This window comes from Benincasa hispida, chromosome 7, assembly GCF_027475165.1.
Source record: "Benincasa hispida cultivar pf3 chromosome 7, pf3_genome.v1.1, whole genome shotgun sequence".
Taxonomy (NCBI): domain Eukaryota; kingdom Viridiplantae; phylum Streptophyta; class Magnoliopsida; order Cucurbitales; family Cucurbitaceae; genus Benincasa; species Benincasa hispida.
Window position 1 is genome coordinate 40,400,633 of NC_143484.1, and position 72,089 is coordinate 40,472,721.

General features: G+C 36.4%; 1 protein-coding gene, 2 long non-coding RNA genes and 2 other non-coding genes across 5 annotated transcripts; 1 reads left to right on the forward strand and 4 right to left on the reverse strand.

Annotated features, from left to right (window-relative positions):
• Window positions 1-1,681: 1,681 nt before the first annotated feature.
• On the reverse strand, window positions 1,682-13,910 carry LOC150035159 (uncharacterized). Its single transcript, XR_016530589.1, has 3 exons — window positions 13,474-13,910; window positions 5,371-5,618; window positions 1,682-1,944 (listed from the first exon to the last, which is right to left on the reverse strand). It is a non-coding gene; the product is annotated as an uncharacterized LOC150035159 (long non-coding RNA).
• Window positions 13,911-15,278: 1,368 nt separating this feature from the next.
• On the reverse strand, window positions 15,279-37,064 carry LOC120079604 (uncharacterized). The gene is made up of 2 exons (XR_005482284.2): window positions 34,017-37,064; window positions 15,279-15,557 (listed from the first exon to the last, which is right to left on the reverse strand). It is a non-coding gene; the product is annotated as an uncharacterized LOC120079604 (long non-coding RNA).
• LOC120080647 (small nucleolar RNA snoR143) lies at window positions 36,307-36,446 on the reverse strand. Its single transcript, XR_005482599.1, has one exon. It is a non-coding gene; the product is annotated as a small nucleolar RNA snoR143 (small nucleolar RNA).
• Window positions 37,065-38,873: 1,809 nt separating the features above from the next.
• PAT2 (protein affected trafficking 2) lies at window positions 38,874-46,018 on the reverse strand. The gene is made up of 11 exons (XM_039034314.2): window positions 45,543-46,018; window positions 45,305-45,381; window positions 44,827-45,076; window positions 44,013-44,639; window positions 43,062-43,235; window positions 42,325-42,451; window positions 42,146-42,255; window positions 41,542-41,742; window positions 40,328-41,298; window positions 39,759-40,028; window positions 38,874-39,396 (listed from the first exon to the last, which is right to left on the reverse strand). Exons 1-11 carry the CDS (start codon window positions 45,756-45,758, stop codon window positions 39,027-39,029), a joined length of 3,393 nt encoding a protein of 1,130 aa, XP_038890242.1. The 5' UTR covers window positions 45,759-46,018; the 3' UTR covers window positions 38,874-39,026.
• Window positions 46,019-52,947: 6,929 nt separating this feature from the next.
• LOC120080648 (U2 spliceosomal RNA) lies at window positions 52,948-53,140 on the forward strand. The gene has a single exon (XR_005482600.1). It is a non-coding gene; the product is annotated as a U2 spliceosomal RNA (small nuclear RNA).
• The last annotated feature ends 18,949 nt before the right edge of the window (window positions 53,141-72,089 follow it).

Here is a 72,089-nt window from a genome sequence, read left to right on the forward strand (position 1 = left end):
TTTTGACAAAAACTTCGACGAAGACCACCAGAGTTGATCAATTCTGGTGACAACCATCTCTGACAACCAACTACATTCACCTCAAACGACTACCTCTAATGAGATCCTTAATGACAACACTAGTTTTCATGAACATGTAAATAGACCCTTAATACAACTCTATTTTTTGTGCACGTTCAACTCATACATTCTACAATTGTTGAAGAATATTGTAAGGTTGTTGGTTGTATAAATAATAGTATTTTGTGTACTTTAAATGCAATATTTATATGTAAAAGGTTGTGTTATCCTTTTGTAACTTTCTTGTTTTCCACTCTTGACTTTCATCTTTTACCTCCATATACAAGTACTTACTAAAAGAAAGACTATACTGCAAAATGTATTTTTTCTTTCCTTTCTTTTATAACAAATTAGTTTTTCCATTGATGTGGTACATTTCTGATCTTCTTCTATTTAGTCTTAGTGTTTCGATCTAATTCATTTTGTACCTTTGAAGGTATGTTGCACTATATGTTTGATTTTAATTTTATTTGCATTTAGCTTCATCCTAATCCAACTACAGTTTGTTCTCTTACTTAGGGTCCAAATTATTTGCATAATTCCTCCAACAATTAGTTTGGGATTCATTAATTTTAAATTCGAAGTCTATTTTTTATAGTTCAATTTTTTTTTCTTATTTTGGGATAATAATTTGTGATGTATTGAGTGTTTTTCATTGCTGTGCATGCATTTTTTTACATGTACATAGAATTTTTGTGGATGTTATTATTTTATTTGTAAGTGAAAATTTAGATTTAACCATAAAAAATGTTTGAACAAAAAAGATGTTTACAAAAAACAAGTTTGCATAAAAAAAACATTTTTTTGGTTATGTCAATATATAATGCAAAGAATCAACATTTGCACACAAAAGGAAAAAAACCATTAACCATAAAATTGAAATTCTTATCTCATAAATGGGCAAAAAAACAAGGTAAGAATTGGTTTCTTTTTTTAATTAACATTTATGATTGAGTTAAAATTAATTGGGGTCAGAAATTAGAGAAAAAGCTCATTTTATTGGAATATGACATGACTTTGGGGATGTAGATAAAATTGTTATGCAATTGAGTATTCAAATTATGTGGTGAAAATATGTTACATTTGTCAAGAAGGAAAAAACGGTTCAATTTTTTAAGTTTCTTCGGTTTTCATGATTGAGAGCTAAGTAAGAAAAGTTTTCATTCACTTGGAATATGTTTGGTGTTTAAGAATGGAAAAAAAATACATGTTATGAAATTGAGTGTTAAAAATTTGGATTCAAAATTTGTGTTTAGTATATGTTTATTTCGAAGGAATTTGTTATGTTGTGTAAGAATGGTAAAAGATTAAGCATTTTGTAGTGTTAAACTTAGACAAAATCAATTTCATTTAGAAAAACTACACCAAATATGACAACTTAACTCAATTCTATACCCCAAATACAATTTGATCGAGGCTTGTCGAGACGCTAAACAAATAAATTTATAAACTGTTCTCAAGAGCTTGCAGGCTAGTAGGAACATGTCGTCTCCACAGAGAATCTTGAGATATTAAAGCTAATCCAACCCAATCTATACACAGATAATCTAACTCTACCAATAACATAATTTTATAAATAATAGTTACCAATTTAACTTTGTGCATCAAACTTTCCCCGTGTGTTTACTTAGATATGCAATATGATATCAAAACACTAACTTTAAATCGATATTAAGTCCATAATTGGATGCTTTTTCAAGTGATAGACCATGTCATATTTTCTCATTTCTGCAAATCCAAGGGCTGTTTCATGTTAATATCTTCTTCCAAAGGTTACAGTATATCAAAGTTGCTTTCATCCATTTATACAAGGTTTACAAATTGCCTCGCCTAATTCTTTTAGGTGGATTGATCTCTCTCCTTTCTTGACAACTTTCAAGTTGTCTGCAGAAATTAAAAAAAAAGTGATCACTTATGAGACAAATAACTGGTGTAAAATTGAGGAACAAAACGAGGTACAACAAATATAATAATTAAATAACAAAATAGGAAAATAGGAAAATATGGAAAATTTTATGGAAATTTTCTCTTCAATTTTTCACCGACATGTGCAACACCAACATCCACAAAATACCACTACTTATAGACAATTTGGCAAGTAAGAGGTAGAAATACATGGCCACTAAGGATGTGTAATTATGAAACACATGGGCAACACATGGGGTTATAATTTAATATAAAAAAAAAACCTAGTAAAGGAAAAAGAGTACATTTTTCATATAATTTAATAATCCTTAAAAAATTTAATATATTTTTTCCCCTCATGAAAACATCATTTGAGATCTTTGAGTCTCCACATTCCAATGTTATGCACCAATTTTGTAGGGATGAAAGCCCTAACATAACGAAAATAAAAAAAAACTAAAATCGTTATTAATTTCGGATTTCTGAAATACCCATACACTGGGAAATTAAAAAAATACAGAGACTAACAAAATTACAGCCTACCGTAAAAAAAGATTCTAGGTTAAGCATGCATTGAAATTCCAGAGAAGAGATAGAAATTTTTACATTTGCAAAGCCAAATGAAAAACCAATTCTCCAATTGATTTCATTAAAACACCACAAACGTTGTCTCCCTATTCTCTGAGATTTTTTGAGGTAAAAATTGGTTTGTGGAAACCAAAATTGATTGGAAAGAGAAGAGGAATATTTTTGTTTCTTGAGAGAAAATGGCTTCACAAAACCTTTTCGCGTTTTCTAAAAAAAATGAATCGTAATTCACCTACAAAATTTACGTTTTACAGGTCTCTTAATCAACAGGAGAAAGAGAATGAACGTGGAAGAACCCACGATTTAGATAACTCTGAAGTTATCTTTTTAATTAATTTAATTAGTTAATAATCAATTAAATCTTATTTAATTAATGATTTCATTTAAATCATATTTCAATGAAACATCTCTTACATAAACTATAGTTTTAATTCAATTAATCTAACTAAATCAAATCAAATCAAATTAAATTAAATAATTATTTAACTCTCTAATTAAATAATTACCAAATTAAATATCAATATTTAATTTAGCCTACATTTAAATCATATTCAATTGTATCTCTCTCATAACCTATAGTTTTAATGTGCATCAAATACACATTAATTTTAACCTATAATTTTAATAAAAATGTAATTCATATTAAAAATTTTATTTGAACTCCTTCAAATATTTGATTATCCCATAAATTAATTTTGAATCATATCCAAAATTAAATTTATACTATAAAGTTTATTTAAAATATAAACTTTATATTATAATGTATCATTATACATTATATTATTTCTGTAAGTGAATTTGAACATTTCAAATTCAAGATAGTTTCTTTAATTCCCTTTTCGAGGTAGTAAGGGCCTCATTGATCTATAGATTAGAGGCTCCAACGATATGTGATTAATTGGCTAAACTATTAACCAAATTAATCAACATTCGTTAACTGTGGTTCACTCCACTAAAGACCAACAAGTACTCCATCTTCTCACTGCAGATATATTTTTGTGTTCATGGATATAGACCAATGACAACAAGTTAGTTCTTCATGAGTGTTTGTAACACCAGCTGAGTCAAATTACTATTATACCCCTGGGTTACCTCTGTATCCTAAGTACCAGTACTCCTCTAATGAACAACCTGTTTATTATTCAACCATTAAATAGAAACTCCTTTCGAACCAATGGGAGGGTAGGGTCCTTTGTTCAAGTCCAGGAGATAACACTTAAGGGAACACTCATCTACTTAACCTAAAGTCGGAAAGAAGTGAAATTCATCTTGTATTATCATGTTTCCAGCTCCCCACTCGGTCTTGTCCCCAAAATGATAGGCTTATTGAGTCAGCGAACCGGCCACTCTCACCCATACAAATCAAAGGACGATCCCTCTTGAATAAGAATTTATAATATATTCAGAATTAAGACTAAGTTGCCTAGGTCATCAAATTAAAATAGAAACCTAACTAATCAACAGTGTTACATCTAGTGGTTACTATTTCACAATTCGATCTTATGCAAACTCATTGCATAGGATACCCCTACTCGCATGTCACCTATATAAACGCGTTGGATCATTGCGTTTGTATCAAACACATAGTGGGTCATATCCATAGTGTCATCAAGATAAGGTACCCAGCCTTATTTCTATACTATAGACTCTTTAGGTTATATCTTGAACATTGATCCCTGTATGTCCCCACATACAATTCAAGACTCATAAGCCAATCTAGGATATTAGTTTATTAGATTTAGGGTTATTAAGACAAAATAGAATACAACACAATCAATAACACTTATTGAAATAACATCGATAATTCTTTATTGATGACGGTCAATTATCTACATTTACATTTCTTTTTCTCACAAACACCCATTTGTATTTTATAGGTTTGACACCTTTTGGTGTTTGGTCTACTGGTCCAAAAACTTGATGTTTTGAAAGTGAGTTTAATTCTGTCTTGATTGTCTCTTTTGCCTAATACCAATCTTTTCTATGTCGACATTCTTCAATAGACTTTGGTTCAGGATCTTCATTTTCAAATATAATATCAAGAGCAACATTATACGCAGAAATGTTGTCAATAACTACATTAGTTCGGTTCCATCTTTTTCCTGTCCTGACATAGTTTTTTGAAATCTCATTATTATCTTTAGGTATTCCACCTTCTTCACTAGATATGTCAAAGATTTCTTCGTGAATATTTATATCATCAACCAAGTCTTTTTTTACTATTGTTTATTATTATTATTTTTTTTGAGGATTTTTATATTTGGAACCCATTAGCATCTATAAAAGCATCTGGTAATTGATTTGCTATAATTAGCAAATGAATTATTTTTTGAACTTTAAGTTTACATTGATCTGTCTAGGGATCTAAATGTGACAATAACGATGCATTCTATGTAATTTATTTTTCCAACTTCTTAATTCCTCCTTTATTTTTGAAAATTTTGTCTCATTGAAATGACAATCAGTAAATCGTATAGTAAATACATCACCCGTGAAGAGTTTAAGATATTGGATAATTAATGGAGAATCATATCCAACATATCATCCTAACCTCCTTTGAGGACTCATCTTAGTACGTTGTGGTGGAGCAATTGGAACATATTCTGTACATCCAAAAATTCTCAGATGGAAAATATTTTGCTCATGACCATAAGTTAATTGTAATGGCGAATAGTTATGATAAGTTATTTGTAACGACCCAACTGTGAGACTGTATTAACAGCAACGGAAGCACAAGAATCATCTAAGCACTCAACTTCACTAATTTTGGTATAATATAAAGCATGCTTCTACAGAAAAATGGGTTTCAAGACATACCTCTTGTAGAACTTCTTCAAAGCCCCTTCTCCAGCTACAATCTTCTCTATATCTTGTTGTAGACCACCTCAAGATCTTCCTCACTATTCTCTTGATGCTCTAGATTGAGTTGTGAGACTCAAAACAAGTTTGAATCAAGGGATGAAGGAGAAAAGCTCATTGCAGCAACCTTTGTTGAAGAACCTTTCTTCAAACCGAATTTTCTCTCAAAATTCTATAGATTGCGTGCCCGATTTTCACTCCAATCTCTTCATTATATTGCAGATCAACATGCAAAAAGAAGAGTTGAGTTGTAACTCATGCAAGGAGAAGACAAGGCCAAGATGTTGCTTCATGTGTTAGCTACTTCAAAGATGAATAATGGAAAAACTCATTTTTCCGTTTTGTGTTTTGATTTTCCAATTTTCCAATTTTATCTAAAAATCAAAATTTGATTTTATAAAATCTATTTTGATTTTAAAAAATGAAAATTTTAATTAATTTCATAAATTAATTAATAAATAAAATTTAATTAATTTAATATCAAATATTAAATTAATTTTAATACATATCCATCTTTGTATATTTAAATTATATTTAAATATATAAATTCTTCTATTCCGTTTAATTCTGGAATTAAACATAACTATATCTCATATAATCACTAATTCCCTTAATTCTAATTTGAACGTTTCAAATGAATTTATCACGCCATTCTAGAGCTAGTCCGTTACGAGCTAGTAGGAGGACCTCGCGGACCTACAAATCATGGGCTCCAACGATCCGAGATTAATTGGCTAAACTCATTAGACCAAATTAATCTCCAATAATGGGTCATTCCACTAAAGCCCATAGTTGCACTCCCTTCACTCTAGATATATTATGTCCACATGATTTAATCATAATCAGCAAGTCGACCCTTCACGGGTTGTTCGTAATAATGGCTGGATCAAATATCCGTTTTACCCCCGAGATTACGTCTTATTCCTCAAGTCCCTACCGATCCTCTAATGAACAACTGGTTTGTGATCCAATCACCAAACCAAACTCTTTCAACCCAGCGAGAGGGTGGGGTCCCTTGTTCAAGACCTAAATTCAGTACTTGAGAGAACAACCTTTCTCCTATCACTAAATCGGGTAGGCGTGAACTCCGTATTGCACTCTATGTCCCCAGCTATCTATCCGGTCTTACCCCTGAAATAGAAATCTTATTGAGCCGGCACTGTTGAGCCAACCCTCAACTATGAAAATCTAAAGGCAATCTCGAATAAACAGAAGTTCATAGTTAGCTCAGGATTAAGATCGAGTTACCTAGGTCATCTAGGTGAAATAGTCAGTCTTAAACAGTAAACAACATTATAAAGTAAGAGTGACTTATTTCTTGGTCCTGATCTTATGCAAACTCATTGCATAAGACACCCCCATTCCTCATGTCATAACATGTATGAATTAGGATCACATCGTATGTAGCACTTTACAACTCTTTGTAATAACTACAGAGTAGGCCGCATCCAATGGTGTTACCAGAATAAGGTACCCAATCTCATTCATGTACCATAGATCATTTGGACTATTTACTTGAACCCGATCTACTCTTATATCTCCATATAAAGTTCAAGTACTCATACAATAGTCATGGATCTTAGTTTATTGGATTTAGACTTTCGTACAATTTATGAAATCAATAACAAGTTTATTGATTATAGAAAATGTTTATCATTTTACAAACTGCGAGTTTTTAGGACATAAAACCCAACAATATTCCCACTTGGACTAAAACTCCAGTGGATCAATATATACAATTATATACAATGTTGAGTTTACATGGAGAGAATAAAATGTAAAAATACCATAACCTAGGGCATCACAATACCCATCAATTCTCTCACTTGCCCTAGTGATACAAAACTCGTAGACCTAGTCCTACTAGGTGACCCTCGAACACTTTAGCCGAGAGGACCTTCGTAAATGGATCAACTATGTTTCTTTTGCTGATTCGCTTACAGCAACATACTCAGCTTCCATTTTGGAGTCCGCAATACAACTCTGTTTGATGCTCCTCCACACAACTGCTCCTCCGTTCAGAGTGAATACTGACCCCAAAGTTGATTTCCTCGAATCAATATCGGTCTGAAAGTCAAAATCAGTGTATCCACTAAGGATCAGATCCTTAGGACTATACATAAGCATATAATCTCTCGTTCTCCGAAGACACTTGAAAATGTTTTTAACAGCAGTCCAATGGTCATGACCAGGATTGGACTGAAATCTGCTGACAATTCTTACGACATAACATATGTCGGGACGAGTACATAACATTGCATACATCAAACTCCCAACTTCAGATACATAAGGAATTCGATTCATCTCCTCAACCTCTTAAGGTGTCTTAGGACTCTGCTTCTTAGACAAGTGAATTCCATGCCTGAAAGGTAAAGATCCTTTCTTGGAATTTTGCATTTTATACCTAGACAACATCTTGTCTATATAAGATGCTTGAAATAATGCCAATGTTTTGTTCTTGTGATTTCGAATTATTTGGATTCCAAGAACATATTGTACTTCTCCCAAATCTTTCATTTGGAATTGTGAAGCCAACCATCTCTTAACGTCGGCTAGATATTCTACCTCATTTCCAATGAGTACAATATCATCAACATACAACACCAGAAAAATGACAGTTTTGTTGACGAGTTTCTTGTAGACACAGGGTTCGACAACATTTTGTTCAAAGCCATAAGATTTGATCGCAGCGTAAAATCTCATATTCCAGGATCTAGAAGCTTGTTTTAATCCATAAATGGATCGATTAAGCTTGCAAACTTTTTGCTCTTGACCCTGCTGTATAAACCCTTCTTGTTGAGACATATAGATACTCTCTTCAAGATAGCCATTCAGAAAAGCTGTCTTGACATCCATTTACCATATTTCATAATCATAAAATGTAGTTATGGACAAGAGTATTCTAATAGACTTTATCATGCAACTGGAGAGAAGGTTTCTTCAAAATCTAATCCCTCTATTTGGGTAAACTCTTTTGCCACTAATTTAGCTTTGTAGGTCTGTACCTTACAAGCCTGATCTCGTTTTCTCTTGTAAATCCACTTGCAACTGATGAGTTTTACCCCTTTCGATTGATCTATAAGATCCCAGACAGAAATGAAATATATAGATTCCATTTCAAGGTCCATGGCTTTAATCCATTGATCTTTGTCCACATCATTCATTGCTTGATTAAAACACAACGGATCCTCTAAACCATCATCTAGTATGATGACTTGAGTTTCAGTTAAACCCATGTACCGGCCATGTATTGCATAACCCTCCCACTACGATGAGGCATTCTCAACTCTTGAGAAGGATGTGATGTATCAGTTTCATCAACAACTCTTGTTGACGGACCTCTCTATCAACAACTCTTGTTGAAGGACCTGCTCGATCAACAACTCTTGTTGATACATTTGTTGTTTCTCTGGACATTTCTTCTATTACTAGCTTACTATAAGGTTGATGGTTCTTTATATAATCTTCCTCCAGGAAGGTTGCATTTGTCGATACAAATACTTTATCTTCCTGAGGATCATAAAAGAGACCACCTTTAGTTTCTTTTGGGTAGCCTACAAATAGGCATACTTTTGAACGGTGTTCCAACTTTTTAGAATTTTGTACCAACGTAAGTGCTGGACAAACCTAAATTCTGAAGTGATATAAATTTCTTTTAAGTCTTCTCCAGAGCTCGTAAGGTATTTCAGAAGCATTTTTCGAGGGAACCATGTTGAAAATATACACTGCAGTCCCAATTGTGAGTCCCCAAAAAGAATTTGGTAACTGAACGTAACTCATCATGGAACGAACCATGTCCAACAAGGTTTTGTTTCTCCTCTCTGCCACACCGTTCCGCTAAGGTGTGCCAGGGGCTGTGAGTTGAGACTGAATTCCATGTTCTATCAAATAGTTTTGGAATTCTATGTCCATATACTCACTACCTCGATCCGATCGAAGTGTTTTAATCTTTTTACCTAATTGGTTCTCAACCTCAGCCTTACACTCTTTGAACTTTTCAAAAGTTTCAGACTTTTGGTGCATTAAGTAAACATGCCCATACCTGGAATAATCATCTATAAAACTGATGAAATATTCATACCCACCTCTTGCTTTAACATTTAGAGGCCTACAAAGGTCTGAATGAATTAGCTCTAGGGGTTCTTTGGCTCTAATACCTTTTCCAGAAAAAGATCTTTTTGTCAATTTACCCTCAAGACAAGACTCACATGGTGGTAATGAACTATCTTCCAACTTATTTAGATGACCGTTCTTAACCAATCTCTCAATCCTGTTGAGATTTATGTGACCCAGTCTCAAGTGCCAAAGATAGGCATTTAGAGAAATCTTCCTCTTCTTATGAGTCCCAGCAGTTTTAAACATCTATATGTTCAAAACAGCTTTGACCTCAGTTGGTCTTAACATGTATAAGTTATTTTCTAATTTTGCAGATCAAATTTGTTTATTACCCATTTTGATGAACACTTCACCATTTTCGAAATAAACTTTATAATTTTGTTCTAGTAAACAGGAGACAGATATTAGATTCCTTTTCATAGAAGGCATATAATATACATTTTTCAAATAAATGTACTTATCTCCTATAAATAACTTCATATCTCCCACTGCTATGGCTGAAACAATCTCCCTAGTCTCTATCTTAATGATTGTTTCACCTTCTGTCAACTATCTCCAGGAACTTGTTTCCTGTGAGATAGTACATACATGATTAGCGGCACCTGAATCAATTATCCAGATTTTATCATTTTCCACTAAACATGCTTCGATAACAAGTAAATCATATTTATCTTGTTGTTCGAATTCAACATTCTCATCTATATAATTCATAATTTCAGATGAGTTGGGAGATAGAGAACAATCCTTCGTTAAAACTCTTTTTGTATAATCAATCGCTAGTAATTTGTTTGTTGATTTGATTTTGCTGTTGTGTACATTGAAAGTGAGTATTATAGAATTCGACATGCTGATAAAACTCAAACAAATTATAATTAACAAAATGTAACTAAATCCAAAATCAAATTTTAGCAAAAGTAATAATGTACCCATAACCATTAATTATTTGCAACGATATTTTAGTGAGTCATAATATGTGCTACCGAGGGGCAGTCAGATACTCCTTCACTAAAACACACAATTTTGACCAAACACTATCCCCAGAATAACTCTTATTCTTGTATTCTTCAGAATAACTCTTATTCCTATAGTCATTTAGTTATCGTTTTCGGTCAAGATCTTTACTAACAACTTAGTAATACTTGTAAGTGTGACCCGCCATTTTCAGATCCTATAGAACGGTATGAATTTGCCTCCAAAATAGAAGACAACATCCAAGACGGAGCTATAAGACCCTATTCATTTTATTGAAGTCTGTGTTGTTTCGAATCCTATGTTACAACCCTCATGGGGGATAGCCGTCGCTAAACGACTAGCAAAGGGCCGCCTAAAGCAAACCAATAAGCGCAACATAAGAATCTCACAGTTCAGACTAATGAAGGAGACCGTAGGATGTATTGACACATATCCTTCACCCAATTACTATGAACTACTTCCTCCGTTTACCTTGATATTGACTCATACAAAACACTTTCTGAATTGAGGCCACTTCCAGGGTGACACGAAGCGTCATATGAATCTCACAGTGTAAAATATGTGGAGACGTGGCAGTTGAAATCTACATATTGTATAATAGACTTATATTTGAACAACTTCCTCTTATTCACCAAAATATAGATTTAAGCTAAAAAATACGTTCCGAATGGAAGTCACTTCCAAAGTGACACGAAGTACCACTTAAATCTGGATTGTGAACTCTCAGAGACGTGAGAGCTAAAAATAACGTATTGTATATGTTATTAATCTCCCACTAAAGTTTTTTAATAACTCTATCATATAGAAGTTATTAAACTGCCACTGAAATGTTCTATTTTGGGTAGATTTATACTTAGATTCTTTTTGGCTAATAAAGCAACCTTAAGTCTATGTGGTTTATCCAAGTATAACTCTTATAATTGGATTTTAACCTACGATGTCTAGGTGATAAACCATTTTATTACCTCACATCACTCACGTATGCTCATAAAACCGGTTACCAACGCTCAATTATTCGGCCATAATCCCCAGGTAGGAGGTGTTTCATAACCCGTTAACATAAGTACCCCCAGCCTTAGACAGGATTATATATCGGTTGAGTTTGTAACTTAGGTTTTATAAGTTTGTAAAACAGGTGGTCAACCTATGTGAGCATGCAACTGTTGTTTATGGATTTTAAATGTCTAACCCAATTTTATAACAACTTATAAAACTTTAGACATGCTATTCATCTATAACATACATGAGGCATTCAAATTTAATATAACATTTATATTAAATACAAGAAACCTTAACATGCATACTACATATTATAACAATTATAACATACTTTCAATGAATGTAACATGCTTCCTATGGTGGGATTTTAAATCTAAATGGCATACTATATGCACATACAAGATTTATTTAATTATAACATACATCAAATGCATAAATAATTAAACACAGACTGATATGGTTTTAGTTTTGGCAAAAAAAAAATGCAAACAGAAGCTTAACTATTACAAAACAGCTTCCAAACCGCTCCCGGACCGCTCGAATCGCTCCAAAACGAACTCAAGTAGCTTGAACCGGACCCGAACCGTCTGAACCGAACCAGCCAAGTCTGAACCGGACCAGCCAAGAACCATTCGAAGCTGAACCGGACCAGACCACTAGAGAACTGGTCGAACCGGCAACCCTTACACATGTTCAACATCTCACTAAGTCTCATCGTTTAGCAATGACGACCATCATCTAGCATTTTGCCAGATCGTTTAGTAAATGCTTGATCGTTTAGCATGCACAAAAAGGTAAACGGTCGTTTAATACCATCGTATAGCATTCAACGCATCGCCTAGCTGCCGTACAAAGATATGCGATCGCGTAGTGCTATCGCATAGCAACTCGTTGCATCGCCTAGCTGCTGCATAGAGGTAGACGATCGCGTAGTGCTATCGCATAGCAACTCAACGCATCGTTTAGCTCCCGATCAAATATAAATGATCGTAGTAAGCGATCGCTCAGGGCTATCGTATAGCTCTTCATAACTATCGCTTAGTTCTATCGTATAGAACCAAACGATCACTTAACACCATCGTCTAGCGCTGCATATCATCGTTCAATATCCGCTGTGTAGCTAAACGATCGCATAACTCCATCGTATAGAACATCATCGCGTCGTTCAGCATCGTAGGTAAGCAATTTGCTTAGTTCCATCGCATAGAAACTTCAACGCATTGCTTAGCACTTCGTCTACACGATCGCCTAGCTCCGCATCTAAATGATTGCTCAGCGCTATCGCTTAGTACTTCATCACATCGCTTAGAGCTCATCGTTGCTAAACGATCACATAGTACTATCGTATAGTAAATTCAACGTATCATTTAGTTCCCTCGCTAAAGCTAAACGATCACTTAATGCTATCGTATAGCAAATTGAATGCATCGTTTAGCTCCCGTAGGTACACGATCGTTTAGCGTTCAACATCACAATGACCAACACCCATTGCTATACGATCGTCTAGTTTTTCTTCACATCGTGTAGCGTCTGGAGCTAGACAATCGTTTAGCAACTGGAACCACAACGACAATAAGAACAGAGGCTGTTTTTCTGAAACTGCAACTCGGCCTCTTCGTTTGTTTCTTCGATTTACAGCTTAATTTCAACTCTAATGACTTCAAATAAATTACAAACTCTTGGGAACACATTAAAGCTCATCAAGCAAGAGCCAATTACAAATTTAAATGAGAAATTAAAAAGAATTAAACAGCCAAAACTCAGAAAACCATATCAGTGCACCAGTTTCATATTTCTTATATAAAACACCCACCAAACTAAAATTAAATCGAATTGAATGCTTATTTGATGCTCTGATACCGTAAGATTGTATAAACAACAGTGGAAGCACAAGGATCATCTAAGTACTCAAATTCACTAATTTTAGCATAATATAAAGCATGCTTCTACAAAAAATTGGGTTTCAAGACATACCTCTTGTAAAACTTCTTCAAAACCCCTTCTCCAGCTGCAATCTTCTCCATATCTTGTTGTAGACCACCTCAAGATCTTCCCAACTATTCTCTTGGTGCTTTAGATTGAGTTGTGGGACTCAAAACAAGCTTGAATCAAGGGATGAAGGAGAAAAGATCACTGCAACAACCTTTGTTGAAGAACCTTTCTTCAAGCCGAATTTTCTCTCAAAATTCTATAGATTGCATGCCCGATTTTCACTCCAATCTCTACATTATATTCAGATCAACATGCAAAGAGAAGAGTTGCATGAGTTGCAGCTCATGCTAGAAGAAGACAAGGCTAAGATGTTGCTTCATGAGTGAGCTACTTCAAAGATGGATAATGGAAAAACTCATTTTTCCATTTTGTGTTTTGATTTTCCAATTTTTCAATTTTATCTAAAAATCAAAATTTGATTTTATAAAATCTATTTTGATTTTAAAAAATGAAAATTTTAATTAATTTCATAAATTAATTATTAAATAAAATTTAATTAATTTAATATCAAATATTAAATTAATTTTAATGTATATCCATCTTTATATATTTAAATCATATTTAAATATATAAATTCTCCTATTCCGTTTAATTCTAAAATTAATCATAATTATATCTCATATAATTACTAATTCCCTTAATTCTAATTTGAACGTTTCAAATTAACTTATCACACTATTCTAGAGCAAGTCCGTTACGAGCTAGTAGGGGGACCTCGCGGATCTACAGATCATGGGCTCCAACGATCCGAGATTAATTGGCTAAACTCATTAGACCAGATTAATCTCCAATCATTAACTAATGAGTTATTCCACTAAAACCCATAGTTGCACTCCCCTCACTGTAGATATATTATATCCACATGATTTAACCATAATCAGCAAGTCGATCCTTCACAGGTTGTTCGTAATAACGGTTGGATCAAATATTCGTTTTACCCCCGAAATTACGTCTTATTCCTCAAGTCCCTACTGATCTTCTAATGAAAAACTAGTTTGTGATCCAATCACCAAACCAAACTCTCTCAGCCCAGTGAGAGAGTGGGATCCCTTATTCAAGACTTGGATTCAGTACTTGAGAGAACAACCTTTCTCCTATCCCTAAATCGGATAGGCGTGAACTCTGTCTTGCACCCTATCTCTCCAGCTATCTATCCGATCTTACCCCTGAAATGGGAGTCATATTAAGTCGTCGTTGTTGAGTCAACCCTCAACTATGCAAATCTAAGGGCAATCCCGAATAAACAGGAGTTCATAGTTAGCTCAGAATTAAGATCGAGTTACCTAGGTCATCTAGGTGAAATAGTCAATCTTAAACAGTAAACAACGTTATAAAGTAAGAGTGACTTATTTCTTGGTCCTGATCTTATGCAAACTCATTGCATAGGACGCCCCCACTCCTCATGTCATAACATGTACAAATTAAGATCACATCGTATGTAGCACTTTACATCTCTTTTGTAACAACTACAGAGTAGGCCGCATCCAATGGTGTTACCACAATAAGGTACCCAACCTTATTCATGTACCATAGATCATTTGTACTATTTACTCGAACCCGATCCACTCGTATGTCTCCACATAAAGTTCAAGTACTCATACAATAGTCATGGGTCTTAGTTTGTACAATTTATGAAATCAATAATAAGTATATTAATTATAAAAAATGTTTATCATTTTACAAACTGCGAGTTTTTAGGACATAAAACCCAACACCATCTTTCCATTATACTTCCAGAACGCCACTATATGCATGCATAGACTTGATAATAAATCTCTCGCAACAAATTTAGTAAAGGAATTAAAACTTCATTTCATTAAATAAAATTCAAACAATTAAAATTCTGAAAACACCGTTCGAGATTACTTTATTTTAGAATAAATTAAGCCAATAAATGAATTAGCCAATGAATAAACTAAATAACCAAGAGTTTTCTTTTTTTTAAAAAAAAAAAAAAAAAAAATCATGTCAAATTAATAAAATGAACAAATGTGGAAGCGACATCATGTCCCAACAGTCGAGTCATGGATTCTTCCTGTCATTCACCGTCTAATCCTTTCCCTTACCTGAAAAAATGGAAAGAAAAGAATGAGTATAAAATATACCCAGTAAACGACCCACTATTGAGCCCACTAGGTGAATTGTTAGTCTTTCTATCGGGGCTCAAGTGCACAAAACGCATTGTAGGTATAAGCATAGGCATAAGCATAAGGGGCGAACCCGGAGGCACATTTTCGTAGGTAGTAACCTTGGAAGAACACAATTATAAACATAAGTGGTGGTCCCAAGGGAGCACCGTACATAGACATAAGGTGTGAACCCGAAGGCTCATCACATGCGATTAGCCTGATAAAAATGCTAATAGTCACTATCAGTCTCACATAGGCATAAGCATACAATCAAAGTCTTAAGTCATGCTTAGATTTCAGAATAGTCTCACAATTCATGCATCAATCACACTGCAACAATACATAATATCGAAATTCCATGGCATAAACATAAGCTTTCATAATTCCAATTGACCAACAAACATGTCATAATATTCCAAGCCAACATAGAAGCCAACATAGGAACAAATACCTAACAATACTTGGGTTCGAGGGCGAACTGGCAGTAGGTAACTTAACTCAATAAAATCTAATATAATTAATATAATATCCCCTCTTTGCTTTGAGAAACCTCGGGACAACCACCACTAACTTAACCAACATTCAATTTAAATTTTCAGGTTGTCACTCATACAAAAGAAATATCCAAGAATACTCAAATCAACTACCCAACATGAAGTGGCCCCTAAACACTTCCAATTTTCAAATAATAAGCCCAACCTTATGTGTGACACTAAATTGCAAGGGTTAAAACCCAATTTCCAGCAACCCCAAAACACAAGCATCGAAAACACCCCACTTTTACTGTTGAAGCTGCTCGTTGGTGCCAAAACACGCCTCAAAACTCCAATCCGAACATCAACATATCATGGCCAACTTAATTTAGTCCAGAATTTTAATGGCCAATGAAGAATCACCAAGGATAGGCCAAAAAGTGGCTGCAATCTTACCCCAAACGAGAAACACTGGCAGAAACTGACAAGAATCCGATGACAGAATGGATGTGGTTGACACGCGCGTGGACCGACGATGGATGGCGACCGAAGGAAGGTGCACGACTGGGGTCAAGCGGCACAAACGGTGGAGGGAAGCAGCATGGACGATTGGAAGACTAGAGGAAGCGGTTGTATCAGGCGTGAGCGGCTGACATGGCTCGACAACACATTGTTGGAGACAAAACCAACGGTTGGACCTCACCGGCGGCGTGGGCAACATGCGAACGAAAAAAGAAAAACCAGAGGGAGGGTAGGTAGCAGTCACGAAGAGGAAGAGAAAGAAATTTCTCTTTTTTTTTCTCTCTCTCTCTCTTTAGCCTTGCATGCTGAACGTGGCAACTCTAATAAATAAATACAATTGCTTTTCAAACCCTAAACCTTAAAAAAAATAATCAAATAAATCTTCTCCTATTTTTAAGACCCCATAACTTCCTCATGAAATAGATATATATTTTATTTCCTTTTCCCTTCCAAAAAGGAAATTTCTTAAATCTCTCAACCAAACCAACTCATAAACTTAAATTTAAATCTCCAACATCCTTTATAAAAAATAATAATAAAAAAAAAATAAAAACATAAAACATAAATCTATATTCCCCCCTCCCCAACTCAAAAAAAAAAAAAAAAAAAAAAAAATCAAAATACAAAAATCCCAAATAACTCGAGATACTCAAATTGTAAAAAAAATTACCCTTTTGTTTCCCCATGGGGATTTTTTGAAATTCTATTTAGTTTGGGCTTGGACACTATAGTTGGGCTTAGATTGTGCTAAATTAAAAACTAAGTTAAATGTAAAAAGTTAAATGCCTAATATATATATGTATATATTTAAAAACCTAATCGAGGCGGGGCGAGGACGAGGACGAGGTGGGAATACACTCTCCATCCCTGTCGCGTCCTCGGTTCGGGGACCCTTGACCCCATCTCCGGTCAAATCGAGGATTCCCTGTAAGGAATTTTGCCAACCCTAATACAAACATCATAAATGCATGCTTACAAAGGCTTTAATATATAATTAAGATAATTTAAACATAATTAACTAGTAAAACAAGATTAGTGGTTTACAATTTATCTTTTCTTTAGGAAAATTTCATCCTCGAAATTTGTTCTAAACTCTATTACTTGAGTAAATGCGGATCATTGTTCTTCATCTGCTTTTTAGCTTCCCATGTAGCTTCTTCTATTCCGTGATTTTTCCATAGCATCTTAACCAATGGAATAGTCTTGTTCCTTAATACATGTTCTTTTCTGTCTAGAATTTTTATTGGTTCCTCTTCATATGACAAGTTCTTCTTCAGCTGCATTAGCTGATCTTGAAGAATGTGAGCAGGATCTAAAACATACTTCCTCAACATAGATACATTGAAAACATCATGTATCTTGGATAACTCATAAGGTATGGTCAATCTATAAGCTGTTGGCTCGACCCATTCAACTATCTCGTAGGGTCTTATATATCTTGGGCTTAACTTACTTTTCCTGTGAAACCTGAGTATTCATTTCCAGGGTGATAACTTAAGAAATACTCAATCTCCAACTTCAAACTCTAGCTCTCTTCTTCGTTTATCTGCATAAATTTTATGTTTGTCTCGAGTTATTTTCAAATTCTCTCGATCAGCTTAACATTATCTAAGGTTACTTGCACTAACTTTGACCCCATTAACTTCTTTTTCCCTACTTCATTCCAACGGATTTGAGTTCTGCATGGTATATAGTATAGAGCTTCATACAGAGCCATTCCAATACAGGAATGATAACTATTATTATAAACGAACTCTATTAATGGCAAGTGTATATCCCGACTACCTTTAAACTGCAACACAGAAACCCTTAACATGTCCTCTAATGTCAGAATCGTTCGCTTTGACTGTCTATCTGTTTATGGATGAAATGTTGTACTAAAATGTCATTTAGTACCAAGTGCCTTCTGTAAATTGAGCCAAAATTCTGAAGTGAACCTCGAGTCCCTGTCTAATATGATCGATACTGGAGCCCCATACTGGCTCATGACTCTATCAACATATAACTTAGCTAGTTGATCAAGTGTAGAAGTTATCTTGATTGGTAAAAACTTTGTCGTCTTATTCATCTCGTCAATAATCACCCATACACCATCATCGCCACTAGGAAAATAGAAAATTCATAGTAATATGTTCCCAAATAGAAAATTCATAGTAATATGTTCCTAATTCTACTCAGGTACTGATAGTGGGTTAAGCAAACCTATGGGTCTCTGACATTTTAGCTTAACCTGCTGAAGAATCAAGCATCTATCTACATATCCTACCATATCTTTCTTCATTCCAGACCGCCAATAGGACTTCTTTAAAGTTCTGTACATCTTGATACTACCGGGATGCATAGCATAGGCCGAACTATGAACCTCTCCTAAGATTGCATTCTTCAATGTCTCATTATTAGATATGCATAACCTATTCTTTTTCATTAGAGCTCCATCTCGTCTCAACATATAATCTGATCTATATTGCTTGCTTACTACTTCAACCAACTTCCTGAAACTAGGATCTCCTGTCTATGCTTTGACAGCATCATCGATCAATGTAGGCCATACCTGAAAATGAGCCAACAATTCTCCCAAATGGCCTAATGCTAAAACGACATTAGCAACTCTAAATTCCTCTAACAACCTTCCCCTTAGAGAACTACACATAACCTTGGAATGACTTGATTTCCTGCTCAAAGCATCAGCGACTACATTAACTTTACCTGAATGGTAGTTGATAGTACAATCATAATCTTTGATCAACTCTACCCATATTCTCTGTCTCAAATTTGATTCTTTTTGTTCAAGAATATACTTTAAACTCTTATGATCAGTAAGATATGACATTTCTCACCATATAGGTAATGTCTCCAAATCTTTAGAGATAACCGCAGCTGCCAACTCTAGATCATGAGTAGGGTAGTTACCCTCATGCTTCCTTCAATTGTCTGAATGCATAAGCTACTACTTTTCCTTTTTGCATCAACACACTGCTAAACCCTGTCTGGATGCATCACAATAAATCTTGAACTCTCTTCCTGGAACTAGAAGAGTTAGAATTGGTGCGGACACCAATCTTTGCTTTAACTCCTGAAAGCTCTGCTCACATTTCCTTGTCCATTCAAACTTAGCATCTTTTATGGTTAAAGTAGTTAATGGGAGAGCTATCTTTGGAAAGCCCTCAACAAATCTCCTGTAGTAATATGCCAAACCAAGGAAACTACGTACCTCTATCACTGAGGTAGGTTCTTCCAATTTGACTATGACTTTTGTCTCCTGGAGATCAACACCAACTTCTACAGCAAACATTGCATGCCCAAGAATACTACCTGGTCGAATCGAAACTCGCACTTACTGAACTTAGCATATAACTGCTTTTCACGTCGTGTCTGCAATACTATCCCCAGATGTTTTACATGTTTTTCCCTGCTATCTGAGTAAATCAGGATATCATCTATAAAAACCATTACAAACTGATCTAAATATGGATGAAATATCTTGTTCGTCAAATCCACAAATAATGTGGGTCATTAGTTAAGTCAAATGGCATAACTAGGAACTTATAATGCCCATATCTAATTCTGCTGGCTGTCTTAGGGACATCTAACTCCCTGACCTTTAGCTGATGATAATCTAACCTCAAATCAATCTTGAAGAACATTGATGATCCTTTTAATAACTGGTCAAATAGATCATCAATACGAGGTAACAAATACTTATTTCATATAGTTACCCTATTCAACTATTTGTAATCGATACATAAGCCTTATCTACTAGTTCTTGCAACTGGATCTTTAACTCTTTCAACTCAGTAGGTGCCATTTCATAAGGTGCCTGAGAAATAGGCATTGTTCCTGGAATCAAGTAAATAGTGAACTCCACTTCTCTATCAGGTGGTAACTCTGAGAATTCCTCAGGAAATACATTAGTAAATTTCTGTACTACTGAAAAATCCTCTGGTCCTGGCTTCTTCACTTGTGAGACTGATACATGAGCCAAGTACGCTATGCACCCTTTACTCAACAACTTCCTAGACTTTACTACTGATATTAAACATGTAGGGAAAATTTTCTTTTCCCATGTAAACACTATCTCTATTTTGCCTGCTATTCTAAATATCACTTTTTTTTTATGACAATCAATAGATGCATGATACTTAAACAAAAAATATATCTCCAGAAAAACATCAAATTCTAACAATTCTAAGGGAATTAAGTCAATCATCGTGTCCTATTTCTCAATCATAATTACACAGTTCTTATAACGTTTATTAATCATTAGCACCTCACCAACAGAAGTAAAAATAACTAATTCCTCAGGCATGTTTTTTAGCATCCTATCAATATACAATGCAAACATACTAGAAATAAATGAATGGGTCGCCCCTGGATCAAACAACACATGAGCATATCAATAATAAATAAATACCATACCATTACAACATCTGGTGCATCCTCGGCCTTTTACGGGGTCATAGTATAAACCTTACCCTACTGACGTGGCCGTCCTTTTACTCCTTTCTGTTTGACACTACTCGTACCTTCATCTTCTACTGCCCCTTGTCTTGGGCTGATTCATTGTCTGGGATGTTGTCCTTTACTCAACCTGTGCCCCTAGAACTAACTGGGGGCACCCTTTCTGATAATGTCGTGGTTGTCCACACTAATAGTAGACATTCTACCCCTCATAGCATCGTCCTAAATTATGCTTACCACAATTCACACATTGTGGTGTCCTAAATGAACTGGCGATAGACTCACCTGCATGCTTTGACCTGGATCCCTCAGCTAGCTGACTGGATCCTCACCTGCTTTGTCTATGCTGACTTCCTACTGTTTTGGCATGGGAAGTCGCTTGCCCACCAAAACTGCGCTTAAAATTTCTCTTTCCTGAAACTCCCGGAGTGGACCTTCGTTTGTCACTTCTAGAAATATCTCGGTCTAGCCTCTCCTCTACCAGGCTTTCTTCAACTCTCATTGCTAATTCGAATAGCTGAGAGAAATCCGTCCAGTTAGCTATAGTAATCACAGGAGTTCGAATCTCCTTTCTTAGTCCACTCTTAAGCCGTTTATACCTATCCTTCTCCTCAGCTATAATTGTAGAAGCATACCTGGATAACTCTATATACGTCTGTTCATATTCTACCACTGTCATGTTTCCCTGTACTAACTTTAGGAACTCTTCTTTTTGCTTCACGAAAGGAAGTAGGATACTAGTCTTCAAAGATTCTTTTAAACTTATCCCAAGTCATCACTTATGATCTGTTTCTCTTGTTGTCTATCACTCTCCACCAGTTTTCTGCTCTTTTCTAATGCAGAAATCAGCTAACTTGACCTTACGGCCCTCAGGGCATTCGGTCACTTGGAAACACTTTTCCATCTGATTCAACCATGCTTCAGCATCTACTAGGTCAGTGGTACCCTCGAATGTTGTGGCACCTAGTGCCTTCATCCTCTCAATGTCATTCTCTTCTCTAGATCTTTCTGTACAAACCCCACATTGGCTGCTAGTCTCTGAGCAATTTTGTCAAAAACCCTATTTTTTAGATGGGTCAACTTTATCCTAAGGGATGTTGGACTCTCCCTCAGATGCATCCCTTACTCCTCATTACATTGTTACGAAAGAAGAGATAAAACACTTAGTCAAAATTTTGAAAAGAAGGTTTGAGCAGAGTCTTGTATTAGAGAAGGTAAAGTTGAAACTACTGCAAATAATTGTTTGGGTGTTAAGTAGAACATGCGATATGTAAAGAAATTACGTTAAGGTTATGCATAATACTCATCATAGCATTGTAAATAAACAACGCAAAAGAAGAAAAAGGAAATACAACATTGAATTCACAAAGGATGAGATAAACAAAAAGGCCAAGTACAAGGGATAAGGAAAGATAATCATTCAATATTCATAAATTGACTAAGTACAAAAGATTGTAATTGCAACAAACACAAAAATTTCAAAAGATAATGAAGAAAATACAAAGGTAGGGAAAGTAATACACCCTCAAATTTAGATTTGAGGCGGGGGCTCATTGTTGGGTAGAGGTTGCGAAGCTCCAGGTGGCACCTCTTGAAAGTAAAGTGGCTGTCGCAGATGGGGAGGCACCATGGGGCCATGTAAATATGTGGTTAAGAAGTTGAAGTACTCATGGTTGCATTTTTCTAACTGCCTTTGATTCAGGCGAATGGTGAAGATGTTGCGTTGTATGTTAATCATCGCCTGGCACAGCTCTGTGTTGCTTTCACGTAGCTCCGTGAAGGTTTGGCAAAAGGAGAAGAGTTCATGGTTTAAGAAACCCCGAATGTCATCGACTGCAGCAACAACAGATGTGATGGGAGGAGGTGCCATCGATGTCTCGCCTGCATCGGTTTGGGGCTGAGTGGAAGGGCCAACACCCAAACCATGTGGGTCATCAACATGCGGTGAAGCTCTAAGAGATTGGTGGGCTGGTGAGGGATGGCTGTTGGATGTTGCTGGTGATGGAGGGTCAGAGTCAGGGATAAGAAGAAGGTTGGCAAGATGATCGAGAAGAGGGAAAAAGAGATCAATAGTGGGGCTTGGTGGTAGAATGACTAAAGGTGAAGGCTCTTCCAAGGGTTCATTGGGTGGTTGACGTGATGCACTGCCTTGGATAACTTCCTTGTCTTTGTCATGTTTCCGTCATCTGGGTCTGAGTGGTTGCGGCGCATTAAGCCAAATCCTTGAGAAGAACTCTCCAGATTTTAGTGCTGATGAGGCCATGGACTTCTGGCATAGGCTCGTCTTCGATGCCAGAGCCTACAAATAGGCAAAAGCTAGAGATAGTCCATGGAAAGAAGTATTGACCCCTGATGCGACCTACATAGCTTCTAAGTTGCCTCGCAATTAATCTGCCCACATCGATCGGGATGCCACGCGCAATGCAGTATGCGACCATAACTCGATCCCTTAAAATTTTTTTGTCGTGAGTGGTTAGGATGACCCTCTTTTTTACCAAGTAAACCTATAGACGCGCTTCTGGCAGCAGACAGTTAGATGCGAGGGTCTTAATGCCAGTTAAAGACACCGTCCAAGTGGTGTCAGGTTGCGCTAATATTCTTGATGCATCCTTCATATGCTCCTTAGCAGGATCGTCAATCAGCTTGTTGTTGGGTGTTTCCAGGAAATCCTTTAACTTATAAAGCTGATTGATGTCCTGGGCGCTAAATGGCACTACCCTCCCATCGACGATCACCACATCCTCGGTGTCGTGGGTCCTGCCTTGATAAAAGACCCACACTACCTTTGGGATGACTATGGATGGGCATTGACAGAAAGTATCCCATCCAAGCTCAACCATGATGCTGTTGATGAAATCTGGTAGTGGGGTCGGCGTAGGGAAGAAGTCCATCTCCATCAGTAATTCATCATTTTCTTTTCTGAATTTTGGGCGCCTCCTGGCCGGCGAAGACTCGCTGCCTTCCACCTTTTCCTTTCCTTTTTCCTGAGTGGCCGCAAGACGGGTCCTTTGTCGTTTGACGCGTTCCCTTTCCTTGTCCTGCTCTTCTTTTTCCCTTTCCCATTCTTATATTTCTTTTCTTTTCAACTCAATGTTGCGCTGCGCTTTGGCTCTTCTGCGCAACTCCTTCTCCTCCTTCTTCTTCCTCTCAATTTCTTCTTTTCTTGCAATTCTTTTTCAAGTTGCTCGGTGGCGAGCACAATGCGCTGCTCGTCTTCGAGCTTTTTCTTCGCTTCCTCATCTGCCATTGCATTGACACGGCCAAATCGGCTGAAGCGATGATTTTTGTTGCCAGGATCGACGCAACCAAAAAGAATAAAAGAAAAGAGATTAACTCCACTGTCCAGCTAAAGTAAAAACTTGGCCAAAGGATAAGAGTTGAAGTTGAGCTTGGTACACAACCAAAGTTGAATGTTCGCATGACACCCATAGGAGCAAGCCAAAATGAAGAGTAACCATGATCAACGATCTCTAAGATATGATGCAAACCAGGCTATGACATAAAAGGTGTATTCCGTTTTTACAAGAAAGAGAAATCTTTTCGAAACAAGAGGGAACTTTGAGCAAGAGGTTTGTCTAAAGTAAGACTAAAGTAGAATATTCTAAAGAAACATTCAAAGGATAGAAAGAACAAGTGATTTTAAGAAATTATGTAGAGGAATAACATTCTGAGTAGCTGATCGGCGCAAAACAATGACTTCGACTTAAGCTGAATTGCGTTAGTATAAGATATGCTTGAGGACAAGTATACTTCTAAATTTGGGGTGTGATAACTTGTAGAAATACAAGTTATTTATATCGTCTTACTTAGAATATGCGGCAATAGGGAGGAAAAGTTGCATCGAATGAAGTAAAGTTGGCTTAGAAACGTGAAGCTTGTAAAAGTATCGCAAACACACCCTCTGACCACATTACGAGGGCAAAAAGGATGTCCAAACCTTTGTTTTGCAGATAGCAGGTATCATTGCATGCGGTAATTACTCATGGACAATAAGATCAATGCATTCTCAAGGATTTCTGAAATCGTATAGCTTTCTCTGACATACGGCCTGACGAATGGAACGTGGAGTAGAACAGACATGCCCACCAGCTGCGACAAGAAAAACTAACTTCTCAAAGTAGGACCACTGAGGCAAGAGGCACTAAAATCTATAAATAGCAACACTCAGCACAAGCTGAAGGGGGACAACAAAAACTAACTTTTTAGAGTGGGGCCAATGAGGCAAGAGGTGCTAAAATCTATAAATAGCAACATTCAGCACAAACTGAAGGGGAGAAGAGTGTTCTTTTTGTTGCTCTGAAAAGTTAGTTTTTCTTGTCGTGGCTGGTGGGAATGCTCGCTCTGTGTCACAATCGCTCTTTCGGAAGCTTCTCTTGGCGATTGTGTGGCACTTGTTCCCGCTCACGAACAAGTCAACCAACTCGAATACGGACTGCCGGTAGCACACCGAGTGCCTCTCGCAACCTCCACCCCCGTTTTAGGGAAAACAGTTTTAGAAAACGGGTTTGGAGAAAATGTTTTCGTAAGAAGTTTTTGTGAGTGAATAAAGAAAGAAAGATTGTAGTAGACTAGAAAGCAATAAGCAACAACAACAGCTTTATAGAGTACTACTCCGGGTATGAGGAAGTAATGGTTAGTCTTATCCCCATATAGTGCATTCTGAACAAAAAGCCAACTGGCTCCCTTGCATATGCAAAAGGGCGAGTGGTCACTTACAATGAAAATGTAAAGAAAGCAAGCTAACTAAGCTAATACAATACAAGATATGAAAGTATGCTAGAAGGGGATTGGATCAGGCATGCGGCCATGGGCAACAGGCCCTGGACAGGCATGACCGTGACATTCTCCCCCACTTAATTGGTTGACGTCCCCGTCAACTGACCTTGTTCAAAATCTGCAAGGGCTGACAAGGGCTGGAGCTGCATTCTTCAAATCTTCGGCCCGCTCCCAACTTATCTCGTCATCGGGGAGATCCTTCCATTTCACTAAGAACTCTGTCAGTTCTCGTCTGGGTCTTCCAATACGGCGCGTATGTTTATTCAGGATTTGTGCAACTTCTTTCTCAGTGGAACTCTTCATCGTGACTGGTGGGCGCCTTAGCATGTTTCATTGTTCGTCCTCGGGATCGGGATGATAGGGCTTCAGGATACTCACATGAATGACAGGATGAATCTTCATCCATGAGGGTAACTGAACCTTATATGAGGTTCTCCCGATCTTCTCAATTACCTTCATTGGACCTTCATATTTTCTTACTAGCCGTTGGTATCTCTGGCCTCGGAAACGAAACTGTTCCGGTCGTAGCTTGATCAGGACCTTGTCCCCGGCCTGAAACTCGAGGGCCCTCCGCTTCTTATCAGCCCACTTCTTCATCCTTCTTGATGCTTTTTCTAGGTAGGCGCGAGATATCTCAGAGGTTCTGCTCCACTCTTTAGTGAAGTTATGTGCCTGAGGACTTTTGCCTGCATAAGGGTGGTCCACCAAGTGTGGCATGAGTGGCTGTCTACCGCACACCACTTCGAAGGGCGTTTTTCCGGTCGCGAAACTCTGCTGGCTATTGAAGCTAAACTGAGCCACATCTAACAACTGGACCCAGTTCTTCTGCCTAGCGTCGATAAAATGACGAAGATATTCCTCGAGCATACTATTGAAGCATTCCGTCTAGCCGTCAGTTTGGGGATGATAGCTAGAGAAGATATTTAGTGTTGACCCCAATATTTTGAACAATTCTGTCCAGAATGTCCCAGTGAATCTTCCGTCCCGATTGCTAACAATGCTCGCGAGGACACCCCATTATTTCACGATGTGTTTGAAGAACAGTTGGGCAGTCTCACGGCTGTGCACATTTTCGGCGTCGGGATGAAAGTGGCATATTTTGAGAACCGGTCGATGATAACAAGGATCGATTCGAACTCTCCCACCTTAGGCAAATGGGTGATGAAGTCAAGAGACACGCTCTCCCATGGTCTAGAGGGCACAAGTAGGGGTTCCAGCAGACCTGCTAATTTCGCCCTTTCGACCTTGTCTTGTTGGCAGACAAGGCAAGTCTTGGTAAATTGCATGACATCGTCTCGAAGGCTTGGCCAATAGTAGCCTTGTTTCAGAAGGGCATAAGTCCTCTGCCAACCATTATGTCCTGCCCACAGTGTGTCGTGACAGTCCTTCATCAACGACCTTCGTAACTCCCCGGATCTGGGGATGTAAAGGCGATTGCCCTTGGTGTATAGTAGATCGTCTTCCCCTCTTTGGCCAACTGTAAGATGGCCTGTGCCGCTGTGTCGTTTGTCAAGTGAGTTTTGATAGTTTCTCGTACTGTTGCACTCAACGTACTTGCTTGTAGGCGGGCGAACATGCATAGGGCCACATGTTCGCTCTTTTGGCTAAGAGCATCGGTCGCTTGGTTACTTTTCCCCGGTCTATGTTCGAATTAGAAGTCAAACTCCGCTAGACACTCCTGCCACCGTGCTTGTTTCGACGACAACTTCGATTGGTTGAAGAAGTGGCAAATGGAGTTGTTGTCGGTCTTGACCACGAACTTAGCCCCCAAGAGATACTGTCTCCAGGTCCTCAAGCACTGAACTACTGCTAACATCTCTTTCTCGGAGGCGGCATACCTCCGTTCGGCATCATTTAGTTTCTTACTCTCATACGCGATGGGGTGTCCGTCTTGGAGGAGGACACCGCCCAACGCGAAGTCAGAAGCATCAGTCTCTACTTCAAATGGCTTGGTCACGTCGGCAATTTCGAGGACCAGCCCCTCAATCATCACTTTCTTCAAGCCCTCAAAGGCGGCTTGACATTCAGGAGTCCAGCTCCATTGGCTATCTTTCTTCAACAGTTCGGTTAATGGCCCTGTTCTTCTCAAGAATCCTTCTACGAACCGCTTATAGTAGTTGGCTAGTCCGAGGAAGGATCGTAATTCGGTCACGGATGATGGTACCCTCCAGTCTCTGATCGCGGCCACCTTGCCCTCTTCCATACCAATCCGACCACACTCAATCACGTGGCCGAGGAAATTTATGCGCTCTTGGGCAAAGGAGCACTTCTCTCTCTTTACATACAACTGATTTTTCCTCAGCTTTTCGAAGACTAGTTGGAGGTGATGTTGATGGTCCTCCAGCGAGGCATTATAGGCCACAATGTCATCGAGATACATTACGACGAATTTGTCGAGGTATTTGTGAAACACTTGGTTCATTAAGGTACAGAAAGTTTCTGGAACATTGGTGAGGCCAAAGGGCATCACGAGGAATTCGAAGGCTCCATATCTCGTGACACAGGTCGTCTTAGGTTCGTCTCCTTCAGCAATTCGAACCTGATAATATCCCGACCGTAGGTCCAGCTTTGAGAAATACTTAGCGCCGTGAAGTCGATCAAATAAGTCAGTAATGATAGGAAGGGGATATTTGTTGCGGACTGTGAGCTTGTTCAAGGCTCGATAGTCGATGCACAACCGGAGGCTCCCATCCTTCTTCTTCTGGAACAGTACTGGGGCTCCGTAAGGGGCCTTCGCCGGTCTGATAAATCTTGCATCTAGCAATTCGTCTAACTGTTTTTGGAGTTCGGCATATTCTGGCGGGGCCATCCGATACGCATTCTTGGCAGGCGGCTTTGCCCCTGGTAACAACTCAATCTCATGGTCAATCCCCCTTCGTGGGGGTAAGGACTTGGGCAAGCTTTTAGGCATGACATCCCGATACTCTTCCAAGACAAATAGAACGTCTTGGGGGATCTCCTCTTCAGTGGATTCAATTAATTCTATCGGGATGACCATGAACGTGGGTTCACCGTGGGTCAGGCCTCTCTTCAATTGGAGGGCTGAGATCATTCTCACCCCATTTGACTGCTTGATACTGGCTTGAACTACAGTGGGTGTAGATCCGGTAATGACTAGACATTTGGCGAGGGGCATTGGTATGACTTTATGTTCAAGCAGGAACTCCATCCCCAATACCACGTCGAAATCATCCATCTTGACAATCACGAAGTCAACGAGGCCCTTCCAGTCTCCTAACTTCACCAAAGTTCTCTTCGCTATCCCCGTAATCGGTAGGGCTGCAGAATTCACAGCTTTCATCTTCCATGCATCTCTTTCCCATGTCAAGTTCAAGCGGCGGGCTTCTAATTCAGCCATGAAGTTATGGGTGGCCCCAGAGTCGACCATAGTGTTCTTGGCCGATCTTTGGTTGACCCAAGCGTCCACATACATGAGTCCTTTCTCTAGTGGCTCTGTCGCTTTTCCCATTTTCTTCTGGAGCGCAGATAAGAATTTCAATGCCCCCATCCTGGGATTCTCAATTTCTACAGCTGGCTCGATTACCGTCTCCTCCAGTTCAGTCTTGTCTTCAGAGGCAGAGGCTAATGTGGCTTGAAAAGCATTGAACGCGGTTCGATTTGGACATTCGCCCGCCCTGTGTGGCCCTCTACATATGAAACAAGATAGGGGGCGATTGTAATTGTTATGCTGTTGTGGCGGCCCCCGCCAGTTGTTTCCTGATCTCGGTTGGGATGATTTACGGTCCCCCCTGTGTTCTTGTCTCCTCCCTCAGGTCTGGGAGGACTGGAACGACTGTTTCTGTTTCCCCCATTTGAGGAAGTTGACTGTTTCCTCACATCTTGTGAGTCGGTGCTAAGGTCGTATAGCCGTTCAGCTGCCGCATAGTGCCGCATAGGCAGAGGGGAGATCCTGTACTCTCTGTTCATATAGTTTTGATTTCGCCCACGGTTTCAGCCCTTCAACAAAGCAAAAGACCTTGTCTTTTTCAGACATATCTCGTATGTCCAACATGAGTCCTGCAAACTGTTTTACGTAGTCCCTGATGTTACCCATTTGCTTCAGCTCTCGGAGTTTTCGTCGAGCCAAGATCTCGACATTTTCAAGGAAGAACTGCGAGCGAAGTTCTTGTTTCAATCTGTCCCAAGTATCAATAGTGCATCGTCCTTCCTGTATGTCTGTAAATCGTGATCTCCACCACAATTTTGCATCTTCAGCCAGATGCATCGTTGCTAGTGTGACTTTCGACTCTTCAGTCACTGTGTTCGTCGCCTTGAAGTATTGCTCAAAGTCGAAGATAAAATTTTCCAGAGCTTTTGCTTCTCGAACCCCACAGAAGGGTTTCGGTTCTGGGATTTTTATTCGACTTACTGTCATTGCTCCCCCAGATGGGGTTTGGTTCCCTACCACTCGGATGGTGAGATTCACCCTAGCACTCACATCTGCTATCTCGGCTCTGACGACGTCAAGGGCCGACCGAAAGTCTTCAGACAAATCGGTTACCATCTGAAGTATTGCTTTTTGGGAGCCGTCCAACTCTTCGACGCGCTCCTCTATGTAGGCAACAGAGCCCGATGAGTTATCGCCACGTTCAAAGCTGTCGGACCGTGCTGTTTTAGTCTCGAGGGTCTCTACCCTCATCATCAATTCTCTGACGGGTAATCCGTCTAGTCGGCCCACCGCATCAATTCCATCGGCTTTCTCAGCAACTTCTTGTAGCCGAGTCTCTAGGAAGCGGACACTATCCGGGACCTCTCTCAGGTAGTGCATTTGCTCTTCCATCTCTACCAACCTATCCACATAGGACTTGTTCAGGTTTTTCGTTGCCGACATGATCACTGATCTTCCCTCTGTGAGCCGACTTGGCTCTGATACCAACTGTCACAATCGCTCTTTCGAAAACTTCTCTTAACGATTGTGCGGCACTTATTCCCGCTCACGAACAAGTCAGCCAACTCGAATACGAACTGTCGGTGGCACACCGAGTGCCTCTCGCAACCTCCACCCCCGTTTTAGGGAAAACGGTTTTAGAAAACAGGTTTGGAGAAAAGGTTTTCGTAAGAAGTTTTTGTGAGTGTGAATAAAGAAAGAAAGATTGTAGTAGACTAGAAAGCAATAAGCAACAACAACAGCTTTATAGAGTACTACTCCGGGTATGAGAAAGTGATGGTTAGTCTTATCCCCATATAGTGCATTCTGAACAAAAAGCTAACTGGCTCCCTTGCATATGCAAAAGGGTGAGTGGTCACTTACAATGAAAATGTAAAGAAAGCAAGCTAACTAAGCTAATACAATACAAGATATGAAAGTACGCTAGAAGGGGATTGGATCGGGCATGCGGCCATGGGCAATAGGCCCTGGACAAGCATGACCGTGACACTCTGCTTCACGTTTCATTTTTCAGGCTGTACGTCAAAAAAAGCTGTACAATTTCAGAATGGGACCACTGAGGCAAGAGGTGCTAAAATCTATAACTAGCAACACTCAGCACAAGCTGAAGGGGGGACGAGGAGAATAACAAAAAGAAGTTCTGTATTAGTCACTACTAGTTCTCTAATAGGGTTTTGATCCCCGTCTACCATTTGTCAAGTCAGTCTGTCAATTTTTCGAGGCATGTTTCCTATAAAATTCACATTATTAGGTTTATAACATTTTATAACATCTTATAACATCATTTACATGCCCCAAGTCTCTAATGCATGACAATTATTCCCCAAAACATTATGCTCTAATACCAACTTGTCACCTTCCCAACTTATCCTCCTAACCCAAGAAGAGGTGTGAAGATAGCGATTGTTAACCCTCTTACGACGATTACTACCCAACACACACCTGTATCCTTAGCACTTGCTAACCTGATAAACAATTTATAACTCAACTTAGCAACAATTTAACTATATAGATACTACTGATCATAATATAACAGGTTCACTCCCAATTTACATAAGAGGATGTTTGGCTCACCAACATGAGTTGAGTTGAGTTGGTATAATATATCAACTCATTGTTTAGTCTACCAATTTTAGATGTTGGTAGTCGGTATATTTTACCAACTCACCTCAACTCTCCCTTTTCCCAATGTTTTTAATGGCTCCATCTATCGGCCACTATCACACTCCAAGAACTAACTTCATCAAGCTTCGACAACCATCTCCAATTCTAATTTCGGCAACAAAATCTAGGTTCCGACAACCACCTTCAATGACAGCTTCGGCGACCAACTCCAACCTCCAAAAATCTTCCCGCGACCAACTCTTACAACCAATTTTGGCCTCCGACAACTATCTCTGGTGACCCAACTCCAACGACCAATTGGCTCTTACAACAAACTCCAATGACTAACTCCGACAACCACCTCCAACTACAAACTTCGATGATCACCTTTGAGGGAGCAACTCTAACGACCAACTCGAGGATTCAACAACCACCTCCAACGTAAACTCTAACAACCAACTCATACCACCTCCTTGCGATTAACTTCGAGCTCCGACAACCACCTCTGACTACAATCTCCATCGAAAATCATCTTCGATGATTAACTTCGACAGTCACTTTTGCCCGATCAACTTCAAAATTTGAAAACCTCCTCCGATGACAAACTTCGACAACCAACTCCATTATTTAATTGAATTCAAGTATGTATGTATTAAAAAGTATGTAACATATAACAAAAAAAAAAAACCATAAAATAAAATTTTTTGAAAAAATTTGGTAACATTCCATTGGCTACTAACATGAGGTGGGAGATTTAATTTTAAAAAAAAATCTTGACATAGTAAAAATATAGAGCAACAACAAGAACAAGATGGAAAAGAAGAAGTTAATAATAAAATTCGTAGAAAAATTATTGATTTCTATTTGATTTCTCATTTGAGTTAATTGTTGTTCACTGCCCAACAAAAAAAGAATGAAAGAAAAAAATATAAAAAATTAAAAGAAAAAAATTGTAGTCCATATTTTATTCAAACAATGAAAGAATTATTGAACAAAAAAATTCCTAAACAAAAATAGTAATCATAAAAACAAAACAAAACTAGTAATCATAAAAATATAAATAGTAATCATAAAAACATATTATTTAGAATTAAAAAAACTACGGATATCCAAACATAAATTCAGACCAATAACTCTGCACCCCAAACATAAACATATGAACTCCATAGATATATGATATGAACTCCAAATATCCTATCTCAACTCAGCGCCCCATATTTGACTCTCTATTCTTCCTAAGGTGAAAAGTTTCTTGGATTCTTGCAGGGATTGCTAGAGTGCGACCGATTTCTAGGATGGGCCATCAAAATCCCTTCATGGCTCAAATTGAGAGGTAACGACCATTCTAAGATGAGGCATGTGGAATCATCACAATTATATCTAGTCTTGACAATGATGGCCTTATTCGCAAAATCCACCTTCATATCAAAAAGTTTAGAGCCAATTCAAATGGGGAGTTTGTTCTGCGTAGATTAGAGTCAGCCTCAACAGCAAGCCTGAAGTTTAAAGACCAATCCAAATCCAACCTAGGCTCGATTCAAGCTCGAGCTAAAGTTAACTCCTTGAACCCAAATATATGTTTGTATAATTTTTCATATATTATATTTTTTATATTAAAAATATAATTTTTTTAAAAAAATTGTTCTTTAAATATACTATATTGTAGTTTTTTATTAACATTAATTTTTTTAATTATTAAAAACTAATAAAAAAATTTTAAAATCAAATACTAAATATAATTTTTTTAAAAAAATAATAATGTTTTTTAAAATATAATGACAAAAATAGGGTTGGAGGAAAATTTTTTCTAAGAATAGGTATTTTGAAAAATTATTGATAAAATTGGGATAGTGAAATCGTGTACCAGGTACGATTTTCATGTGGCAAACTCGTGTACCCGGTACACGAGTACCATTTAATCCAATCAGCAACTGGTTTGTTTATTTATTTTTTTTAAAATTTTTTGACTATTTTTTTTAATTGTAGATGTACAACAATATTAAAACTTTAGGAATTGGTCCACAATTTCTTTCATTATTAAACTTAATTATATATTTAATCTACAATGAAAAATTAATATATAATGATATTAAAGAATATTTACAAATGATTCTTTAATTTACAATTTGAAAATGAAAGTTTACATGAAATTTAAAAACGACCCCCTGCCCTTACCTTGGATTCGTGTGACCCCCTGCCCTTACCTTGGATTCGTGTCCCTCTAAATTAGGTTCACGCTGTCGTCTACGACGAATACGTCTTCAATCGGTATCGAATGTCAGCAACATCATTTAATATTATTGAACATCGCCGATAAAATTATTCTGTACAATAAAAAAATATTAAATAATATTTATATCAGATATATGAAAATTGTCTGATTTTAAATCTCTTACTATACAGCTGACCCATTTGTTAATTCTCCATGTGCACAACGATTGTCCATGCCAGTGAGATAAATATTCCACATGATTTCATCGTCCACTTAATGCCAACTATAATTTCGTTACCATTTTATGTAAATGGAGTGCACAAATACAAACAAAATGATATATATAGAAAGATTTATATTGCAAAACTAGAGAGAGACCAAAGAAACAAACTAGAGAGAATTTTACCACAGAAGTGTTCGAACGATTTTGGACGGACGAACAAATGGAGGACGATTTCGAACATTTTTGGACAGACAAGCAAATGGAAGCATTTGGATGCACAAGACAGCAAAATGAGAAAGATTTCAAAATTTTGGACGAAGAAACGCAACAAAAAAAAGGCAAAATCATTCGGATGCTTTCAAAAAGCAAAAAGCTCGATGAGAAAGAAGGGACAGACGGTGATTTAATAAAAGTAAATCGTGTGTCGAGTACATGATTACCTCAGTCAACCCTGCCACATGCCAGATGGACAAAGACTCATGTACACGGTACACAATTAAGGTATAATCATATACCCGATACATGGTACACGATTAAGGTATAATTGCATACCCTATACACGATACACAATTAAGGTATAATCGTATGACCGATACACGATTTAAAAACTTATTTTTAAAATATTTTTCCTCCAACCCTACATTTGCCATTATATTTTAAAAAAACATTATTTTATAAAATAAATATACTAAATAACATTTTATAATATCAATAATTTTATTTAGAACCCATACGAATTGAAGACCTATAAGAGCTATTAAATTTTATTTAAAAAATAATAAAAATTATAAAATAAATTTAATTTAATACTTGGGCTTGGGCTCGTTCGTTATAAGTTGGTTAAAAGATTAATTGGATCATCCATAGCTCTTATCTCCAATTGTGAAAGAATGATGATTAACTCAACTATAAAATCGTGGGAGACTCTCGCTGTGATTAAAGGACATTATCAACCAAGTGAGTTTATGAGAGAGTCCGATTGCTCCAAGTTATGCATGCTATTAACAGGAGTGACATTTTGTTCTGTGAATGCTATTATCACTTTGAGGAGTGACATTTTGGAGATGAGTCGGTTGGTTGAGAAGTATCTCTGTAGCAAAGTTTGTCCATGTTGTCTCTCACTTGGCTCAACTAGGAATTCTAGAGCAGCACACCATCTTGCCCATGCAGCGTTTTGTTTCTTTTTTTTCTTTTGGTAGTTTAGAGTTTTGTTTTGTTGGTCCCCCTCTTCCCTATCCTATTATCCTCTGCTATTATTGAGAATGTTTGTGGATTAAATTGGTTAATTGTTTATTATACATTTACCCCTTTCAAAAAAAAAAAACAAACAAATAAATCTCCAAATATAAGAACCAAATGATATTTAAACCATCTAGTTCATTTTCATTTCCTTTACTACCAATTTCAATAGTTTCTTCACCAATTTCATCGGTTGTTTGAAACAGAAGCTATAGTTCCTTCTTTCCACTAAGCAACTTGAGGAGTAATAAATTCTTCATTTTTTCAACCTAAATTACCCAATTGAAAAAAATCCAATTAATTCTTTATTTTCATCCCTCATCTTGAGAGATCATTAATTCCTCAATTTGTTGAAGTTTAACAGATCTTGAGGTTAGAAATAATTTTCCATTGTTAAAACTTTTGGTCCACAGAGTTCATCTTAGATTGCATTTGAGTCCATAAGAATTCAAACTCAATAATTTAATCCCGAAGTGTTGTTGGTAGCACAGTTGGCCGATTCAGAATGATTCAATTCAATTTCCTGTACTTACTAATAATGCAAAACATAGGGACTGGAAATTATTCCTATTTTGCAGAAAACCCCATTGATTGCTGAGCACCAAAAATCATCAAAAGAAAGGGGATTTTCTGAAATTTCTTCCGGTCTAATACTGTAGCAAAATTGATCCTTCATCCATTTGAAGGAAAATTATAAACATTTTGAAATCAGGACTAAATTGAAGCCAAAAGACTAAAAAACTACTAACATTTTGAAATTTCTAGATCCAAAGTAAAGAAAAAAAGGAGAGAAATATGAGATGGAATCAGTAGACGAAATGGGATAAAAGAAACCCATCATCTGTGGATACCATCCCTACGGTTGTCTGGCCGCTGCCTGAACGCCCAAACCCCTTATTCTTTCCCGGAAAACTTTAATTTTCCGGGAAAATCCAAGGAAGAAAGAGCAATCAAACTTTCATTATAGCATCCATTGTTCAATGAGAAAACTCACAGAGAAAATCTCGTAATCTCACATGTATCACAACGAATGCAAAATCAAATCAAACACAAAACACTTAGGGCTCATATCAAGTGTATAGAAATTTAAAAAGAACCCGTCACTGTGAGAGAAAACCCTAATCCAAAACAATCACAAGAAAACGGAAACAAAAGAAGATAGAAGAAAGTTCAGAAGATACCAAAGCCATCATTAGAAGACAGCGGCACCTTCAATCGATCTTCTTCTCCTCTGTCGATCGCTTTTCTCGGAATATTAATCGAACAGGGTTTTCAAATTCGAATCCCACTCGAGCCTCTCTCTTTCTAATCATAGCCCACTCGAGTCGAGAGAAGAAGGTGAAGCTCGAATAACCGCAGATTAGGGCAAGGAATTCAAAGAAATGGCGATTTAAATGGAGAAGAAGAGATTGAAGATCGAAAGCTTTCTGGGGTGTGATGAAGAAAGCGGCGTAACTGAGATTAAATAGGGAGAGTTTTGGGCTCAAAATTGGAGTGCTAGGGCTTCCTTACGCTCTTCGACGACATGTCGAACTAGTTGGATTGGACTCGTTCTTATTTTAACGGTACCGCTGAACGACTGATCCGGTATTTTATTTTATTTATTCTGTTATTAAATATTTTTTCCTACTACTCTTTTTTTAAGGATATTCTACTACTACATAGTTATGGTTAAATTGCAAATATAATCTCTATCGTTTGGAGAGAGAGAGAGGAAAAAAAAAAAAAAAAGGGGTTAGAATTTAGTTTTCATGGATTATAATTAAAATTTGAACTATATGGTTTGATAAAATCCTCATAAATAGCCCATATGATAGAGATTATTTTTTAGAATTTTATCAAACAAAATAAACGATTTATGAGGTATTATCAGCCTTTAAAATCATATGGACTAAATTTTAACTTTATCTAAACTATAGAGAACAAATTTGTAATTTAACCTATGAATTTAGTTCTTTACGTTTGAGATGAGTGTGTTATTTACCTTATGAAGTTAATAAAAGCAGTTGTTAAAATTTTTAAAATTTGTGTTCTAAGTTTCTGAACTTTTAAAAGTGTTTGATAGGTTTTTATACTTTCAGTTTAGTGTTCAACTGATTCTTACACCCATAGGACCCATTCTAAATTTCAAATACTAAATAGATACAAACTTCAAAATTTAGAGACCAATCTTGTAATTAACCTTCGGTTAATGTTTGCTATAGTTTTTGCTTTGAAAAATAATTTTAAAATTTTGAATGGATAGTCAAACAAATGTGAATTTCAAATATTCTTTTTTATAAAATAGTCTTTCAAAAGATTGTTTTTTAAGCCAAAATGAGTATGATAGGCACAACTAAGGTCAGAGATTCAGTACTATTGAGATATGAAGGGTATATTGATAATTCGTTAAGAGTAATTTGAATATTTGGTTATAAATAGAGTGCGACATGAAGAGAGTAATTAAATATTGATTTAGTTAGTTTAGTGGTTAAGCGATCTCAAGAAAAGAAGTATCCAAATTCTTACCGGATTTATCTTGTGAGTTCTTTACGTTTTATATTACAATATATTGTGATCTTGTTTTGATGCCTATCAAAATTTTATTAATTTTAACAAAGGTATTGACATAACAATAATCCTTCCATACGCCAAAATTTGTATGCAAGATGGAGGAGCGTAGCAAGTGGTAAGCATAAGAGGCATGCCTAAAGGAAGTCGAGCTCAATCTCTTACAGGTATTGTTTGATCTGAACTAGAAGATAAATAGTTAAATTAAAGAAAAAAAAAATCATTTAATTTAGGCCCCATTTTGTTACAATTTGATTTTTTATTTTTGTTTTTTAAAATTAAACCTATTTCATCCACATTATTTTACAATGATTTGCATCTTTTAAGTACAATAATTGAATTCTTAGCCAAATTCCAAAAATAAAATCAACTTTTTGAAAACTACTTTTTTTTTGTTCTCAAATGTTGACTTAATTTTTTAAATCATTGGTGAAAAGTAGATAACAAAGAAAAAAAATTTGAAGGCGAAAGTATTATCCATAGACTTAATTTTAAAAAACAAAGATAAAAAACAAAATGATTATCAAACCAAGTCTTAATTATTTTACCTTATTTCAAGTTTAAATTGAATATCAAAATTAATTCATTCAAATATAGGGGACAAAAATCTATGTACTCCTCCAACAACCATTCCTTACAATTTCGAAATCTATTTGCCTTCTGAAATACAATTTTTGCCGTTCAATCTCACACATTCAACAATATAAAATTACCGCACCGACCGTCGGTTAGTGATATCTGGTTTTTTTTTTTCCCTCCCTTTCCTTGGAGAAAAGTATTTGTTATATTATTTGCATATGAATCCATGTGAAATTCAATATAAATTTATAAAACTTAACAAATGAATAAAGACATTTTACAGGTGAAAGACAAGATTTATCCTTCTAAAAACAATATTTTGAAAAAACTGCTACATGAAACAGCACAAAATTTGATTAACAAAGAATTGAACACTTACCCTTTACTGATTGGGGGCAGATGGGTTGCCTAAGAAGTTCACTATCCTGTTCAACAAATTCAACCCAAATACAGTTTCCTCACAGTTTACTTTCACAGTTACATGTAGAGGGTCTGAGCATTTTCCTTCAACAGTCAGCGAAACCAAGCACGGGATTGAGTTGCTCAGAATCTCTGCGCTGAACCGAAGACACAGACCGGTTGCATCATCAAGAAAGTTAGCCACTGGGAGTTCCACGGATACTAGGAAAATGTTTGCATTGCCTAGCATCTTCAATGCTAAGCTCTTGCAGATGAGAAGAAATTTATCTTCTTCTATTGGACTCTCATTCTTTTCATCGTTAAACTTCTCAAGGTGGTCAGTGCATGTGCATCTAAAGAACACAGTACAGCCAAGTTAGAAGAGCAAAGACGAGGCAGTTTTTCGTTCTTGTCTTAAATCATTTACTGATTCTTGATAACTTTCATTTGCTATAGAATTAAAATACCGATTAAAATAAAAATCAGGCCACCTTCCACATCTAATCGGCTCTAATCGGGTGCACGAATACTTCTTCAGGTGGGGGGGTTCCAAGTTGTATGAAGTTTAAGAACGCAGGGAAATAATCACAGAACATAAAAATATGCAAATATACTGCAAGAACTTAAAAAATAAAAAAGGGGCTTAAATACAAGCGTCGATTCAGTTTATTTTTTATGCTTACGGTGAAATGAAAGGTGGTCGGGATTTACTAACCTCCTCAGGTACTCAAACATTCCCGGTAGCTGAGATTCCTTAGCTGTGAAGGCTTCACTGTCCATTGGAAGTGGTCTCACAAAATATCCAATGTCAGGGTGCAGCTTAACAGGATGCTTCCTGCCATTACAGTACAAATTTAACTTCATAGGCAAGAGGTGGTGATTGAATTGAACCTCAAGAATTCTATCGACCATCTGATCAGGTCCCAGAGATGTAATATTTTCCATGGAAACTGGTGCCGTCACGGTGTTATTAGATGTAGAGGAGCTGCAGAATTAACAAATATTAAAGAAGTTAGGCATTATATTACAAGCTAAAAGAATCGAAGGGTCGTAGATGTATATGTGAATTAAAATCATGACTGAATTAAAGAATTTAGTCATTAGTTATTGAGTGTCGATGTCTTACTACTATTTGGGCATAGAGTTCAAAAAGGCATGCATGTAAATCTCAGTATATGTCTAGATCTATCCATGCTTACTAGTAGCAGCCCATATTTAAAAACGTAATCTGACTGAAGTTTTATTTGATGATATGAACAAAAAACATGCTCAACTAAATTTCACCTCTCACTTCCAACCAAAACTTTGTCGTTTGAATCCACAACTTTGTTGAATTCCTCATGAGTCAACATAATTTCAGTCATTGGCTCAGTAGAACAGTTTTTGAAGGATGCTTCAATGCAAACATGAAGAGGAGATATGCTTGAAGTCTGAGATGAAAATGAGTACTCCACCTTCAAGCCATTTCCTTTAGCAGGATCCAGAAGTTGATAGCTTTTACGTGTTACAAGTTTCCCAAGATCTCCTATAGATATTCTAGCGGAGGATCTTCGAACTACAGCCTTCTCTGAGGTACTTAGACTTGCTAAATTTGGCTGTTCATTCAGCCATGATTCTAGGGCATTCTTTGACATCAATTCATCCAACTCTGCTGAACCAGAGGCCGAGTCTCCATTCTGAGTTTTATGAGAATTGCCATGATCAAAAAGTTCGATCAATGGATCAGCACTAGCATTTTCCTGTTGATGATTTGCTCCATAACTTTCATCCCTGCCACTAGAACCACTGAAAGAATGCTGAGAATTATAATCTGAATCACTATCCTCATCCAAGGATCCAGATGATGACTCTGTATTATCTGTCTCATATGAATCACTCTCAACTGCCCCATCTCCTGATGTACTTGCAGCTTCATCCAAGGTGCATGGTTTTGGAAGAGGTTCATAACCTGGAGCTGCATGAAAAACTATTTGTGAAAGAGATCCTGGAAGATAAAATCGATAATTGATAGGTTCAGGTTGTATTGCTTTTAGTTGTCCTCCAAAAATGTGCTCTGCAAGTTCCCATGACTGATCTCTAGGTTTGGATAGACCCTCTTCAGGAACTTCCATATCCAAATGGGATGACAGGAGTTTTTGAATAAAGGCAGCACGGTCACGAAGGTCATAATTTAAATCACATTTTCCCACTTCGAGCATATAGCCTAAAATTACTTTAAAGGTTAGCATGTCTTCCCCTTTTGCTCGCAATAAGACCTACAAGCAAATGCAGAATCAATTAAAAAAGGATGTTGTCTAATTAATAATTTAATATTACATAAACTGATTAATTAACAGTAGACCAAAAATAATAATCCAACATTTTCATTCATCTTATTCTCACACAACCCTTGATTTAGATGAACCCGAAATGTTAAGAGTGGCTGATAATCTATAGACTCAAAAATAAAATTATGGAAACCAAAATCTGCAATTGCCAATTGCAGTTTCTCAAAACACCTTAACCATTGTATTCAGTATCTGAAGCTTCGTTTCCAGTGCTTCTGAAATAAACGACCTTGCAAGATACTTGGCCACGATAACCAACATCCTTGGAATAATATCCCCCAAAGTGCTATACTCCCCTACCATCCAAATAATCATAGCACGGGCTGCAGGAACCTTGACCGAATCCAAACCACGAATCAACTGAATAATAACCTGTAAAAAGTGTAAAGAAGTACTTGAAAACCAGATGTTAACTATTATATTGTGCATTTTTAAGGAGGGTAAATATGCCTAGCAACTGAAACAGATATCGGAGATGGGGCAATGAGAAAAGTTGAAGCTCCTCAAAATTGACAAAAAATTTCCAAGGCTATCTATAATTCATGTAAAGATAAATTACAAAATTTATAAATTCAATCATAAACCCAGAACGACTACCAGATATTAACAGCAATGAAATGACTGACCTGTTAATATGTATTATATGTCAAGATAATCAATAGACTGTATATGTTAATATATATTACATATTATATTATATGCCAACATAATCAATAGACTGGCACAAGGGAGAAATATAATAAAGTGATATTAATAAAGAGATAGATAAGAATGCCTTCTCATGGCTGGCTGGATCTTCCTTAACAATAAACTTGATGGATGTAATTGCCTGAATCAGTACAGCAGCCTCTTCATCCATGGCTCCATTATCACAAGTCAAAGTGTCTGTAAACTTTTACTTTAGAGTTGGACCAAGAAAATGAAGAAACTTTAAAGAAAGAATGAATTGCATACCCTGTCTTATTAAAGACAATAGCCTGTCCAAACACATTTTGGCTATTTTTGGAAGCCGCCCAGCACATAAGCCAATTGCAGCAACCGTATCAGCTGCAAACCTTCTGTTTGGGTTTCTAATGTAATCCTAGAAACAAAATGAAAAGGTTTGTGAACATCAAAGGCTTGAAGCCTATTGTAGCCAAAGAAATAGAATTCAACAGAATCAACTAAAATGCATTAGGTTCAATGATAAAGAAGCAGAGACGATGTGAAACGACTATTTCCCAATCAAGAGGTATGAACTAACTAAATATTCCAATTTAATTCATTAACCCCCAACTAATTATTGCTTGCCAAACCTAACATATGGAGGTCATGCATCTTTATCACTAATCTAGGGTATTTAAGCTTCCCAGTAAGAGCTACCATAAGCAACTTTTTTTTTGGGTATATTTCATCTTGAAGAGCTTTTCAAAGGGAGAGCTTTAACCACGGGATTGCTTCCCAGATATATCTGAGAATAGTGATATACTTGTGAGTTCGATCTGTGGTATTTTTCATCCAGCTCTATTTCTAGCTTCTAGATGGCTTTTCTAACAAGGTTGTTAAATTTCATTTATTTATATGCAAGCAAAATGGATATCCTTTTTGTAATTTCTTGGTTGTACTGAGGATGTGGTTTCTTACAATCACCACATGACAATAACAAAGTAAAATAGTGGGTAAAATAAAGGAAGGAAATACATGATTATTACCTGAAACTCATTAAAGATTGATAAAATAGATGAATCAGTAGTAATGGATGATAGTATCTCAAGCTTCAATGCTTTTACTTGATATGAATCTGAAGAGCAGATGAAGAAGTCCTCATAGTGTGGCGCAAAGAGAGAAGGCATTGCCTTAGCAAACACTTGAATATTGCAGAGAACCTGTGGAGATCAATTAATATTTCTTACCATCTGACAACAGAAAACTACTGGATGATAAAATTGGGTTAAGCACAAACAAGACAAAAAGTGTATACACATATACAGATGCATGCGGTTACTCATTTATTCGGACATTACTTCAACTCTTAGTTTTGAACTGTGAAAAGTTCTAAATTGTTATGATGGACTAAGAAGCATACAATATCAACAAACAGCCCTTCATCGTGAAAAATAATAATAAAAAAAAATCTATAATCTTAGAATGAATTGAGCTTGAAACTTCAATAGGAGAATAGCTAACATGAGTATAGCTCAATTGGCTACGGGCTTTGACTAAGAGGCCAAAAGTTCAAATCTCCATCTTCACATGTTGAACTTAAAAAAACATTATATGTGTGTCATGCTAAAATATGCAAAAGGCAATATTCACTCCCTACTATCTTTCCAAATCCCTTTTAGCATGGCCAATTGAAATGAAAATAACTTACTCTGGAACCATCATCTCAAATCTTTGTATGGATCCCTAACTTGGATTTAGACAAATGTAACATCGAGACCCTCAGACTTTGGAGGTGTTATTTATTAAACTTTATCATTATTCCAAATGAAAATCATGATTCAAGATCACATATGCATCTCGTTTATTGGAGGATTGTCTGAGCTGCTCTTAGTGGATATATTAGTATAACTTAATTAGGTAAGGAAGCGATTTAAAATGTTTGGCCCCCCAATTGAAAAATAAGATAAGATAAATAATATCAAGAATAAGGAAAATACCACATATTTTGCAGCATCACATGATCTGAGTAGGAACACTAACGGTTTGACAATTCTTTTTATGTTCTCCCTTGGAGCCATAATCCAGTGTACGCCAGCAGCAGCAAGAACCACAGCACTATTATTGCTCCATAACAAAGGTGACGTACACTGCAATAAGATCCTGATATCATCATTCTCCTTACTAGACACAAAATGTCCATCATCCAGTTTAGGAAAAACTTCATTCGAATAACTTAGTCGTGATAAATATTCATCCGGCCCTTCAGTATAACATCTGGATATCATATTTGTTAATGCCATATCATTAAATCCATTCATCTCACTATCTTCATTGGCTGATGTAAAATTGTTTGCAACGCCATTCTTTTCTGAACTAGAATCCTCTACAGATTGCAGAGAATGCATAATGGATTCTCTAACAAGCCCAATACTTGCTACAACATAGCGCAAAAGGATTCCAATCAAGATTATTTGACCCCATTCCTCAACATCAGGTAAGACTTCGCATAACCTTCTATAATTTTTTCCAATCAAAGTCAGATCATTTGGACAAATAGAAGCAAATGCAGCAGCGGCAGCACCAATGACACCAGGGGAGGAATCACCTAACAATATCAGCACAATCTGCAAAATATTGCAAACTTAATTAGAAGTGTGGTAGCTCTCAGTAAACATACAGAATATCAAGGTTGAGCAAGCAAAGAATCAGCCAACAGACTAAACATAATCTACACTTCCCCCTCTATTTGACCTTCCAATAAACATCCATGATCTAACGATGACACATTCACTTGACAAGAATCAAGCAAACCTCTTTGATATCCGAGGCAATTTCTTCCAAGCGCAAATCATGAAGCTTTGGAAGAGCATTGGCTGCACATTTTCTGACATACACAGATGGGTCCCTAGCACCTTTCCTCACTGCCACAAGAGCAAGAGGTGCAATGGCGTGTAGACGAATTCCTGCCATGGTTCGCAATGCCCATGCCCTCACAAGAGGATTTGTATCCCCCAAATCCTTCTGGAAACAATTGATAGACAGCAACGCTTCATTTGGACGCCTAAAGTGCAAAACATAACTTATCGTAAATGTCACACCTCAAGAATTCACCAATGGACAACAAATCACAACTCAAAAGCAGCTCATGATGATCGAATATAGCCCATATCACGATGCTAAGATTATAGCATTTTAAGCCACGATCGACCATAACACAACCATGACTCTAGATGAAAGAACAAGGAAAGGTATTTGTGATTCAGAAACTAAAATGTAAAATATACCATACTTTTCAGCATAATGCAACAGGTACAAGTAAACCAGCTTCTTCACCTCCAATGTCTGCGATGCAACGTTCTTAACAACCTGAAGTTCCATTCCAAACTAAAAGTATTCAGAACATATAACCACTGAAACCTCCATAGCTCGATGAAGTAACTGGCGCCGAATTTCAAGCAATTGAGCGTGAACACAATTCATAATTATAGGAAAAAGAAAAAAAGAACTCATGCTTCATTAAACATAACCTGAGGGAAGAAGTTGGAAACATCAAAACCCTGAGCAATGAGAGCAAGTAAGCGCTTGAGTGCCTCGCATTTTTCGGAATCAAACTTGCTGTCGAGCAAGGGAGCGATGTTCACATCCTCGGGATCGTCGTAGAGGTGGGCGTCTGTGCCGATCCGAAACACCATGGTCGAAGCCTTACTCAGCGTATCGGAAGTTGATCCAAATTGAGTAAACATTTGTAGATTCGAATTTCAGCGTCTGAATTGTGAAGTTTCTGAAGAGAAACTGGTTCGAGATCACGAAGCTGGATTGAGATTTTGGCCGGCGATGGCAGTTAATTCTGGTCAGTTTGGTGAATTGAAGAACGAATTCTATTACCGCGCCTTTGCGCTGTGTTTATTGAAGAGACCAAGCGGCTTGCCCAGTGGGAGAGTACGACGGGAGGTTTTTCTTTTCTTTTTTCTCTCTGGCAAAACACACCCTTTGATCCTAAGTTGGAAGTTTATGGCTGAATTTTTGTGATAAAATTTAAATTTGGATTGAATTTGTTTTTCATCGGATTTAATTAGTAAATATTTATTATGAAACTTGTATGTATTTCTTGTTTTAAGTTAGATGTAAATGAAATGGATTAATGCTGCTGTGAAATTGAAGAGCACGGGAATACGGATATAAAAAATATAATATAATAATATTTTTATATAATAATAATAAATAAATAAAAACTAAAACATGAAATAATCAAAATCATGAAATTTGATAATATGAAAATCATTGGAAGTAGAATTCTCACCCATGTATGTGTGATTTTAAGATCTACCAAATGCCACTATTTATAGGCAAGGTGGCAACTAGAATGTGGGTTACATGGACATCAAGCATGAATAAACTACAAGGCACATGGACAACATTACACGGCCTTTAGGACACTAAGCAATGGACATCTATTTTCTATTATAATATTTATAATACTCCCCCATATATGAAATATGTCTCGTTAAAACCTTATTAGGAAAAACCCTGGTGAAGGAAAAATAGAACATATTTTATATGATACATACTCCTAAAAAATACAAATATTTACTCCCCTATGAAAACATCAAGTCGTCGCATTCTAATGTTGTGCTCCAATTTTTCAAAAGTTGCGATTGGTAATGTCTTTATAAATAAGTTTGTCAGGTTATCCTTCGAACAAAAATTGTTGTATAGTGATGTTACCATTTTCTTCAAGATCATGAGTGTAGAAAAGCTTCGGTGAAATATGTTTTGTTCTATCTCCTTTAATATATCTTTCTTTGATTTAGGCTATGCAAGCTGTGATCTTCATATAATATTGTTGGAAGGTTTTTATTAGAAAACAAGCCACACATTTCATGAATGTGTTAAGTCATTGACCTTAGCCATACACATTCTCGACTAACCTCATGAATTGCAATAATTTCAGAAGTGACCATTATAGTCTGTTTCACCGATCGCCATGATATAGCATTCCACATGTGAACAGATAACTTGTTTGAGATCTAACTTTCTGTGGATCAGATAAATATCTAAAATTTGCATAACCAACACCAACTAGATCAACTTTGATTTATTTAAATAAAACAAACCCATATCGATTGTTTATTTGAGATAACGGAGTATATACTTAATTCTGTTCCAATGTCTTTTTGTAGGAGAAGAACTATATCTAGCTAATAAATTTACTGAAAATGCGATATCTAGTATTGTATTATTAGCAAGATACATAAGTGCATCAATTGCACTAAATATGGTACTTCAGGACCAATAAATTCTTCATTATCTTCTCGGTGTCTAAATATATCTTTCTTTATATCCAATGAACGGACTTCCATTAGAATATTTAATGGATGTGCTTTGTCCATATAAAATCTTTTCAAAATTGTTTCTGTATAAGTTGACTGATAAATAAATATTTCATCTCCTAAATGCCCAATTTGCAACCCAAGGCAAAATTTTGTTTTTCCGAGATTTTTCGTTTCAAATTCTTTCTTAATATATTTTATTGCCTTTGAAAGCTCTCCAGTAGTTCCAATTATATTCAAGACATCAACATATATAGTTATGATAGCAAATCCTGGTTGTGATTCTTTATAAAAACATACGGACATACTGGATTATTTTGATATTCTTCTTTCAATAAATATCCACTCAAGCGATTGTACCACAACCGTACTGATTGTTTCAATCCATATAGTGATCTCTGTAACTTTATTGAATACCATTCTCGAGAATCTGATGTATATGTTTCAAGTACCTTAAATCCTTCTGAGATTCTCATATAAATATCACTATCAATAGATCCATATAAATATGCTGCGACTATATCCATAAGATGCATATTTAGACTTTTATACACAGTTAAGCCAATTAAATATCTTAATGTAACTGCATTCACCACTAGAGAATACGTCTCTTCAAAATCTGTAAAAAAAACTTGTGCAACTACGTTTGCTTTATATCTTATGGCCTCATTATTTCCATTTATTTTTCTCACAAATACCCATTTGTATCCCACAGGTTTAACACCTTCTAGTTTTCGGACTACAGGTAAAAAAACCTGACGTTTTGAAAGTAAGTTTAATTATGTCTCGATTGCTTCTTTCCACTGAAGCCAACTTTTCTATGTCGACATTTTTCAACAAATTTTGGTTTAGGATCCTCATTTTCAGATATAATATGAAGAGCAACATTATAAGCAAAAATATTGTCAATGATTACATTTACATAGTTTGTTGAAATCTCATTATTATCTTTAGGTATTTCACATTTCTCACTAGTCATGTCGATGATTTCTATGGTTATTTACATCCTCAATCAAAATTTGTTCACTTTTTCGTTTTCGAGGATTTTTATCTTTGGAACCCATTGGTCTACCAAGCTTCTATATGTTCCAGACTCATTAGTGACAACTTGTTGTGTTGGGATATCAATTTTTATGGAACATTTGCAGCTGGTATATGTAACTAATTGATTTGTACGGGGATTTAAATGAGACAATAACGATGCATTCCATGTAATTTCTTTTTCCAACTTTTTAATTCCTTCTAATGTTAGAAAATTTGTCTCATTAAAATGACAATCAACAAATCGTGCAGTAAATACATCACTCATCAGGGGCTCAAGATATTTAATAATTGATGGAGAATCATATACAACATATATTCCTAACCTCCTTTGAAGACCCATCTTAGTGCGTTGTGGTGGAGCAATTGGAACATATTATGCACGTCCAAAAATTCTCAGATGGGAAGTATTTGGTTCATGACCATAAGCTAATTGTAATGGCGAGTACTTATGATAAGCTACTGGCCTAATGCGTACAAGTGACGCTGCATGCAAAATAACATGTTCCCATACAGATGAAGGAAACTTAACTCTCATATGTAATGGTCCTGCAATTAATTCAAACGTTTTATAAATGATTCTGCTAATCCATTTTGTGTATAAACATGAGCTACAAGATGTTCAACACTTATCTCAATTGACATACAATAATTATCAAAATCTTGGGATGTAAATTCACCAGTATTATCAAGACGAATGATCTTAATTGTATAATTAGGCAATTGTGCTCTTAACTTAATTATTTGAGCAAGTAATCTTGTAAATGCAAGATTTTGACTTAATAATAAGCACATGTGTGATCATCTGCTGTATGCATCTATTAATACCATAAAATATCAAAATGGTTCACTTGGGGGTTAATGGGTCTACATATATCACAATGAATTCGTTCTAAAAATGCAGGTGTTCAGTCCTCACTTTAGTTGGTGATGGTCTAATTTTTTCTTGAGAGCAAGCATCACATGATAATTCATTAGATTGAAGAATCTTTTAGTTCTTCAATGAGTATTCATTTGAATTTTCAATAATTTTTCTTATCATTATAGATCCTGGATGACCCAATCGGTCATGCCAAATTGTAAATATGTCTAGATTCATGAACTCCAGGTTCATTGTTGCACATGTTTTAATTACTCGTATTTACTTGAGACAGTAGATATGATATATAGATATTCCACATTATTCTTACTATCAGTATCAATACGATAACCACTATAATGTATATCTTTAAAACTTAGAAGATTTCTCTTTGATTGACTAGATAACAATGCATTGTCAATTGTAAATCTTGTTCCTCTAAGGAAAAATAATATTTTCTTTTTCAAAACCTTCGATCAAGTTTACAAAACCTGATATTGTATTTACTTTTGCTTTCAGCATTGTCAATTTAGAAAAATATTTTTTATTTGTAAGTATTGTATGTGTAGTTACACTGTCTGCCAAATATAGATCTTTTTTGCTCATTTTTTAGTCATCTAACATATGAAAATGATCTATGTTTCTTCATTAAAAGAAAATAATTACAATAAGAAAAACAACGCTTAAAATATACAAACGTTACTAAAAAACATGAAGATAGATAAAAGAAAATGACAACATTAAGTATAGATATTATAAAGTTAAAAGAAACACTTGATGTGCCACCAACTGTGTCAATCTTCTCTTCAGGAGATTGTCCGCTACATCCAAATTTGTCATATGAGATGGGTCAAATATGTTATTATCATGGTATGCAAAATTTGCTTCCACATTTTTCTCTTTTTCCTTTAGAGAAGCGTGATAAAGGTCAACTAAGTATTTTGACGTATGACAAATACATGACCAATGCCAAGTCATTTCGTATCGGAAGCATTTATTTTCAACACTCTTTGAACTTTTATCTAGGAGAGTTTTTCCTTTGTGATCTTCATTTTGTGTGATTCTTTTGAAATTTAAATGATTAGAATGATCACCACAAAAATAATAATTATTTATTCTTCTGCCACGATCACGATCACGATCCCGACCACGACCTCGATCACGATTATTATTAAAATTCACAGCATCCACTTCAGTGAATGGTGTTGTTCTAGTTGGTCGAGATTCATGATTTTTCATCAATAACTCGTTATTTTGTTCGGCCACGAGAAGACATGGAATTATTTCAGAATACTGTTGAAAACCTCTCTCTCGATATTGCTGTTGCAGAAGCATATTTGAGACATGAAATATAGAAAATGTCTTCTCTAGTATATCAACATAAGTAATTTTCTCTCCGCATAACAATAAATTTGAATTGATTTTAAATAACGCGAAGTTGTAACCACTTACTGATTTGAAATCTTGTAGCTCAAGTGCATCCACTCATAACGAGTTTTAGGAAGAATAACTGTTTTTGGATGATCATACCTCTCTTTCAAAATATTTCACAAGATACAAGGATCTTTTATTGTAAGATACTTCATTTTCAATCTCTCGTGGATATGATGACGAAAGAAAATCATAGCTTTTACCTTGTCCTGATTGGATGTTATATTTCCTTCTATAATAGTCTCCCCAAGATTCATAGCATCCAGGTGGATTTCAGCATCAAGTACCTGTGACAAATAATTATTGTCTTAGTATCAAGGGCGAAAAATTCTAATTTTGTGAGATTTGTCATAGCAACACTATCATGAATATTGTATTTATGTTAGAAATTTAATGGATATTGAATAAGAAAAATAGCATTAAATTTATTTATTATAACGAAGAGGGAAAAACCGACATACCTTTAGGACCTACCTTTAGCGAAAAAATGACAGGAGCTTGTACTGATAACGTATTGTGAAATTGAGGAACACAACGGCAATATGGATATGAAAAATACAATATAATAATATTTTTATATAATAATAATAAATAAATAAATAATAAAATTAAAAATAAAACAACTAAAAACATAAAATAACCAAAATCATGAAATTAGATAATATGAAAATTAGTGGAAGTGGAATTCTCACAAATGTATGTGTGATTTTAAGATCCACCAAATGCCACTATTTATAGACAAAGAGGCAAGTACAATGTGGACTTATATGAACGCCAAACATGAATAACTACAAGCACATGGACAACATGAATAGTGACACATGACCTTTGGGACACTAAGTAATGAATATCTATTTTTTATTATAATATTCATAATAGTAGAAAACTTTAAGACATAGTTTTTAATATGAAAATAAAATTTTTGAATAAATATTTAAACTTAAAATATTTGACATGAAATTTATAAATATGGAAATATATAGAAAACCTATAAAAGAATATATGGATGATTAAAATAAAAATACATATGATTTAATTTCAATAAAATTTTAAATTTTGAGATAACAATAGTACCTCTTTATCTACTAAAATAAGTTTATGGATTCTCAAAATTATATTTTGACGTGATTCAATGTTTTTTACAAAGAAATCTTTTTTTTCTGGAAAATTTCTCTCAACAAAAACCATCTCTTTGACATTTGGAAAAAAAATTTGTATTTTAATTGTTCTATGAAATAGTGTGTATAATTTATATGAAATGGGCTGCATAAGTTTTGTTGATGCCAAAATTTGGTATCAAATGAGAATTTGTAATTTTTAGGAAGAATTGAATGATTGCCTTGCAAAAGAGGGAAAAAACTCACACCGTTGTGGTGCTTGACCACAAACATTCCGACGATCAAGTTAGTAATGGTTTAGAGTGTTAGAGAGTAGAGAGTTTTAGGATGTATTTTAGAGTATCTCAAATGTCACGAGTCATATTGTTTATATAGAAATAAGTTTTTGTAATGGTCATTCGCTAATTAACTTCTCAAGTTATTAATCAAGTCGTTGCTAACTGTTGTAAATTGTTGAACTTATTTCACCAGTGATCCAAGTATGTGCCGAATTATAACGCTTAGGCAAAATTTTTATCTTCTAGGTTTGACCTCCTCAAACTTTGTGACAGTCTCCATGGGTCGGTCTCTATACTTAGACATTATGGACTTTATGGTTGATCCTATGGGTCGATCTCCATACTTAGCCAACTAAACTTATGGTTTGATGGGACGACTCTACGAGTCGTCTCCTAGTCAAACCCACAAGAAGTTAAAAATTAATTTATAAATACAAATAAAAGTAAGATATACGAAATTTTGTTTTCGCTATCATGTTTGTAGGAAACGTCTGAAATTGAAAAAAAAAAAAACCCAAAAGAAAAAAATAAATGAAAAGTTAAATTTAAATTATTAATTCTAAAAAATAGAGCGATGCAAAATTTTGTTTTTGTTATTGTGTTTGGGGAAGAAGTATAAAACTGAAAAAGAAAAGTTCAATTTTTTTTAAAAAACTGTGAATTAAAAAAAAAACGTTTTGGGAGTTGATGGTAAGAGATTGTAATAAAGAAAGTAATAAGAATATGTATAATAGATTAAAGAGAATTTATTTTAAGGGAAAAAAAAGGGAAGGAAATGGAAGATTGTGGTTGGACTGAAAAATCCCACATCGGAAAAGTTTGAATGAGGAGACAAAGGATTGCTATAAAAGGGGATTAATGTGAAAGGAAAAATCATACCTTTCTCGGCCTTTTGGCTAAGATCAAGTGTAGTATCTGTTCTTATCAGTTTAATATCTGATACGTGGTCATTGACCCACATGATATTAAATTAATTTTTTAAGGGGCAGGCCCACCACGGTAGCTTTGCTATCGGGGCCTTCGGCATCTCTTTTGCGTTGCACTACTGCATCGGCTGGCGCACCCCTCCAAACTTGAGTTTTAAAATTTTTCTTTTTTTTCGTTGCCTTGCCAAATAATTTTATTTATATTATTAATTATTAATTTATAGTTAACACGTGGGAATTCATTTTAGAGTGTAAAGAAAAAAATATTTGAAAAAAGAAGATAAAATAAAAAAAAATAAACGAAAAAAAGTATTATAAAATTTAAATAAGGTGCAGTATACATTATTTTATTACATATTATTATTATATTGTTTTTTTCTATATCTGTGTTCTCGTTATGTCTTCTTATGTTCCTCAAATTCATCATCAATACGAGCTCTTATCGTTTTTCTCGCTAAAAGTAGATTCTAAAAGTACTAATAAATTTAATGTTATTTTGCATATTTAATATCTATTAAATTTCTAATATAAATATTGAGACTGTTGACAAATCTCACAAAATTAGAATTTGACGTCCTTGATATTAACATCAGTAATTATTCTTCATGTGATAATAGTGGAGCAGTTTCCAATTCTAAAAAACCAAAGCCATAAGCGCAGAAAGTACATTAAGTGCAAATATCATCTCGTCAAGGAGATAATGCATCGAAGAGATGTGATCGTCACACAGATAGCCTCTAAAGACAACATTACTAATCTGTTTACTAAGGCCCTCACGGCTAAAGTGTTTGAGGGTCACCTAGTGAGTCTAGGATTACGGATTATATAAATCTAGAGCGAGTGGGAGAAGTCTTGGGTATGGGATGCCCTAGTTTAATGTATTTATGTTTTTCTCTCACACTCAATATTGTATATGTTGGGATTGATGGTCCTAATTCTCCCGGAGTCTCATAGCTTGTAATTTATACACGTTGTTATGAATAAAATAAGAGTTATTTTATCTGGCATTTACTCATATCCAATCAACAAAGCTCCATGGTTATCGTATGTAAACTTAAGCATGTATATGAGATATACAAGTGGATCATGCCTTAAGTGATAACCTAAATAGGTATGTAGTATAAGGATTAAGGAGGGATACTTGATTCTGGTGACACTATAGATACAGTCTGCTTTGTAGAGGTTTGCAAGTATTGTGAACTACTACAGATGGTAGATCATGACCATTCATGTGGAGACATACGAGTGGGAGTGTCCTATATAAAGAGTTTGTATAAGACTGGACCACGAGATGATTCGTCTCTGTATATAACGCCGTTGATACTAGAGACTTACATGTCACCTAAACGACCATAGGTGACATGATCTCCAATTCTGAGTGTTTTGGGAACTACTGCCTCTGAGGGCAGTCCTTATAGAATTCACTCATTCCCCAAAGCAGGGTAAATAGATAGATTGCTCTCTTAAGGGTTGATTCCGAGTCTTGAACATAATGGCCACAACTTCTCTTTGGAAGAGAGAACTCAGTCATAGTAGGACTATGACTTATGCTCATTAGAGGGATCAGTAGTACTTAAGGAGTTAGATGTAACTACAGGGGCATAATGGTTATTGGCCCAGCTATACTTACAGGCGATATGTGAAGGGTTATCACACTGTTGATTGGTTGATATGGACACGTAATATATCTGTGGTAAGGAGAGATCAGTTGTCGATCTTTAATGGAGTGCCTGCCAGTTAACAGATGGTGGATCCCCTAACTAAAAAGTTTAGTAAGTTATTCACATACCGTTGGAGCTTCGAGCTACAGGTCCATAAAGTCCCCTTGGTAGCTCAATGAATTCAATTTGAGGATTAGTCTTGGTGTTGATTTGAAATGTTCAAATTGACAAGAGGTAATTCGATTATATATGATATGATCGGTGTGATGTATGAGATATATCAAGTGGAGGATTAATGTAAATGAGATTTACATCAAGGACCATGAAATAGAAAAAGAGATATGGTTTATATGTTTCATGAGATGAAATATTAAAACTACAGGTTATAAATATACTATGGTAAGTTGGTTATCACATATATTTTTAATAATATTAATTATTGGATAATTATCTCTTTTTCTCTAATAACTAATTGAGTGGAAGGTTATTGGTAGTTTCATGGTAACTGTGAGATAAAAGGAAAAGTGTTTTCCTAAATTTAGAAGTTGATGATTGAGAGTTTCTATTATCGGAAATTACTCACGGTGGCTGTCAAGTGAATAGGATTTACTAAATGACAGCTGAAGAGAGACTAGACGATCGTGGAGTGATTCTATACAATAGTTCATTTAGCTGGCCTTTAGCTAAACGATCGTGCAACTTGTCATTTCCCACTTCCTCAGTCATTTACACGATTGTATTGGGATGGTACCAACACGCAGCAGAAGCGACGAGGATCGATAAGCACTCTAATTGATTAATTTTGGCAGAAATGAAAACATGCTCAAACAGAATTTAATGGGTTTCAATACATACCTTTGAAGAACCTTTGAAATCTCGATTTTCAACTGTAAATTCCTCCAAATCTTTGTACAGACCATCACAAGATCTTCCCTACTATTCTCTTGGTGCTTTAGATTGCGTTATGGAACTCAAAATAAGTTGGAATCAAAGGAAACTTGGAGAATGTTCACTGCAACAACCCAAATGAAGAACATTTTCTTCTACTCGAATTTTCAGCTAAAATTCAATCGGTTGCAAATCATCTCAACTTCACTCCAATCTCTTCAACATATTGCAGACTACCATGCAAAGAGATTTACTGCATGGGATGCAACTCATGCTTGGAGTTATTGAAGGTTGAAGATAATGGGTCTTTGTGAGCTAGTTGAAGATGAAGTTGTAAAAATCCAATTTTTCCTTTTTGTGTTTTTCTATTTCCAAAATCCAATTTTGATTTTTGATTTTAAAAACATTATTGATTTCTAAAATCAAAATTTATTAATTTTACAAATTAATTTCTAATAAAATTAATAAGTAATTATTTAAACAATTTAAATAATTCTAATTGATTTAATATCTAATATTAAATTATTTTACATAAATTCATCTTTATATATTTAAATCATATTTAAATATATATTCTCCAATTTCGTTTGATTCTAATTTGAACGTTTCAAATTAACTTATCACGCTACTCTAAAGCTAATCCATTTCCGAGCTAGTAGGGGACCTCGTGGACCTACAAATCATGGGCTCTAATGATCCGAGATTAAGCAGCTAAACTCATTAGACTGATCTAACCCCCATTCGTTAATTAATGGGTCACTCTACTAAAGCCTGTAGTTGAACTCCCCTCATTGTAGATATATTATGTCCACTTGATATAACCATGATTAGTAAGTCAACCCTTCATAAGTTGTTCATAATAACGGTTGGGTCGAATCTCTGTTTTACCCCCGAAATTACCTTCTGTTTCTTAAATCCCGTTGATCCCTTAATGAACAATTATTTTGTGATCCAATCAACAAAACCGAGTCCCTCTCGAGCCAATGAGAGGGCGGGGCCCCTTGTTCAAGACCTAGAATCAGTACTTAAGGGAACAACCTCTTTATTATCTCTAAAAGTGGGTAGGAGTGAATTCTGTTTTGCACCCTATGTCCCCAGCTATCTATCCAGTCTTACCCCTGAAATGGGATGTTTATTAAGCCGGCACTGTTGAGCCAACCCTCACCTATGCAAATCTAAGGATAATTCCAAATAAATAGGAGCTCATAGTTAGCTCAGGATTAAGGTCAAGTTACCTAGGTCATCGCTTTGAAATAGTCAGTTTTAAACAGTAAACAACGTTATAAAGTAAGAGTGACTAATTTCGTTGTCTAATCTTGTACAAACCCTTTTGCACAAGGACACTCCCACTCCTCATGCCCCAACATGAACGAATTAGGATCACTTCGTTTGTAGCATTTTACATCTCCTTGTAACAACTACAGAGCAGACCGCATCCAATAGTGTTACCAGAATAAGGTACCCAACCTTATTCATATACTATAGATCATTTTGACTATTTACTCGAACCTGATTCATCTTTATGTCTCCACATAAAGTTCAAGTACACATCCAATAGTCAAGAGACTTTCAGGTTTATTGGATTTCTATCAAGCAAAACATCTATTCAATAATACCTTATTGAAAATTTCAAAATAAGTTCCATTGTTTACAAACCACGAGTTTTAGGACATAAAACCAAACAAACTCCCACTTGGACTAAAAGTGGTAACTTGTACATCTGATATACAAGACTGAGTTTCTGAGTTTATAGAGAAATACAATAAACTAGGGTATCCCATACCCATATTTTACCATTCGGTATCTCATACCTGATATTTCTCCCACTTGCCTTAGATTATCTAGTATTCTTAGTCCTACTAGGTGATTCTCAAACACTTTAGCCGAGAAAATCATTGTAAACATGTTAGTATGCAATAGACTTTTGAATAACCTATATAGGATTGCATCTTATTCTCAATAATGGCAAGAAAGCACACTTTCCTCCCACTACATTGAGGTACTCTCAATTCTTTGAGTAAGATGCATCTGACCTGTCTCAATAACTCTTTGTTAACAGCCAGATCTAGAAATATTTGAAATTTTCTATACTTTGATTTAGCCATTTAAATATCTGAATACTTGCAAATGGCTTTTAACAATTTGACTCTTAATAGAAGTTGCTTGAACAATCATAATTTTTGAAAATGAACATTTCATTTATCACAAAAATATATACAATTTGTTCTTTACAAGCTTTACAAAAGCAGTAAAATGAAGAAGCAACTTCTCCCACGGGATGAGCTGAGCAAATGGTCCCAAGGACTAGTTAGCATATTTACCTTTCTCTGCTCTCTTGTCGGCAAGATACTGAGGACAGTTTCTCCTCCAGTGCCTTTTTTCGTTGCAGTGGAAACATTTTCCTTTATCTGCAGCGTTATCCTTGCCTTTCTTTTCAGCAGGTTTCTTCTTCCTTTTTCCTTTGCCTTTCTTCACAGGAATACTCTTACTTACATCAGGCTTGGAGGATGTTCCTCTCTTCCCGGAAGTAGCAACATTTACTTCTGACTCCAGACCCTTTGTTCTCAACATTGTTTGGTAATCTTGTAGCTCATTCAGCAGAGTAGTCATGTTGTATTCAATTTTATTCATCAATGCATTCGTACATAATTTTAAAAACTCTTCGAAAGAGATTCTAGAATAAAACCAACTTGACTTCTCTCATCCATGACACCACCGTTTACTTCTGCCACATTAAAGTGGACCATCATGTCTAGGACATGTTCACGAACATTGGTCCCCACTTTCATGTGACCGTTGTAAACGTACTTGATGGCATCATGCCTCAGGGTGAAGGATGGTTGTCTAAACATCCCTCGTAGAGATTCCATAATCTCTTTGGCAATACTCATATCCTCATGCTTCTTCGCCAAGACATCAGATAGGCTGGCGAGGATATAAGCACGAGCTTTATCATTTGCCCTGATCCATATGTCATATGCATCCCAAACATTTCGGTTTGTGTTAGAGCTAGGAATGTAGGAATGTATCAGCAATAGCGGAAGCAGCAAGAATCATTTAAGCACTCTAATTCATTAATTTTGGCAAAATATAAAGCATGTTATTGCATAAAACAAGTGAGTTTCATGACATACTTTTGTAGAACCTCTTCAAAGCTCGATATCCAGCTGCAATCTTCTCTGAATCTTGTTGCTAACCACCTCAAGATCTTCCCTACTATTCTCTTGGTGCTCTAGATTGAGTTGAAGCTTGAATCAAAGGATTATGGAGAATTGCTCACAACAACAATCTTGTTGAAGAATTCTTTCTTCAACACGAATTTTCTCTAAAATTCTCTCTTGATTGCATGCCTCAAATTCACTCAAATCTATTCAATATATTGCAGATCATCATGCACGGAAGAGAGTTGCATGAGTTGCAACTCATGCTTGGAGTAACACAAGGCAATGGTGATGGATTTTGTGTGAGCAAGTAGGAGATGGATAATGAATAGATTTTCCTTGAGTAGTTTTGAGTTAAGCCTTAAATGGTGAAATTTAGCTAAGTGTAAGGTCAAAAAGAACCCATGCGTTAAGTGTTAGGAGACATTAACGCATAAGATGAGAAGGCAACCATGCGTTTGTAAAGTTGGACGCATGATTGGCCGAAGTATTGGCAAGAGGCGTTGCCAAGAGTTGCTCATGCGTTGGGTATGTGTGAGCGAGAGCGGAGAAAATGAGATATTGAGCACAAGACGCTGGGCAGACGATCGTGTAGCAACTGAGCGGCGCTACACGATGAGGTGGGCGACCGTGTAGCAACTGAGCGGAGCTACACGATGATGTAGACGATTGTCTAGTAAGTGAACGGTGCTACACGATGAGATAGGCGATCGTGTAGGCGGGCGCTGGACGATCGTGTAGCAATGCAGGGAGCTAAAACGATGAGGTAGGCGATCGTATAGCAATTGCGCAGAGCTAAGCAATGCGCTAGACGATTGTAAAGATGCGCGCGACGTTAAACGATGAGAAGTGACGCGCTAGACGATCGGGCCTATACAATAGGCAAAGACACTACACGATCAGTGTAAGCGCTAGACGATAAGCGTGGAAGATAGGCGATAGCGCTAAACGATAGCACTATACGATAGCGTTAAGCGTTAAATGATGCGCGGGCGCTAAGCAATGGACTACACGATGGTGCTACACAATGGGCATGGATGCTAGATGATAACCATGCTACACTAGACGATAAGCAGTTTTTCCATTTGTGTATTGTTTTTCCAATTTTTCAATTCTATTTCAAAATTAAAACTTGATTTTTTTTTTTTTAAAAAAAACCCTTTTGATTTTAAAACTAAAAATTTTAATTTTATAAAATTAATTTCATAAATTAATTTTTAGATAAAACTTAATTAATTTAATATCAAATATTAAATTAATTTTTACACACATCTATCTTCATATATTTAAATCATATTTAAATATAAATTCTCCTATTTCGTTTAATTCTCAAATTAAACACGTAATATAATTACTAATTCCCTTAATTCTAATTTGAACGTTTCAAATTAACTTATCATGCTATTCTAGAGCTAGTCCAATTACGAGTTAGTAGGGAGACCTCACGGACCTACAGATCATGGGCTCCAACGATCAGAGATTAATTGGGTAAACTCATTAGACCAGGTTAATTCCCATTCGTTAACTAATGAGTCACTCCACTAAAGCCCATAGTTGCACTCCCCTCACTGTAGATTTATTATGTCCACATGATTTAACCATAATCAGCAAGTCGACCCTGATAACTTGTAGAAATACAAGTTATTTATACTATTTTATTTAGATATTGCGGCTAAAAGAAAGAGAAGTTGCATCGATAGTATAGAAATTGGCTAATAAATGCGAGAATTATAAAATATCGTCAATACACCTACTAACACTATTGCGACGGTAGAATACAGTGTTTCAATTTCTGTTTTCCAGGAAATTAGTCACCGCATGCGTTCATGGCTCAAAGATAAAATAAACAACGCATCTACGTCGCATTGCACCCATCATTCAGGAATGAAGAGATGATCAACGCAATGACGGCGCATGCGACAATCGATCAAGAGCTTAGCGATCAACGCAAATTCAACCGCATGCGGTAATAAAAAACAACACCGCATGCGGCGATCGATTGAAGATGTAAAGAACAACGCATTTGCGGAGGATTCTGACAAATGTACAACTTTTAGTTGTACATTTCTGATGGGATAATTGCGTAACAGAAGGAATATTCACTCCGCCATTTCAGGAACTACCATAACCATAAAGTGGAGACCACGAAGTCAAAGAGCCAAGCTTCACCTATAAATAGCTTATGCAAATTTACTGAAAAACATACATGAATACATAGAGACGTGCATATATCGATTATGAGAGAGAGATTGGTCTGAAGCGACTTACAGAGTAGATCTGGGATAATCACGAGACAAGGCCGAGAGGTGAGTCTCCGAGCAAGGAATCCTTCCAATCCCCGCCGTTGAAGCTCTGTGTGAAGGTCATTTCTACCAGAAGAGCAAGCCTGAGAGGGAAGCTTCCGTCTCCATTACTTCCACACGCTGGCAAGCAAAACCTTCGTTCGAAATCTGTGTCAAGACGTTGACACTCCTTCTGTATTTGTTTCTAATCTATTTTTCATCATCTGTATTCATCTTCTCTAATCTTTCATTCACACCATGTATCGAACGATTAATTCTATAATTAAATGTTATGATAATTACCATTGTCATCTCTCTGTCTATTTCTGTTCATCCATAATCCATTTTCTCTACGATGTCTTCCTAATTCCCTAGGTAAATAGAAAGAATTAAGTGAGTGAGTTAATTGTGTTAAGGAAATAATTAAGTTTAGCTAAGGCATGCTCAACGGCATCTTCACCTGTGAGAACTTCACAGTCAGTTCTCGAACTCAGTATCGTGTATCATGTATCTTGTATCATATTAGTTTAGGATTTTATTTTATCAACGAAATTTTATTTCATCGCAATTTACATTTCTGTATAAACCTAATTCTTTATTCATTGTTAAACCGGTTGCATGTATCACAAAAGTAACGCATTAACAAAAACAATCCTTGTGTTCGACCTCGGATTATTCTGAGAAACTTGCGTTGGAATTATACTTGGTTTCAGTGAAAGGAAACTTGTGACAAGCACAACTACATCGCATATTACGAACATATCATTAACAATGTATATACTTAGACGTAATATCGCATTCTTTCATCATCACAGTGCATGCATAACAAAAGAATCCATTTTTTTCGTCATCAGACCTTTCATAGGTTGTTCGTAATAACGGCTGAGTCAAATATCTGTTTTACCCCCGAGATTACGTCTTATTTCTCAAGTTTCTACTGATCCTTTAATGAACAACTGGTTTGTGATCCAATCACTAAACCAAACTCTCTCAGCCCAGTAAGAGGGTGAGGCCCCTTGTTTCAGACCTAGATTCAGTACTAGAGAGAATAACCTTTCTCCTATCCCTAAATTGGGTAGGCGTGAACTCTGTCTTGCACCCTATGTCCCCAACTATCTATCAGGTCTTACCCTTGAAATGGGAGGCTTATTGAGTCGGCGCTATTGAGCCAACCCTCACCTATTCAAATCTAAGGATAATCCCGAATATACAGGATTTCATAGTTAGCTTAGGATTAAGATCGAGTTACCTAGGTTATCTAGGTAAAATAGTCAGTCTTATACAGTAAATAGCTTTATAAAGTAAGAATGACTTATTCCTTGGTCCGATCTTATGAAAACTCATTGCATAGGACACCCCCACTCTTCATGTCATAACATGTACGAATTAGGATCACATCGTATGTAACACTTTACAACTCTTTGTAACAACTACAGAGTAGGCCACATTCGATAGTGTTACTAGAATAAAGTACCCAACCCTATTCATGTACTATAGATCATTTGACTATTTACTTGAACCTGATCCACTCTTATATCTCCACATAAAGTTCAAATACTCATGTAATAGTCATGAGTCTTAGTTTTTTGGATTTAGACTTTCATACAATTTATAAATTCAATAATAAATTTATTGATTATAGAAAATGTTTATCATTTTACAAACTGCAAGTTTTAGAACAAAAACCTAAAAATATTCTCACTTAGACTAAAACTCCAGTGGATCAATATATACAAATATATACAACGTTGAGTTTACATGGAGAGAATAAAATGTACAAATATAATAAACTAGGGCATTACAATACCCATGAATTCTCCCACTTGTCCTAGTGATACAAAACTCGTAGACATAGTTCTACTCGAACACTTTAGCTGAGAGGGCCTTTGTAAATGGATCAACTAAGTTGTCTTGTGAAGCAATCTCGGTGACGATTACGTCTCCTCTATGTACAATCTCCCTGATGAGATGGTACTTTTGCTCGATATGCTTTCCTTTTTTATGGCTTCGTGGTTCCTTTGAATTTGCAACTGCTCTACTATTGTCACAACAAAGAGTGACAGGCAGATGCATATTTGAAACTACTTCCAGATTTGTTAGGAACTTTCTGAGCCATACTGTTTCTTTTGCTGCTTCACTTACAGCTACATGCTCAGCTTTCATTATGGAATCAATAATATAATCTGCTTGATGGTTTCCACACAATTGCTCCTTCATTTAGAGTGAATACTAACCCCAAAGTTGATTTCCTCGAATTAATATTGATCTGAACGTCAGAATCAGTATATCCATTAAGGATCAAATTCTTCACACTATACACGAGCATATAATCTCTCGTTCTTTGAAGATTAACAGTAGTCCAATGACCATATCCAGGATTGGACCGAGATCTGTTGACTATTCCTAAGGCATAGCATATATTGGGACGAGTACACAACATTGCATACATTAAACTCTCTACTACTGATGCATATGGAATTCGATTCATTTTGTCAACCTCTCGAGACGACTTAGGACTCTGTTTCTTAGACATTCCATGTCTGAAAGGTAAAAAATCTTTCTTGGAATTTTGTATTTTATACCTAGATAACATCTTATCTATATAAGATGCTTGAGATAATGCTAATGTTCTGTTCTTGCGATTCTAAACTATTTGGATTCCAAGAACATATTGTGCTTCTCCCAAATCTTTCATTTGGAATTACGAAGCCAACTATTTCTTAACGTCAGCTAGATATTCTACCTCATTCCCAATGAGTAGAATATCATCAACATACAACACCAGAAAAGCGACAGTTTTGTTAATGATTTTCTTGTATACACAGGGTTTGTCAACATTTTGTTCAAAGCCATAAGATTTGATCGTAGTGTCAAATCTCATATTCCATGATCTAGAAACTTGCTTCAATCCATAAATGGATCGGTTAAGTTTGCAAACCCTTTTCTCTTCATCCTGCTGTATAAACCCTCTTGGTTGAAACATATAGATAGTCTCTTCAAGATAGCCATTCAGAAAAGCTATCTTGACATCCATTTTCCATATTTCATAATCATAAAATGTGGCTATGGACAAAAGTATTCTAATTGACTTTATCATGGCAACTGAAGAGAAGGTTTCTTCATAATCTACCCCCTCTCTTTAGGTAAACCCTTTTGCCATAAGTCTAGCTTTGTAGGTCAGTATCTTACCAGTTTGGTCTCGTTTTCTCTTGTATATCCATTTGCAACCGATGAGTTTTGCCCCTTCAGATTGATCTACAAGATCCCAGACAGAATTGAAATACATAGATTCCATTTCAAGGTCCATGGCTTTAATCCATTGGTATTTGTCCACATCATTCATTGCTTGGTTAAAAGACAATGGATCCTCTAAACCATCATCTGGTATGATGACTTGAGCTTCAGTTAAACCCATGTTCAGTCAGGCTGTTGCACAACCCTCCCACTATGATGAGGCATTCTCAACTCTTAAGAAGGATGTGAAGTCCCATGGACCTGCTCTATTAATAACTCTCGTTGAAGGACCTGCTCTATCAACAACTCTTGTTGATACATTTTTCGTTTCTCTGGACATTTCATCTATTACTAGCTTACTACGAGGTTGATGATTCTTTACATAATCTTCCTCCAGGAAGGTTGCATTTTTCGTTACAAATACCTTATCTTCCTGAGGATCATAAAAGAAACCACCTTTTGTTTCTTTTGGTTAGCCTACAAATAGGCATACTTTTGAATGGTGTTCTAACTTTTTAGGATTATGCACCAACAAATGTGTTGGACAACCCCAAATCCTGAAGTGACGTAAATTTTCTTTACGTCCTCTTCAGAGCTCGTAAGGCGTTTCAGAAACACTTTTCGAGGGAACTATGTTCAAAATATACACTGCAGTTTCAAGTGCGTGTCCCCAAAAAGAATTGGGTAACTGAGCGTAACTCATCATGGAATGAACCATGTTTAACAAGGTTCTGTTTCTCCTCTCTGCCACACCGTTTTGCTGAGGTGTGCGAGGGGCTGTGAGTTAAGACTGAATTCCATGTTCTATTAAATAGTTTTGGAATTCCATGTCCATATACTCACCACCTCGATCCGATCGAAGTGTTTTAATCCTTTTACTTAATTGGTTTTCAACCTAAGCCTTATACTCTTTGAACTTTTCAAAAGTTTCAGACTTTTGGTGCATTAGGTAAACATGCCCATACCTGGAATAATCATCTATACAACTGATAAAATATTCATACCCTCCTCTTGCTCTAACATTTAGAGGCCCACAAAGGTCTGAGAATAAACTTTAGGGTTTCTTTGGCTCTAAGACCTTTTCCAGAAAAAGATCTTTTTGTCACTTTACCCTCGAGATAGGACTCACATGGTGGTAATGAACTGTCTTCCAACTTATTTAGATGACCGTTCTTAAATAATTTCTCAATCCTATTGAGATTTATGTGACCCAGTCTCAAGTGCCAAAGATAGGCATTTGGAGAAATCTTCCTTTTCTTATGAGTCCCAGTAGTTTTAAACATCTCTATGTTCAATACAGCTTTAACCTCAGTTGGTTTAATATATACAAGTTATTTTCTAATTTTGCAGAGCAAATATGTTTACTTCCTATATTGATGAACACTTCACCATTTTCGAAATAAACTTTATAATTTTGTTCTAGCAAACAAGAGATAGATATTAGATTCCTTTTTATAGAAGGAATATAATATACATTTTTCAAATAAATGTACTTATCTCCTATAAATAACTTCATATCTCTCACTGCTTTAACTGAAACAATCTCCCTGGTCCCTACCTTAAAGATTGTTTCACCTTCTATCAATTGTCTCCTAGAACTTGTCTCCTGTGAGATAGTACAAACATGATTAGTGGCACCTGAATCAATTATCCAGATTTTATCATTTTCCACTAAACATGCTTCGATAACAAGTAAATCATATTTAACTTGTTCGAATTATGCACTCTCATCTACATAATTCAAAATTTCAGATAAGTTGGGAGATAGAGGACAACCCTCTGTTAAAACTCTTTTGGTGTAATCAACCGCTAGTAATTTGTTTGTTGATTTGATTTTACTGTTATTTAAATCGGAAGTGAGTTTTCTAGAAGAATTCGACATGCTGATAAAATTTAAACAAATTCTAATTAGCAAATTGTAACTAAATCCAAAATCAAGTTTTAGTTAAAAGTAATAATGTACCCATAACCACTATTTATTTGCAATGATACTTTAGTGAGTCAGATATGTGCTACCGAGGGGCAGTCAGATACTCCTTCACTAAAGCAAACAATTTTGACCAAGCACTATCTCTGGAATAACTCTTATTCCTATTGTCTCTAGAATAACTTTCATTACTATAGTCGTTTAATTATCGTTTTCGATCAAGATCTTTACTAACAATTTAGTAATTCTTGTAAGTGTGACCCGCCATTTTCAGATCTTATAGGACGGTATGAATTTGCCTCCAAAATAGAAGACAATATCCAAGACGGAACTATAAGACCCTATTTATTTTACTAAAGTCTGGGTTTTTCCGAATCCTAGGTTACAACCCTCTGTGGGGTTAGCCATCACTAAACGACTAGCAAAAGGCCGCTTAAAGCTAACAGCAGGCGTAACATAGGAATTTCACGGTTCAGACTAATGGAAGAGACCGTAGGATATATTGACAGATATTCTTCACCCACTTACTATGAACTATTTCCTCCGTTTACCTTGCTATTGATTCATACAAAACACTTTTCCGTATGGAGGTCACTCCCAGGGTGACACGATGTCATATGAATCTCACAGTGTAAACTATGTGGAGATGTGGCAGTTGAAATCTATATATCAAATAATTGATTTATGTTTGAACAACTTCCTCTTATTCACCGAAATCTAGATTTAAGCTAAAAAATAATTTTCCTATGGAGGTCACTCCCAGAGTGATACGAAGTACCGCTTAAATCTGGATTATGAACTCTTAGAGACGTGAGAGCTAAAAATAACATATCGTATATGTTATTAATCTCCCACTGAAGTTTTCTAATAACTCTGTCATATAGAAGTTATTAAATTGCCACTGAAGTGTTCTATTGGGTAGATTTATACTTAGGTTCTTTTCGGCTAATAAAACAACCCCAAGTCTATGTGGTTTATCTAAGTATAACTCTTATAATTAGATTTTAACCTATGATGTCGAGGTGATAAACCATTTTATTACCTCACATCACTCACGTATGCTCATGAAACCGGTTACCAACGCTCAATAATTCAACCATAATCCCCAGGTAGGAGGCGTTCCGTAAACCGTCAACTTAAGTACCTCAAGCCTTAGACAGGATTATATACCGGTTGAGTTTGTAACCTAGGTTTTATAAGTTGAACTCAAGTTTTTTAATAAGAAAGAGTTGCATGCAGACTTAGGTTGAACTCAAATTTTTTAAAAGGGTTTTAAAATTGGATTGAGATAGACCTAAGTTCAAATGGTTCTAAAGAGTTTAGTAACCTAGATTAATAGGATTAAATTGGTTGAGATAAAAGATTAAATTTGTTTTAAATCAATCTATAAGGGACCTTTTGTCTAAGGCGGGTTCTGGCTAGCTAGGGTTCTTAAGTTGACGGAAACGTAACACCCCTACCTGGGAACCTACCTGGAAAGGTGAATTAGATAGATTTTCAACAAGCATGCGACAATTTGGTCAAAGAATCCGTTAAAGAGTTTAATGGATGATGATCAAAAGTTGTTTAACTATCTAAGGTAAAAGTTACTCTTGGGCAAACCTAAAAGTCACTTAGTTAAAATCTTTAGCCATGTTTTTTCTAAGTAAGCTAAACCCTAGGTTATAAAATACTCAGTGAGAGGAAGAGATGTATTTGATATGTCTATGATTCCATTCACGTTTCTCCCTGTATGTTCACACCGTGAGATTCATGCTTGGCCTCGTGGTGCCTGGTGCATCCCCCTTCGAATGGTGTTTGCATCAGTCAATATCAAGGTGAACGGAGAGAGTGTTTAAAGGGTGTGTGTCAACATATCCTATGGTCTCTGTCATTGGTTCACACCGTGAGATCATTCTGTACTCCTTCGTGGCACCCTGGAGCGTCCCCCTTCGGATGGGTTTTGTGCAGTTGGTCAAGATCAAGGTGAACTCCAGAAATGGATAGGGTCGCTTTAGGTTTTGCCCCATTCAGACTTTGCCTCTTTGTAGGCTACCCCAAGGAAACGAGAGGAGGATACTTCTATGATCCGAGTGAGAACAAAGTGTTTGTTTCCACTAATGCTATATTCTTGGAAGAAGACCACATGAGGGATCATAAGCCACGAAGTAAGCTCATTTTACGTGAGATCTCTAGTGAGACTAAGGCTGCTGAGGGTATCAAAAAGAGTTATTGAACAGGCCGACAGATCAACAAGAGTTGTTAAGGTCGGTACATCTAGTCAACCAGCTCAAGAGTTAAGACTGCCTCGACGTAGTGGGAAGGTTATGAACCCACCGGATCGCTATATGGGTTTGATTGAAGCCCAAAATGTCATTACAAATGATGGGGTCGAGGATCTGTTGTCTTTTGACAAAGCAATGGAGGATGTTGACAAAGATGAATGGGTTAAAGCCATGAACCAGGAAATGGAGTCTATGTACTTCAATATAGTCTGAGAGCTTGTTGATCTACCTGATTGGAGTAAGACCTATTGGGTGTAAGTGGATCTTTAAATGAAAGAGAAGTGAAGATGGAAAGGTGCAAACCTTTAAGGCTAGACTCGTGGCAAACGGTTATACCCATGTTGAGGGAGTTGACTAGTCATGCTTAAGTTAAGTCTATCAGGATTCTTCTGTCCATAGCCACATTTTATGATTATGAAATATGGCAAATGGATGCCAAGACTGCCTTTCTTAATGGTAATCTTGAAGAGATATATATGACTTAACCAGAGGCGTTCGTGGTTCCAGATAAAGAGCAAAAAGTTTGCAAGCTTAATAGGTCCATTTATGGGTTGAAACAAACATCTAGATCTTGGAATATCAGATTTGACACTGCTGTCAAATCGTTTAGCTTTGATCAGAACGTTGATGAGCCTTGTGTTTACAAGAAAATTATCAACAGCTCAGTAGCTTTCCTGGTACTGTATGTGGATGATATCTTACACATTGGGAATGATGTAGGGTATCTGACTGACATTAAGAGTTGGCTAGCTGCCCAGTTCCAAATGAAAGATTTGGGTGAGGCACAGTATATTCTCGGGATCCAGATCATTCGGGATCGCAAAAACAAACGATTAGCCCTGACTCAAGCATCATACATTGATCAAATGTTGATCAGGTACAGAATGCAGGATTCCAAGAGGGGTTTATTACCCTTCAGGTATGGAATCGTTCTGTCTAAGGATTAATGTCCTAAGACACCTCAAGAGGTTGAGGAGATGAGGCAGATTTCCTATGCTTCTACTGTAGGAAGCTTGATGTATGCAATGTTGTGTACTTAACCCGACGTTTTCTATGCAGTATGGATTGTCAGTCGGTATCAGTCCAATCCAAGATTTGATCACTGGACGGCAGTCAAGATGATCCTCAAGTATCTTCAGAGAACAAGGGACTACATGCTTGCGTATGGAGATAAGGATCTGATCCTTACAGGATACACGGACTCTGACTTTCAGACCGATAGAGATTCTCGTAAATCAACATCTGGGTCAGTGTTTACTCTGAATGGAGGGGCTGTAGTCTGGTGAAGCATCAAGCAAGGATGCATCGCGGTCTCCACTATGGAAGCTGAATATGTGGCAGCTTGTGAAACAGCTAAAGAGGTTGTTTGGCTGAGGAAGTTTCTTTCAGACTTGGAAGTTGTTTCAAATATGGATTTGCCTACCACTCTTTATTGTGATAACAACGGGGCTGTGGCAAATTCGAAGGAACCTCAGAGTCATCGTCGGGGTAAGCACATAGAACGAAAATATCACTTGATTAGGGAGATTGTGCATCGCGATAATGTGATAGTCATGAAGATCGCATCGGAGCACAACGTTGCTAATCCCTTTACAAAGGCCTTCACGGCTAAAGTGTTCGAGGGTCACCTGGAGAGTCTGGGTTTGCGGAACATGTGACATCTTGTCTAGGGCAAGTGGGAGATGATATTGGGGTATGCCCTAGTTTATTGTATATTGTACATTTTTATATTGTATCGTACATTAGTCTCCCGATTCATTAGGACAAGTGGGAGATTGTTGGAATTGGTGTCCTAATTCTCCCGGAGTCTCTTTGTTTTGTAAAGATACACATTGTTTAATGAATAAAATAAGTGTTATTTAATTCTGGCATTTACTCATATCCAATAAACAAAGATCCTTGGTTATTTTATGTGAACTTAAGCATGTATATGTGATATACAAATGGATCATGCCTTAAGTGATAACCTAAATAGGTCTGTAGTATAAGGATTAAGGTGGGATACCTGATCCTGGTGACACTACGGATACGACCCGCTTTGTAGAGGTTTGCAAGTGTTGTAAACTACTACAGATGGTAGATCCTGACCATTCATGTAGAGACGTGCAAGCGGGGATGTCCTATACAAAGAGTTTGTATAAGACTTGGACCACGAGATGACTAGACTCTGTATATAACGCCGTTGATACTAGAGACTAGCATCTTACCTAAACGACCATAGGTGACAAGACCTCAATCCTGAGTGTTTTGGAAACTTCTGCCTTTGAGGGCGGTCCTTTGATTAGTATGGGTGAGAGTGGCCAGATTGCCAACTCAACATGCCTACCTTTTTGGGGACTTGTCTGATCTGGGAGCTGGGAATTCAATCCACAAGATGGAATTCACTTCTTTCCCGAAGCAGGGATAAGTAGAGAGATTGCTCTCTTAAGGACTGATTCTGGGGCTTGAACATAGTGGCCATAACTTCTCTTTGGAAGAGAAGACTCGGTTATAGTAGGAATATGACTTATGTTGAGGGATCAATGGTACTTAAGGAGGCAGATGTAACTGTAGGGGCATCAACCTAGCTGTACTTACGAGCGATCTGTGAAGGGTTGTCGCACTGCTGATTGGTTAAGATGGACACATAATATATCTGTGGTAAGGAGAGTTCAGCTGTCGGTCTTTAGTGGAGTGCCTGACAGTTAATGGATGGCGGATCCCATGACTAAAGAATTTAGTAAGTTATTCACATACCGTTGGAGCTTCGAGCTACAGGTCCATAAGGTCCCCTTGGTAGCTCAATGGATTCAGTTGAGGATCAATTCTTGGTATTGATTTGAAATGTTCAAATTGACAAAAGGTATTTTGATTATATATGATATAATTGATATGATGTATGAGATACATCTAGTAGAGGATTGATGTAAGGAGATTTACATTAAATACCATGGAATAGAAAAAGAACTATGGTTTATATGTTTCATGAGATGAAATATTAAAACTATAGGTTATAAATATAGTATGATAAGTTGGCTATGATTTATTATTATAATAATATTAATTATTCGATAATTAATTCTTTTTCTTTAATAACCAAATGAATGGATGGTTATTGGATTCATGGTAACCGTGAGTTTAAAAGGAAAATGGTTTTCCTAATTTTAAAATGATTTTACAAATTGTTGAAAACTTTTCGTAAAAAGTTTTTTGAGTTTTCTCTCTCGTGCAAAAGAAACTCATATAGTCATCAAGTAAATATGGATTTACTAAACGACAACTGGGCGAGCTAAACGACCGTGCAGTGGTGAGCTAAACAATCGTACAGTATTTTCTAAACGATCACATAGTTTTGCTAGACGATCACTTGTCCAAAGTAAACGATCGTGTAGTGCCTATAGGCGACAGACCGAGCTAAACGATGAGCTAAACGATCGCATAGCTTTTACTAGACGATTGGACATCGACCTATGCAATAGGTCTCCACCATCTCCCACTTGCCCATTCGTGTATGCGATCGGTGTTTCCTCCTTCGCCTGCCTCATACCAAGTCTGAACAAAGCCCACCCTCTGGATTCTCACACCGAGAATACCAAGGTAGCCTTGTTGGTGGTGTCAGACTCAACTTGACACCATCGAGGTTTTTTGGAGGCCGTTCATGCTGTTGTGGAGGAGTTCGTGGATGAGACGATCGT

Excerpts from the sequence above, each read along its gene's own strand:
- PAT2 (XM_039034314.2), bottom strand. The coding sequence starts at position 45,758 with ATGTTTACTCAATTTGGATCAACTTCCGATACGCTGAGTAAGGCTTCG. Across the intron at positions 43,236-44,012 it reads GTGATGCTGCAAAATATGTG|GTTCTCTGCAATATTCAAGT; the intron begins GTATTTTCCTTA and ends TGATCTCCACAG. Across the intron at positions 41,299-41,541 it reads TACTGAATACAATGGTTAAG|GTCTTATTGCGAGCAAAAGG; the intron begins GTGTTTTGAGAA and ends ATTTGCTTGTAG.